This window comes from Physella acuta, unplaced genomic scaffold, assembly GCF_028476545.2.
Source record: "Physella acuta isolate Inbredline_101_S28 unplaced genomic scaffold, ASM2847654v3 ptg000228l, whole genome shotgun sequence".
Taxonomy (NCBI): domain Eukaryota; kingdom Metazoa; phylum Mollusca; class Gastropoda; family Physidae; genus Physella; species Physella acuta.
In genome coordinates this window covers 178,168-249,743 of record NW_026731747.1, presented here as the reverse complement: position 1 = coordinate 249,743, position 71,576 = coordinate 178,168, and the positions used below count along the sequence as shown (strand labels likewise).

At 38.8% G+C, this 71,576-nt stretch overlaps 4 protein-coding genes across 8 annotated transcripts in view; 3 read left to right on the top strand and 1 right to left on the bottom strand.

The window, feature by feature from the left end:
* LOC131938024 (uncharacterized) overlaps positions 1 to 18,723 on the top strand; it is a 141,145-nt gene extending 122,422 nt beyond the window's left edge. For 3 of the 4 annotated variants that reach the window (XM_059295841.1, XM_059295839.1, XM_059295838.1), the window contains exons 60-72: positions 7,006 to 7,170; positions 7,294 to 7,319; positions 7,618 to 7,711; positions 8,725 to 8,913; positions 10,884 to 11,042; positions 12,283 to 12,336; positions 12,432 to 12,605; positions 13,391 to 13,606; positions 13,841 to 13,934; positions 15,210 to 15,372; positions 15,667 to 15,870; positions 16,695 to 16,757; positions 18,246 to 18,723. In XM_059295841.1, the coding sequence (XP_059151824.1) occupies positions 7,006 to 7,170; positions 7,294 to 7,319; positions 7,618 to 7,711; positions 8,725 to 8,913; positions 10,884 to 11,042; positions 12,283 to 12,336; positions 12,432 to 12,605; positions 13,391 to 13,606; positions 13,841 to 13,934; positions 15,210 to 15,372; positions 15,667 to 15,870; positions 16,695 to 16,757; positions 18,246 to 18,326 (1,682 nt within the window). In that variant the 3' untranslated portion in view covers positions 18,327 to 18,723. The other variant, XM_059295842.1, reaches the window with a different exon arrangement.
* A 4,071-nt stretch (positions 18,724 to 22,794) lies between these two features.
* Positions 22,795 to 33,262, bottom strand: LOC131938016 (uncharacterized). 2 transcript variants are annotated; one of them, XM_059295817.1, is made up of 4 exons: positions 33,231 to 33,262; positions 28,081 to 28,337; positions 25,481 to 25,598; positions 22,795 to 24,174 (listed from the first exon to the last, which is right to left on the bottom strand). In XM_059295817.1, exons 2-4 carry the CDS (start codon positions 28,295 to 28,297, stop codon positions 22,944 to 22,946), a joined length of 1,566 nt encoding a protein of 521 aa, XP_059151800.1. In that variant the 5' UTR covers positions 28,298 to 28,337; positions 33,231 to 33,262; the 3' UTR covers positions 22,795 to 22,943. The 2 variants fall into 2 exon arrangements, with proteins under 2 accessions (XP_059151800.1, XP_059151799.1); XM_059295816.1 differs by having other exon boundaries at positions 33,193 to 33,254.
* Positions 33,263 to 33,515: 253 nt separating this feature from the next.
* Positions 33,516 to 48,670, top strand: LOC131938015 (steroidogenic factor 1). The gene is made up of 7 exons (XM_059295814.1): positions 33,516 to 33,849; positions 37,738 to 38,616; positions 41,778 to 41,957; positions 42,287 to 42,504; positions 44,619 to 44,837; positions 45,286 to 45,538; positions 47,900 to 48,670. The coding sequence occupies exons 1-7, from the start codon at positions 33,843 to 33,845 to the stop codon at positions 48,175 to 48,177; spliced, it is 2,034 nt and encodes a 677-aa protein (XP_059151797.1). The 5' UTR covers positions 33,516 to 33,842; the 3' UTR covers positions 48,178 to 48,670.
* A 7,288-nt stretch (positions 48,671 to 55,958) lies between these two features.
* LOC131938022 (protein C10) lies at positions 55,959 to 65,862 on the top strand. Its single transcript, XM_059295832.1, has 3 exons — positions 55,959 to 56,396; positions 63,205 to 63,381; positions 63,838 to 65,862. The coding sequence occupies exons 1-3, from the start codon at positions 56,348 to 56,350 to the stop codon at positions 63,987 to 63,989; spliced, it is 378 nt and encodes a 125-aa protein (XP_059151815.1). The 5' UTR covers positions 55,959 to 56,347; the 3' UTR covers positions 63,990 to 65,862.
* Positions 65,863 to 71,576: the final 5,714 nt, after the last annotated feature.

Genomic DNA, 71,576 nt, shown 5'->3' with positions numbered 1-71,576 from the left:
GGTGTTGGGGTTAGGTGTGTGTGGTGTTGGGGTTAGGTGTATTGGGGTTAGGTGTGTGTGGTGTTGGGGTTAGGTGTATTGGGGTTAGGTGTGTGTGGTGTTGTGGTTAGGTGTGTGTGGTGTTGGGGTTAGGTGTTTTGGGGTTAGGTGTGTGTGGTGTTGGGGTTAGGTGTGTGAGGTGTTGGGGTTAGGTGTGTGTGGTGTTGGGGTTAGGTGTGTGTGGTTTTGGGGTTAGGTGTGTGTGGTGATGGGGTTAGGTGTGTGTGGTGTTGTGGTTAGGTGTGTGAGGTGTTGGGGTTAGGTGTGTGTGGTGTTGTGGTTAGGTGTGTGAGGTGTTGGGGTTAGGTGTGTGTGGTGTTGGGGTTAGGTGTGTGTGGTGTTGGGGTTAGGTGTGTGTGGTGATGGGGTTAGGTGTGTGTGGTGTTGGGGTTAGGTGTGTGTGGTGTTGTGGTTAGGTGTGTGAGGTGTTGGGGTTAGGTGTGTGTGGTGTTGTGGTTAGGTGTGTGAGGTGTTGGGGTTAGGTGTGTGTGGTGTTGGGGTTAGGTGTGTGTGGTGTTGGGGTTAGGTGTGTGTGGTGTTGTGGTTAGGTGTGTGTGGTGTTGGGGTTAGGTGTGTGTGGTGTTGGGGTTAGGTGTGTGTGGTGTTTTGGTTAGGTGTGTGTGGTGTTGTGGTTAGGTGTGTTGGGGTTAGGTGTGTGTGGTGTTGGGGTTAGGTGTGTGTGGTGTTGTGGTTAGGTGTATTGGGGTTAGGTGTGTGTGGTGTTGGGGTTAGGTGTGTGTGGTGTTGGGGTTAGGTGTGTGTGGTGTTGGGGTTAGGTGTGTGTGGTGTTGGGGTTAGGTGTGTGTGGTGTTGTGGTTAGGTGTGTGTGGTGTTGGGGTTAGGTGTGTGTGGTGTTGGGGTTAGGTGTGTGTGGTGTTGGGGTTAGGTGTTTTGGGGTTAGGTGTGTGTGGTGTTATGGTTAGGTGTGTGTGGTGTTGTGGTTAGGTGTGTGTGGTGTTGGGGTTAGGTGTGTGTGGTGTTGTGGTTAGGTGTGTGGTGTTGGGGTTAGGTGTGTGTGGTGTTGTGGTTAGGTGTGTGTGGTGTTGTAGTTAGGTGTGTTGGGGTTAGGTGTGTGTGGTGTTGGGGTTAGGTGTGTGTGGTGTTGTGGTTAGGTGTGTGTGGTGTTGTGGTTAGGTGTGTAGTGGTTAGGTGTGTGTGGTGTTGGGGTTAGGTGTGTGTGGTGTTGGGGTTAGGTGTATTGGGGTTAGGTGTGTGTGGTGTTGGGGTTAGGTGTATTGGGGTTAGGTGTGTGTGGTGTTGTGGTTAGGTGTGTGTGGTGTTGGGGTTAGGTGTTTTGGGGTTAGGTGTGTGTGGTGTTGGGGTTAGGTGTGTATGGTGTTGGGGTTAGGTGTTTTGGGGTTAGGTGTGTGTGGTGTTATGGTTAGGTGTGTGTGGTGTTGTGGTTAGGTGTGTGTGGTGTTGTGGTTAGGTGTGCTGGGGTTAGGTGTGTGAGGTGTTGGGGTTAGGTGTGTGTGGTGTTGTGGTTAGGTGTGTGAGGTGTTGGGGTTAGGTGTGTGTGGTGTTGGGGTTAGGTGTGTGTGGTGTTGGGGTTAGGTGTGTGTGGTGATGGGGTTAGGTGTGTGTGGTGTTGGGGTTAGGTGTGTGTGGTGTTGTGGTTAGGTGTGTTGTGGTTAGGTGTGTGTGGTGTTGGGGTTAGGTGTGTGTGGTGTTGGGGTTAGGTGTGTGTGGTGTTGGGGTTAGGTGTGTGTGGTGTTGTGGTTAGGTGTGTGTGGTGTTGGGGTTAGGTGTGTTGGGGTTAGGTGTGTGTGGTGTTGGGGTTAGGTGTGTGTGGTGTTGGGGTTAGGTGTGTGTGGTGTTGGGGTTAGGTGTGTGTGGTGTTGGGGTTAGGTGTGTGTGGTGTTGTGGTTAGGTGTGTTGGGGTTAGGTGTGTGTGGTGTTGTGGTTAGGTGTGTGTGGTGTTGTGGTTAGGTGTGTTGGGGTTAGGTGTGTGTGGTGTTGGGGTTAGGTGTGTGTGGTGTTGTGTTTAGGTGTGTGAGGTGTTGTGGTTAGGTGTATTGGGGTTAGGTGTGTGTGGTGTTGGGGTTAGGTGTGTGTGGTGTTGGGGTTAGGTGTGTGTGGTGTTGGGGTTAGGTGTGTGTGGTGTTGTGGTTAGGTGTGTTGTGGTTAGGTGTGTGTGGTGTTGGGGTTAGGTGTGTGTGGTGTTGGGGTTAGGTGTGTGTGGTGTTGGGGTTAGGTGTGTGTGGTGTTGTGGTTAGGTGTGTGTGGTGTTGGGGTTAGGTGTGTTGGGGTTAGGTGTGTGTGGTGTTGGGGTTAGGTGTGTGTGGTGTTGGGGTTAGGGGTGTGTGGTGTTGGGGTTAGGTGTGTGTGGTGTTGGGGTTAGGTGTGTGTGGTGTTGTGGTTAGGTGTGTTGGGGTTAGGTGTGTGTGGTGTTGTGGTTAGGTGTGTGTGGTGTTGTGGTTAGGTGTGTTGGGGTTAGGTGTGTGTGGTGTTGGGGTTAGGTGTGTGTGGTGTTGTGGTGTTGTGGTTAGGTGTGTGAGGTGTTGTGGTTAGGTGTATTGGGGTTAGGTGTGTGTGGTGTTGGGGTTAGGTGTGTGTGGTGTTGGGGTTAGGTGTGTGTGGTGTTGGGGTTAGGTGTGTGTGGTGTTGGGGTTAGGTGTGTGTGGTGTTGTGGTTAGGTGTGTGTGGTGTTGGGGTTAGGTGTGTGTGGTGTTGGGGTTAGGTGTGTGTGGTGTTGGGGTTAGGTGTGTGTGGTGTTGGGGTTAGGTGTGTGTGGTGTTGGGGTTAGGTGTGTTGTGGTTAGGTGTGTTGTGGTTAGGTGTGTGTGGTGTTGGGGTTAGGTGTGTTGGGGTTAGGTGTGTTGGGGTTAGGTGTGTGTGGTGTTGGGGTTACGTGTGTTGGGAGTTAGATGTGTGTGGTGTTGGGGTTAGGTGTGTGTGGTGTTGTGGTTAGGTGTGTGTGGTGTTGGGGTTAGGTGTGTGTGGTGTTTTGGTTAGGTGTGTGTGGTGTTGTGGTTACGTGTGTTGGGGTTAGGTGTGTGTGGTGTTGGGGTTAGGTGTGTGTGGTGTTGTGGTTAGGTGTTTTGGGGTTAGGTGTGTGTGGTGTTGTGGTTAGGTGTATTGGGGTTAGGTGTGTGTGGTGTTGGGGTTAGGTGTGTGTGGTGTTGGGGTTAGGTGTGTGTGGTGTTGGGGTTAGGTGTGTGTGGTGTTGGGGTTAGGTGTGTGTGGTGTTGTGGTTAGGTGTGTGTGGTGTTGGGGTTAGGTGTGTGTGGTGTTGGGGTTAGGTGTGTGTGGTGTTGGGGTTAGGTGTGTGTGGTGTTGGGGTTAGGTGTGTGTGGTGTTGGGGTTAGGTGGGTGTTGGGGTTAGGTGTGTTGGGGTTAGGTGTGTGTGTGGTGTTGGGGTTAGGTGTGTGAGGTGTTGGGGTTAGGTGTGTGAGGTGTTGTGGTTAGGTGTGTGTGGTGTTGTGGTTAGGTGTGTTGGGGTTAGGTGTGTGTGGTGTTGGGGTTAGGTGTGTGTGGTGTTAGGGTTAGGTGTGTGTGGTGTTGGGGTTAGGTGTGTGTGGTGTTAGGGTTAGGTGTGTGTGGTGTTGGGGTTAGGTGTGTGTGGTGTTGGGGTTAGGTGTGTGAGGTGTTGGGGTTAGGTGTGTGTGGTGTTGGGGTTAGGTGTGTGTGGTGTTGGGGTTAGGTGTGTGTGGTGATGGGGTTAGGTGTGTGTGGTGTTGGGGTTAGGTGTGTGTGGTGTTGTGGTTAGGTGTGTTGTGGTTAGGTGTGTGTGGTGTTGGGGTTAGGTGTGTGTGGTGTTGGGGTTAGGTGTGTGTGGTGTTGGGGTTAGGTGTGTGTGGTGTTGGGGTTAGGTGTGTGTGGTGTTGTGGTTAGGTGTGTGTGGTGTTGTGGTTAGGTGTGTTGGGGTTAGGTGTGTGTGGTGTTGGGGTTAGGTGTGTGTGGTGTTGTGGTTAGGTGTGTGTGGTGTTGGGGTTAGGTGTGTGTGGTGTTGGGGTTAGGTGTGTGTGGTGTTTTGGTTAGGTGTGTGTGGTGTTAGGGTTAGGTGTGTGTGGTGTTGTGTTTAGGTGTGTGAGGTGTTGTGGTTAGGTGTATTGGGGTTAGGTGTGTGTGGTGTTGGGGTTAGGTGTGTGTGGTGTTGGGGTTAGGTGTGTGTGGTGTTGGGGTTAGGTGTGTGTGGTGTTGTGGTTAGGTGTGTTGTGGTTAGGTGTGTGTGGTGTTGGGGTTAGGTGTGTGTGGTGTTGGGGTTAGGTGTGTGTGGTGTTGGGGTTAGGTGTGTGTGGTGTTGTGGTTAGGTGTGTGTGGTGTTGGGGTTAGGTGTGTTGGGGTTAGGTGTGTGTGGTGTTGGGGTTAGGTGTGTGTGGTGTTGGGGTTAGGGGTGTGTGGTGTTGGGGTTAGGTGTGTGTGGTGTTGGGGTTAGGTGTGTGTGGTGTTGTGGTTAGGTGTGTTGGGGTTAGGTGTGTGTGGTGTTGTGGTTAGGTGTGTGTGGTGTTGTGGTTAGGTGTGTTGGGGTTAGGTGTGTGTGGTGTTGGGGTTAGGTGTGTGTGGTGTTGTGGTTAGGTGTGTGAGGTGTTGTGGTTAGGTGTATTGGGGTTAGGTGTGTGTGGTGTTGGGGTTAGGTGTGTGTGGTGTTGGGGTTAGGTGTGTGTGGTGTTGGGGTTAGGTGTGTGTGGTGTTGGGGTTAGGTGTGTGTGGTGTTGTGGTTAGGTGTGTGTGGTGTTGGGGTTAGGTGTGTGTGGTGTTGGGGTTAGGTGTGTGTGGTGTTGGGGTTAGGTGTGTGTGGTGTTGGGGTTAGGTGTGTGTGGTGTTGGGGTTAGGTGTGTTGGGGTTAGGTGGGTGTTGGGGTTAGGTGGGTGTTGGGGTTAGGTGGGTGTTGGGGTTAGGTGGGTGTTGGGGTTAGGTGGGTGTTGGGGTTAGGTGGGTGTTGGGGTTAGGTGGGTGTTGGGGTTAGGTGTGTTGGGGTTAGGTGTGTTGGGGCTAGGTGTGTGTGGTGTTAGGGTTAGGTGTGTGTGGTGTTGGGGTTAGGTGTGTTGGGGTTAGGTGTGTGTGTGGTGTTGGGGTTAGGTGTGTGTGGTGTTTTGGTTAGGTGTGTGAGGTGTTGGGGTTAGGTGTGTTGGGGTTAGGTGTGTTGGGGTTAGGTGTGTGTGTGGTGTTGGGGTTAGGTGTGTGAGGTGTTGGGGTTAGGTGTGTTGCGGTTAGGTGTGTGTGTGGTGTTGGGGTTAGGTGTGTGAGGTGTTGGGGTTAGGTGTGTGAGGTGTTGTGGTTAGGTGTGTGTGGTGTTGTGGTTAGGTGTGTTGGGGTTAGGTGTGTGTGGTGTTAGGGTTAGGTGTGTGTGGTGTTGGGGTTAGGTGTGTGAGGTGTTGGGGTTAGGTGTGTGTGGTGTTGGGGTTAGGTGTGTGTGGTTTTGGGGTTAGGTGTGTGTGGTGATGGGGTTAGGTGTGTGTGGTGTTGTGGTTAGGTGTGTGAGGTGTTGGGGTTAGGTGTGTGTGGTGTTGTGGTTAGGTGTGTGAGGTGTTGGGGTTAGGTGTGTGTGGTGTTGGGGTTAGGTGTGTGTGGTGTTGGGGTTAGGTGTGTGTGGTGATGGGGTTAGGTGTGTGTGGTGTTGGGGTTAGGTGTGTGTGGTGTTGTGGTTAGGTGTGTGAGGTGTTGGGGTTAGGTGTGTGTGGTGTTGTGGTTAGGTGTGTGAGGTGTTGGGGTTAGGTGTGTGTGGTGTTGGGGTTAGGTGTGTGTGGTGTTGGGGTTAGGTGTGTGTGGTGTTGTGGTTAGGTGTGTGTGGTGTTGGGGTTAGGTGTGTGTGGTGTTGGGGTTAGGTGTGTGTGGTGTTTTGGTTAGGTGTGTGTGGTGTTGTGGTTAGGTGTGTTGGGGTTAGGTGTGTGTGGTGTTGGGGTTAGGTGTGTGTGGTGTTGTGGTTAGGTGTATTGGGGTTAGGTGTGTGTGGTGTTGGGGTTAGGTGTGTGTGGTGTTGGGGTTAGGTGTGTGTGGTGTTGGGGTTAGGTGTGTGTGGTGTTGGGGTTAGGTGTGTGTGGTGTTGTGGTTAGGTGTGTGTGGTGTTGGGGTTAGGTGTGTGTGGTGTTGGGGTTAGGTGTGTGTGGTGTTGGGGTTAGGTGTTTTGGGGTTAGGTGTGTGTGGTGTTATGGTTAGGTGTGTGTGGTGTTGTGGTTAGGTGTGTGTGGTGTTGGGGTTAGGTGTGTGTGGTGTTGTGGTTAGGTGTGTGGTGTTGGGGTTAGGTGTGTGTGGTGTTGTGGTTAGGTGTGTGTGGTGTTGTAGTTAGGTGTGTTGGGGTTAGGTGTGTGTGGTGTTGGGGTTAGGTGTGTGTGGTGTTGTGGTTAGGTGTGTGTGGTGTTGTGGTTAGGTGTGTAGTGGTTAGGTGTGTGTGGTGTTGGGGTTAGGTGTGTGTGGTGTTGGGGTTAGGTGTATTGGGGTTAGGTGTGTGTGGTGTTGGGGTTAGGTGTATTGGGGTTAGGTGTGTGTGGTGTTGTGGTTAGGTGTGTGTGGTGTTGGGGTTAGGTGTTTTGGGGTTAGGTGTGTGTGGTGTTGGGGTTAGGTGTGTATGGTGTTGGGGTTAGGTGTTTTGGGGTTAGGTGTGTGTGGTGTTATGGTTAGGTGTGTGTGGTGTTGTGGTTAGGTGTGTGTGGTGTTGTGGTTAGGTGTGCTGGGGTTAGGTGTGTGTGGTGTTGGGGTTAGGTGTGTGTGGTGTTGGGGTTAGGTGTGTGTGGTGTTGGGGTTAGGTGTGTGAGGTGTTGGGGTTAGGTGTATTGGGGTTAGGTGTGTGTGGTGTTGTGGTTAGGTGTGTGTGGTGTTGGGGTTAGGTGTGTGTGGTGTTGGGGTTAGGTGTGTGTGGTGTTGGGGTTAGGTGTATTGGGGTTAGGTGTGTGTGGTGTTGGGGTTAGGTGTGTGTGGTGTTGGGGTCAGAGGTGTGTGGTGTTGGAGCTAGGTGTGAGTGGTAATGTTAGGTGACCTTTGTGACTAATGATCTGATATCTGTATCTGCTGTATCTGCTGTCCTCAGATGTTCCACTCAGATGTCAGCTAGCCCCTGATGCTGGCACCTGTCGAGGTTTTTCTCTCAACTGGTTCTACAACCCTCTGACCGGGTCATGTGACTCGTTTGTTTACACCATGTGTGGGGGCAACACCAACAGGTTTTCATCACCTGAAGAGTGCTATAGTACATGTAAGGGTTAAGGTTAGATGTAAGGGCTAAGGTTAGATGTAAATGTTAGGGTTAAGGTCAGATGTAAGTGTTAGGGTTTGCCATGTAATCAAACAATTGAAACAGATGCGTCCTACATTACAGGTAACATGAGTGCAAGCCCTTGTCATGTAAGTTTTTCATGTTTGTTTTAAATAAACTTGATTTAGCTTTTGCTTATTATAAACTTGAATTTAGCTTTGGTTAAATCTTGACTTGAATGCCAAATGTCTGTGTTTTGTTAAATCTTGACTTGAATGCCAAATGTCTGTGTTTTGTTAAATCTTGACTTGAATGCCAAATGTCTGTGTTTTGTTATATCTTGAGTTGAATGCCAAATGTCTGTGTTTTGTTATATCTTGACTTGAATGCCAAATGTCTGTATTTTGTTAAATCTTGACTTGAATGCCAAATGTCTGTTTTTTGTAGATGATGAAGTGTGATGGAGAGCAGCCATTGTGTCGACTGACCTACGACCCAACGTGCTTGAACTGTTCAGTCACAGCCACTTGTCAAGGTCAAGGTTAGATGCATCTACATCTTACAAACACTTTCATCTTATTGTTGAATGCTGACAATGGTGTTAATGTTGAATGTTGACAATGGTGTTAATGTTGAATGTTGACAATGGTGTTAATGTTGAATGTTGACAATGGTGTTAATGTTGAATGTTGACAATGGTGTTAATGTTGAATGTTAACAATGGTGTTAATGTTGAATGTTAACAATGGTGTTAATGCTGACAATGGTGTTAATGTTGACAATGGTGTTAATGTTGACAATGGTGTTAATGTTGAATGTTAACAATGGTATTAATGTTAACAATGGTGTAAATGTTGTATGTTAACAATGGTGTTAATGTTGAATGTTAACAATGGTGTTAATGTTGAATGTTAACAATGGTGTTAATGTTAACAATGGTGTAAATGTTGAATGTTAACAATGGTGTTAATGTTGAATGTTAACAATGGTGTTAATGCTGACAATGGTGTTAATGTTGAATGTTAACAATGGTGTTAATGCTGACAATGGTGTTAATGTTGAATGTTAACAATGGTGTTAATGCTGACAATGGTGTTAATGTTGAATGTTAACAATGGTGTTAATGTTGAATGTTAACAATGGTGTTAATGTTAACAATGGTGTAAATGTTGAATGTTAACAATGGTGTTAATGTTGAATGCTAACAATGGTGTTAATGTTGAATGCTGACAATGGTGTTAATGTTGAATGTTAACAATGGTGTTAATGTTGAATGCTAACAATGGTGTTAATGTTGAATGCTGACAATGGTGTTCATGTTGAATGCTGACAATGGTGTTAATGTTGAATGTTAACAATGGTGTAAATGTTGAATGTTAACAATGGTGTTAATGTTGAATGCTAACAATGGTGTTAATGTTGAATGCTGACAATGGTGTTAATGTGGACAATGGTGTAAATGTTGAATGCTGACAATGGTGTTAATGTTGAATGTTAACAATGGTGTTAATGCTGACAATGGTGTTAATGTTGAATGCTGACATCTGTCTCCAGTAAAGCAACCAAGCCTGAAAGTGTCTGGAATTTTTGTGGCCCAGTGTCAGATTACTGGGGAGTACATGCCCAAACAGTGTCATGACGGCTACTGTTGGTGTGTCAACAGTCAAGGTCAGGCTGTCACTGGGCTGACCAGGGCAGCCTCTCTCACCTGCAGCCCTAATGGCACTGACATCAAAACAGAAAGTAAGTAACCAGCACAATATCAAACCAGAGTCAGATGACTCAACCTTGAGAGTCAGATGACTCAACTTTCTCGTAGATTCTTATTGAACTGCAAGAGTTAGGGTGGCACTTCCAGCCAAATTTTGCTAAAGACATGTTAGGTCAGTTGTGCTATAGACATGTTAGGTCAGTTGTGCTATAGACATGTTAGGTCAGTTGTGCTAAAGACATGTTAGGTCAGTTGTGCTAAAGACATGTTAGGTCAGTTGTGCTAAAGACATGTTAGGTCAGTTGTGCTAAAGACATGTTAGGTCAGTTGTGCTATAGACATGTTAGGTCAGTTGTGCTAAAGACATGTTAGGTCAGTTGTGCTATAGACATGTTAGGTCAGTTGTGCTAAAGACATGTTAGGTCAGTTGTGCTATAGACATGTTAGGTCAGTTGTGCTAAAGACATGTTAGGTCAGTTGTGCTAAAGACATGTTAGGTCAGTTGTGCTAAAGACATGTTAGGTCAGTTGTGCTAAAGACATGTTAGGTCAGATGTGCTAAAGACATGTTAGGTCAGTTGTGCTAAAGACATGTTAGGTCAGTTGTGCTAAAGACATGTTAGGTCAGTTGTGCTAAAGACATGTTAGGTCAGTTGTGCTAAAGACATGTTAGGTCAGTTGTGCTAAAGACATGTTAGGTCAGTTGTGCTAAAGACATGTTAGGTCAGATGTGCTATAGACATGTTAGGTCAGTTGTGCTAAAGACATGTTAGGTCAGTTGTGCTAAAGACATGTTAGGTCAGTTGTGCTAAAGACATGTTAGGTCAGTTGTGCTAAAGACATGTTAGGTCAGTTGTGCTAAAGACATGTTAGGTCAGTTGTTGACAAAATCACTCATTTAAACTTGTAGAGGCAAAAATTCTTAGAATAAGCAACTTTATTTATAGAAGTAAAGTGGGGGGCTGTCCAGTTGTTCCACACACCTATTAGATCGGGGACTTGCATTTCAGTTGCAGGGAAATTTTTCTTGCCAAAGTTTGCTGTTCACTCTAATTCTAACGGGAAAATTCAAGTTATCTCAATAATCGAGTTTTAAGTGATAGAAAACTGACTGCAGCTTTCTATAAACTATAATTTTTTAAAGTGCTTGAATTAGATGGATCACTTGCAGCTGAGACAAAAGTACCCTAGGGTTAGGGGTAGGGTTAGGGTTAACCCTAGGGTTAGGGGTAGGGTTAGGGTTAACCCTAGGGTTAGGGGTAGGGTTAGGGTTAACCCTAGGCATATAGAATAGATATGAACCACATGAGCAGAAAAGTCATATTCAGGGGTTAAAATTGACTTGCTTGACCGCCTAATTTTATCTAGTAAAGGGACAAAACTGCCTCGCAAATTTAAACTATTAATTTCCCCCTTTCTTCAACTAAACAAAAAAAAGGAATACAGAAAACATTTGGAGAAAAGAAAAAATGCTTTAAAACTATAATAAACAGTTTTCCAATAGGTGTCAACATGAAATCATGTCTAATAACATATTTGATCTATGACTGATGTAAACAAAGTAACTATTAGTTCATTAGTGCATTTGGTGCACATTTTCCGATGCACAAGGGTATTTACTTTTAATTTGTAAAATAAATTATTTTTAACACTGCTATTCAAGGGGTTTATTTACTGCAAGCATTCATGAGAATACTCAAGGAAGTGAAATGCTTACACTGCTATTCAAGGGGTTTATTTACTGCAAGCATTCATGAGAATACTCAAGGAAGTGAAATGCTTACACTGCTATTCAAGGGGTTTATTTACTGCAAGCATTCATGAGAATACTCAAGGAAGTGAAATGCTTACACTGCTATTCAAGGGGTTTATTTACTGCAAGCAATGGCAACGATAATGAAAGGATACAATAAAGAATAAGGATGGAAGGAAGATGTAACTATGGCAACAAATAAATGCCCATAACAAAGACTCCCATTGACAACAAGTTAATTTGTTGACAGATTGCACCAACAACAAGCCTCCAAATTTGTCCTGCCTGCAAGTGTGTACTGGACAAAAGTGCCCTGCGTATCCCAATGCCACCTGTGTGGCAGATTTATGTTCACCCACCTGTGACAGGCAGTTTGTTGACACCACCGGCAGCCAGGTGATGTGTACAGGTAGGGTTGACCTCCAGTTGCCTCTTACAGGTAGGGTTCACCTCCAGTTGCCTCTTACAGGTAGGGTTCACCTCCAGTTGCCTTACAGGTAGGGTTCACCTCCAGTTGCCTTACAGGTAGGGTTCACCTCCAGTTGCCTTACAGGTAGGGTTCACCTCCAGTTGCCTTACAGGTAGGGTTCACCTCCAGTTGCCTTACAGGTAGGGTTCACCTCCAGTTGCCTTACAGGTAGTGTTGACCTCCAGTTTCCTTACAGGTAGGGTTGACCTCCAGTTGCCTTACAGGTAGGGTTCACCTCCAGTTGCCTTACAGGTAGGGTTGACCTCCAGTTGCCTTACAGGTAGGGTTGACCTCCAGTTGCCTTACAGGTAGGGTTGACCTCCAGTTGCCTTACAGGTAGGGTTCACCTCCAGTTGCCTCTTACAGGTAGGGTTGACCTCCAGTTGCCTCTAACAGGTAGGGTTGACCTCCAGTTGCCTCTTACAAATGTCAGTGAGGATATAAATAACCACACAATAACGTTGCCCTATGTCTTGAGGAAACAGCTGAATGTAAAAGGCAAGGTGTCAATGGTGGTGTGTCAATAGCAAGATGTCAATGGTGGTGTGTCAATAGCAAGATGTCGATGGTGGTGTGTCAATAGCAAGGTGTAAATGGTGGTGTGTCAATAGCAAGGTGTAAATGGTGGTGTGTCAATAGCAAAGTGTCAATGGTGGTGTGTCAATAGCAAGGTGTAAATGGTGGTGTGTCAATAGCAAGGTGTCAATTGTGGTGTGTCAATAGCAAGGTGTCAATGGTGGTGTGTCAATAGCAAGGTGTAAATGGTGGTGTGTCAATAGCAAAGTATAAATGGTGGTGTGTCAATAGCAAGGTGTAAATGGTGGTGTGTCAATAGTGGTGTGTCAATGGCAAGGTGTCACTGGTGGTGTGTCAATAGCAATGTGTCAATGGTGGTGTGTCAATAGCAAGGTGTCAATGGTGGTGTGTCAATAGCAAGATGTCAATGGTGGTGTGTCAATAGCAATGTGTCAATGGTGGTGTGTCAATAGCAAGGTGTCAATGGTGGTGTGTCAATAGCAAGGTGTCAATAGCAAGGTGTCAATGGTGGTGTGTCAATAGCAAGGTGTCAATGGTGGTGTGTCGATGCTGTGGATTGGCTCTGGCTAACTGTGATGTGAATAAAGTAGCATGTGGGAGTTGTTGATCCGGCCCTAAAAAGAAATATTACATTTTTTGACAGACAATCTGTGCAGTACTTTTACATTTAATGCAAGCAAACAGAAATCATGTTCTGGTAAGCTGTTTCATCAAGATTTCAACTGAACTCATCAGGATAATACAATTCAACAATTTAGCTTGCATGACTTTTTTTGTCAAATTTGAACATAGGTCCATCTTTGTGTGAAGAGGCAAAACTCTGCCCTGAGTCTATCTGTCAGAAAGTGAGCAAAGATTGCAGCCTGAATCCCTGCGCTATCTGTCTGACTGACCCCTGTACCTGCCTGCCATACTTTGTTGACGTCAACACACGACGCAATCTGACCCACAACCAGTGTCATTATTGTAAGTTGGATTAGGCCTAGGTTTAAGATTAAGGCTAGGTTTAGGGCTAGATTTAGGATTAGGGTTAGGATTAAGGCTAGGTTTAGGGCTAGATTTAGGGTTAGGTTTAGGATTAAGGCTAGGTTTAGGGCTAGATTTAGGGTTAGGTTTAGGATTAAGGCTAGGTTTAGGGCTAGATTTAGGGTTAGGTTTAGGATTAAGGCTAGGTTTAGGGCTAGATTTAGGATTAGGGTTAGGATTAGTGCTAGGTTAGGGACTAGGTTTAGGGTTAGGTTAAGGGTTAAATTAATAAGGGCTAGGTTATGGGTTTTGGCTAGGTTTAGGGCTAAATCTAGAATAAGGGTTAAGGCTAGGTTAAGGGTTAGGGCTAGACTAGAAGTCAAAATTCGCTCGCCGGTTTTGACATATTAGACAAAAACATGACAGAAAAAGCAAGTCAAATGAAAGCTTACAGACACTATTCCAATTGGCTCATGTATTTAGATTTCTGTAGCAAATAACATTTGAAATACACAGCCAATGGAACCATTTTCATGTGGAGTCTAATCTACTTCATATGGGTATCATGATCTATCAGATTTTTTCTTTGGTGCTGTATTGTTATTAGTTGCTCTATATCTACTTCATATGGGTATCATGATCTATCAGATTTTTTCTTTGGTGCTGTATTGTTATTAGTTGCTCTATATCTACTTCATATGGGTATCATGATCTATCAGATTTTTTTCTTTGGTGCTGTATTGTTACTGTATTGTTACTAATCCGAACTTGTTTTTGGGGTCCAGTGTCTACAGGAGTCTGTGCCATTACCACCTGCAACCTTTTGAAAGAGTCGGCTAGAATTGAGGCCTTCAAGTTGGATGAACTCAGCCCCTCCCCCCCTCAGTGTGATGCTAGGGGCAGGTTCTTGCCTCAGCAGTGCCTAGGGGAGAAGTGTCAGTGTGTCACTGCCTTTGGAATATCTGTTAGCAATCAGACATCAATCAATGAGACTTGTCAAGGTTAGTGTCAATATTCCAGTGTTAACACTAGTGTCAATATTCCAGTGTTAACACTAGTGTCAATATTCCAGTGTTAACACTAGTGTCAATATTCCAGTGTTAACACTAGTGTCAATATTCCAGTGTTAACACTAGTGTCAACCTGTCAGTGTTAACACTAGTGTCAATACTCCAGTGTTAACATGTCAGTGTCAACACTAGGCCCAGCAAGCAATGTTTAATTAATATTTTCAGATGTGGGGGATGTCAAACTAATCAAGTTAAATCTCAAGTTCAATGGAGATTTTAAAAAGTTTCAGAGAGAAAATCTGCTGGATCAAATTAAAAAGTAAGTTGCTTATGTTTGACAAGTATATAGGACATGTGAACTTAGGATGTGTAGAAAGAATTAAGTTTTGAAATCTAGGGCACTGAGCATAGAACTAGAAGACTATGAAACACAGCAGAACTGATCATCAAAGTAAATCCAGGTCAAATATGTATGTTTGTCAGATGACCTTGGTTAAAAGTGCAAGAAAAGGAGTGACCAGGTATACACATGAAGGAAATCCTTAAACTTATAGTAACAAGAGAGTGCTAGAAACATGACGACAGCAGTGTTACATAGTGTGCAGGTGCAGCAACTCTGTCGGAACAATGACAACTTTTGATAAGTGAGGCTATAAATAGCTCCTTTAAGGTCCTAATGTTGAGTTTGTATTCTATAGATTGGGGTTGAGTGTAAAACATGTCAGCAAAAAAGTCCCAGACTGGAATTTTTAAAATTTGTTTTATTCAAAAGTGCCTGATGGTAAAAGTTAGCAGCATACAACCTAACCCAACCCAACCCTAACCCAACCTAACCCAGCCTAACCCTAATTTGCAACATATATATAAATCCGTTGTTAAAATCAACCACATACCTTAAATTCATTGTCAGTTTGTTAACAGAAATCATTTTAAAAAATGTTCATGTTTGAAAAAAATGTAGGCATTAAGTTGATTAAGGGCTAATTATTTCCACTGTTGTTCCATTTTCATTGGGTTGAAATGTATTAGTTCAAACTCCTTTCTCTCATCTCTGTGTGGCAGGCAGGTGTGTGAGAAAATTGTAGAGCTTGGCATAGACCCCACCACCATCTTTTCTCTCTGTATAACAGGCAGGTGTGTGAGAAAATTGTAGAGCTTGGCATAGACCCCACCGTCTTTTCTCTCTGTATAACAGGCAGGTGTGTGAGAAAATTGTAGAGCTTGGCATAGACCCCACCATCTTTTCTCTCTGTATAACAGGCAGGTGTGTGAGAAAATTGTAGAGCTTGGCATAGGCCCCACCACCATCTTTTCTCTCTGTATAACAGGCAGGTGTGTGAGAAAATTGTAGAGCTTGGCATAGACCCCACCACCATCTTTTCTCTCTGTATAACAGGCAGGTGTGTGAGAAAATTGTAGAGCTTGGCATAGACCCCACCATCTTTTCTCTCTGTATAACAGGCAGGTGTGTGAGAAAATTGTAGAGCTTGGCATAGGCCCCACCACCATCTTTTCTCTCTGTATAACAGGCAGGTGTGTGAGAAAATTGTAGAGCTTGGCATAGACCCCACCATCTTTTCTCTCTGTATAACAGGCAGGTGTATGAGAAAATTGTAGAGCTTGGCATAGACCCTACCAACATCCTGGAACTGGGTGAGCCTTACGAGGGCAGCATCAAAATGGTGGTCACATTCCAGCTAAGCCAAGCCTCCCACAACCCAGATCTGATTGCTGTCTACTTAGCCCTAATGTATTCTGTAAGTGTCTTGAAGTGTACAAGGTGTTTGTTGTGTACAATTCAAGGTGTTTGTTGTGTACATGTCAAGGTGTTTATTGTGTACAAGGTGTTTATTGTGTACAAGGTGTTTGTTGTGTACAAGGTGTTTGTTGTGTACAAGGTGTTTGTTGTGTACAAGGTGTTTATTGTGTACAATACAAGGTGTTTGTTGTGTACAATTCAAGGTGTTTATTGTGTACAAGTCAAGGTGTTTGTTGTGGTCAAGATGTTTTCTTGAATATATCTGAAAGTTACTGTTACCCATTTGACTTAGCTTCAAACCAACTGGACTATTGTTGCTGGGAATGAAACTTTAGAGCTGGATATTGACTGGACAAGTCTCACTGTCCTGTCAACAGATGATGGTGTGCCAGACAAACACGCCAGCACTGAGGGCTTGTCTGCCAGAGATAAAATTATTGTTGGCTGTGTTGTTGGCATAGGAGGCGGCCTCATTCTTCTTGCTGGAATATTACTGGTTGGTACTAGTGTTTCTTCCAGACTTTTTTCTCCGGGGAGGGGGGGGGGGGGGGGGGGGGGGTTAAGGTACCAGTGGCAGGTTTATGTAGTGTCAAGTCCACAGAATACATTTTTTTAAAACAGAAATGAAATGCTTATCGAATTTTAGAACTCAATTGTTTACAAATTTCATTAGTCCAATGATTAATTCATTTGAAATTATTATTAAAAATAATTATTAAATACTATTGAAATTAACACACAAAAAATAATTATTAAATGGTATTAATATTATTATAAAAAATTAATTATTAAATGCTATTGAAATTATTATTAAAACATAATTATTAAATTATTATTAAAAAAATAAAATATTAAATGCTATTGAAATTATTATAAAAAATTAATGATTAAATGCTATTGAAATTATTATTAAAAATTAATTATTAAATGCTATTGAAATTATTATATAAAAAAAAATTATTAAATGTTATTGAAATTATTATAAAAAATTAATGATTAAATGTTATTGAAATTATTATAAAAAATTAATGATTAAATGCTATTGAAATTATTATATAAAAAATTAATTATTAAATGTTATTGAAATTATTATAAAAAATTTATTATTAATTGCTATTGAATTTATTATAAAAAATTAATTATTAAATGCAATTGAAATTATTATATAAAAAAATTATTAAATGTTATTGAAATTATTATAAAAAATTAATTATTAAATGCTATTGAAATTATTATATAAAAAAATTATTAAATGTTATTGAAATTATTATAAAAAAATTAATTATTAAATGCTATTGAAATTATTTGTATTTGTTACAGATTGTCTGTTGTCGCAATAAGAAGCACAAAGCAGGTGGATATCACGCAGGACTTGACAATCAGGTAATTTTCATGTAGGAATTCTGGTTCAGCAGTGGAATAGATCAGCAAGGGCCCATTGGCATTCAAATACTAGTGGCCCTTACCTAAGGGTGGACTCTTGGGTAGGGGGTGGACAAACCAGATAAGGTGCATATATATACACAGACACATAAATACATAATATATATATATATATATATTTGCATATCTATAATATAAGATAAACACACTAGATTTTGGAACCATAAATGCAAACGCACCATGCAGTGCTTTATAGTGCATCGCATTGTCTTATTATAAGTGATAAAGTAGGGTTTGTCTATATAACGACTCTAATTTATTTTATAGTTGCCACTGTTTTTACTCTTTTGCATAACGTAACGAAAATATTAAATACAAGCACATTGCGAAAACATATTAAGCGGATCAATGTCAAATATCATTTTCGTTTAGATTCATAGAAAAAGTGATACATTTTAATAATAATAGGGTCGAAAAACAAATTAAACTGTTTTGTCATTTTCCAAGGGAGGTAATTTAAAAATAAATTCAACTCACGCTAATTTAAAACAAGGTAATTAAAAAGTCTAGTGACAATTTTAGCGCTATTTCCTTATGTTATCTAAAAATAGCTCTGTCGTAGCGTAAATCAAGAGCAGGGTTAGTAAAACCATTGGTTAAAATACATGTTTTATTTACAATAGAGTTACATGACTAAAAACCATTGCGCGCCTAGCTACCGAATGTGATGGCGCAGCTATTGAACGTGATGACGCGTGTGGTTGGATAAAAATGCCTACTAATTCGGTCCAAATTTTAATTAATTCAAACAATTTTTTGTGACCTAACAAAAGGATATTTTTGAAAACTTTCTTCGGCAATATTGTTCTAAATTATGGCAGGAATCGATTGGTACATGTTTCAATTCTCTAAGTGGTCTGGTTGCCGAGATATGGGCCAAAAACTGCATTTTTTCGAGGTTTTTTGGCTTTTCCGGGAAATCCATGAAAGAAACCCGGAATTTTTTTTGGCCTATGTTCACCCTCGTAACTTGCTTAACATAATTGCTTTTGGAACTAGTCCTCGATATTGCTTCGTTGAGGAGGAGATACGACTTAAAGCTGCGGACACACATCCATTCATACATCCAGAAATGACGGGTTAATAAATGCAATTCTCCAGAATGGAAATTGCGCTAAAAATATGTGAATGCAAAATCTACGGACCTCCTAGAAGGAATTAGTGTTGCAATCATAGAATTAGCAAAATGTGAATGCAAATTGATGAGTGTTGTCTTTTGTGTTTGCATTCTGTTTGTGTTTTCATTTGTGTTGTGTTGTGTTTAGTTTTGTTCTGTTCCCAAGTTGGTACATTTAAAAACGATTTACCGAGGCGGAGCATGGGTATACAGCTAGTATATATATATACACACACATAATAAATGCTGACTTCTTTTCTATTATGTGCTTTGCTGTCAACTAACAATGAATTGTAACTTTTTCTTCCCAGTCCCTGAAACCAGCCATACTAAATTACGCTTATGATGATGATGATGATGCTGATGGCAGATTTATCAAAGTCAAATTATAAACAAATGCAGAAAGTTTATATATGTTGTAGCAAATAATTTTTTAAATAGACCTATATTTTTTCAATCAAATACATCTCATTGGACATGAAACTCAATGCAATTTCTAAGTAAAAGTATTCAATTGAAAGCTATTTCAAAACATCCTGGTCAAACAACCTCCAGCTTCTTGGAAAGTTAAGTGTGGTCGACTACCTATATTTCCTTCCAAATGTGTACCTTAGAAATGGTCTACTAGTTGTTTTTTTATTTTTTTATTATCAATATTTGTCAAAAATGTATTTTTAAATTAAAATGTGGATGTTTTGGACACAATACAATCAACTATTGAATTACTTCTGTACTCTTTTCTTGGTGTATTAAAATTTGTAATCAGAAATGAAGAATTTTTGACTTGTTAAATTTGTGGATGTTTGTTTTAGTAGAATAATTGAATGATGGCCCACCAGCCAGAGAAATAAATATTTACCACTACCCTTTATACCACTGAGCTAGAGAATATTTACCACTACCATTTTAACCACTGAGCTAGAGAATATTTACCACTACCCTTTATACCACTGAGTTAGAGAATATTTACCACTACCATTTTAACCACTGAGCTAGAGAATATTTACCACTACCCTTTATACCACTGAGTTAGAGAATGTTTACCACTACCCTTTTATACTACTGAGTTAGAGAATATTTACCACTACCATTTTAGCCCCTAAATGGGAGAATAGAGACCACAAGCTACTGATCAAGTTTTAGAATTAAGTTGAAGCAAAAATTTCATCAAGTTTTAGAATTAAGTTGAAGCAAAAATTTCATCAAGTTTTAGAATTAAGTTGAAGCAAAAATTTCATCAAGTTTTAGAATTAAGTTGAAGCAAAAATTTCATCAAGTTTTAGAATTAAGTTTAAGTTGAAGCAAAAATTTCATCAAGTTTTAGAATTAAGTTGAAGCAAAAATTTCATCAAGTTTTAGAATTAAGTTGAAGCAAAAATTTCATCAAGTTTTAGAATTAAGTTGAAGCAAAAATTTCATCAAGTTTTAGAATTAAGTTGAAGCAAAAATTTCATCAAGTTTTAGAATTAAGTTGAAGCAAAAATTTCATTTCGAACAAATCACTAAAAATTGAAGGGAAAAATAAACAAAAATAAGAAGCTTTTTTTTGGAATAGCTTTACTAGAATTTATTGTATATTATATTTTATATACTTTTAAAGAAAATCATTTCTGTTTTCCTTTTTAGTGCTTTTTTTCATAAAAGCTTGTCATTAAAAGGTTTTGATGCATTATTTTTCAGTACTTTAAAATTTTTAATGCAATAGAGTTGCATGATTAAAAAGAATTGAGCACTTAATGAAAGATAAATGATAGTGTGGTAAATAGTATTTTAAATAGGAAATTTTAATTAATTCTTTAAAAATGAATCAAGCATCCAATCAAGTCAAATTTGATGTCAGATTGTATTGTCATTGGCTGTTGAACAAGGAAGAGTGGAAGTTGAGATGGAGGCAATGCTTGGTGGACAAATGTTTATATTAAAAAAATCTTATTGAAAAAAGGTCCAAAAAATGTTATCACGAAAACATGGATTCTTAAAATAAAAACAAGCTTGACACAAAGTAGGAGCAAGTGTAGCCATTCTAGTCAAGTGTCAAAACTTTTGTTACTGCAGTAAACATTCAATTTGCAGCTAATAAATTATGATAATAATCTTGCAATTAAGCTTAATATGCTTTTGTTAACCCTAACCCTATTAACCATCTACACAAATGTGTATCTTAGGTATGACAGATACATACACACTTTTATGGCTTTCAACCTGATGTTATCTTCTAATCAAATACGAATTTAATTATCAAAAACATTTTGTATATTTTTAGAAAAATAGAAGCATGCAAAGAGAAATCTGATAATAAAATACACAATATGAAGTTTGGTAAAAAAAATGTAAATTAATTTAGACCCAAACAAAGTAATATGTGGTAAGTATCAAAACTTCCATAGCTCAAGTCAAATGAACAGGAAACTACAAGTTAAGGTACTTCACAGTTATACAGATGTTTTTCACAAAGGCCATTTAGTATCTATCAATCTAGGTGTATATGAATTATATATATATATATATATATATATATATATATATATATATATATATATATATATATGGAATGGTACTTAATATGGCACTGTCATTTGTTATAACTATCAGAGCTGTAGAACGTCTCTAGTGCGTGCAGTGATGTGATATTCTTTCAGCGCACTCCATTTGTATTTATTTTTATTGGGAAACAAATTTTCAGAACAAAACCCTAGGAACTCTATTCATGAAATATTTTGTATTATTTAGCATACTCTTAGTAATCATGGTACTATTATTATTCAAAATTGTAAGATCTAAATATGGCACAATTATTATTTAAAATTGTACTACAAAATATGACAAAATTACTGTTAAAAAATATGACCCATTTACAAAGAAACTTGCATTATAAAAATTAAATCATACTTTTTGGCTTGACAAAATTAATAAAAGTGATAAAATTATAAATGCAAACTAAACTAAATGCTCATACATAAACAACTGTTGGGATGAACAATTATGTTCTTTAACATTAAAACATTTGAATTATGTTCATCTTCTTTAACATTAAAAATCTGAGAGTAGAAGATCAAATCTTACTAGCAAAGTCAGTTTGATTTAAATAAGTTTTGCTAATAAAATTGATGTAAGAGGTATACAGCAACGTGTATATCTATTTAAATATATACATCTCTATTGAAACACACACAAAAGTTGGAAAGTTGGCCCTAGGCCCCGCATATTCCTTACGCCGGCTTCTGTCAGATCCCCTCCATAATGACATCACACTACTATCAGTACCCCTCTTCCCTCCCCCTATGGTTGTCATTATTAGGTATTTGCTATCTCAGTGACTGCCACTCAAGGTAACACTGTCAAACTGAACACACAGTTAAATTATCCGCCCGAGACATCCCCCCTCTTTGGAGAAATTAACCCCATCACTTACCCCCCTGGGGAATTACCCCTCTCCTCCAAGCTCAAGAATCCTGACCCCAATTCTAACTCTAGACATATATCTTACCTTAACCCTTTATCTACTGACTGTACTTATAAGTACCACTTTAATTAAGTGCCTGTATTATTTTTTATTTTATACGAATTTTAAAAATGATTGATGTAATTAATAGTATTATCTCCCATGAGTTGCCGGTAGTTGGAGGGATTGATATTTTTTGAAAATTTCTGCTGTGGCGCCATTTTCAATGTCTTGCTGTATCGGTAGTTCACAATTGTTCTGTACAGTTCTCACACATGTTCATGATTTCCCTTTGTTTTACCTTATTTTTCAAGTTTTCAACCCCAAATATTTTTTATTGGCACCTTCATTAGTCAGGCAAATGCATTTAACTTCTAGTTATACAATTTTCATCAAATTGTCTTTGTATTAGATCAATGTTTACAAGTGGACTTATAAGTACCGTCAAGGCACACGGTCATTTTTTTTAGGATTTTTAGAAAATGGCAGATTTGGAGTGACATAAATATTATTTTGATAATTAATAATTAAAATGCACTAAAAAAAATTATATTTACACATTTATAAGAAGGTTAGCATATGGTTTACCTAAGAAATATTGTAATTACATGTTGATTTCTAGTAGTAAAAGAATAACAAGAATAAAGGTAGCAGTTGCAGGCTCGTTTACTAGGTTTAGTATACTTTCATGTATACCAAAGTGTAGTTCTAGTATTAAGATTTAACTTGTTAGTTATATTTACTGCAATAAACTGTCTTGCCTACAACAACTAGCATTTACGTAATGTATACCTGTAGACTAGTGATAGTCTATACTTCTGCATATAGTATAGATCTATATGGTAAATTTTAATCAGTAAACAGAAAACAGTAGACCACTACGGCTATCCTAAACACATTGACAACTTTAGCTGTGTTTGAGGTCTAAGATGTGTTCCACTAGAAAATCCAGTTAAAATCGTACTCAAAATATACTTTTGTGCTGTATTTATGTGTGAAAATGACACAAATGAGTGTTATAATAATTACCATGTTATTAGTTAATACATTGTATCATTTGTTGCTGTTTTGTAAATTTTTTATTTTTTTTGGAAAAAATGTCCTAGATTCCTGACGGTACTTATAAGTACCAATATCTGTTTGGGCCATTAAAAATGTATGAAACAAAATTTCCTTAGACATATGCTTTAAGTGTGCCAATAGAAATATGATAACACATTGTTTAAGAAAAAATTTCATTCAGAACCTAATTCCGTAAAGAAAGGGTTAATTCTAACCTTAAGAAAAATCCTAAACCTAAGCATTCACCTCAGCCTAAAATTAAACCCAAACACAACCCTACACATTAGTTTAAACCTAGCCCTGATCCTAACCCTAGCCCTTACCTCAACTGTACCTAAAGCTTTTGCCGGGGGGGGGGGGGGGGGGGGGGGTGGAGAATGCTCTGTTCCCCAAAACGACATTTTATGTATGCCTATGTGTATGTTTGGTATAAAGGAATCAGATGAAATGGAAGGATATGGTGAAGGCCCTATGTTCCACATGGAGAAAAGTGGATTAAGCCAAGTCAATACATGGGATCTATTTCTGTAAGTGGCAGAGCTTTTTCATCACACCATTTACAGAAGAGTTCTGCTTTCCACTGAATTATCTTTAACAAAGTCAGACAGTCATCCTCGGCTGTGTGACAAACCAAGGGGGACTGGCCAAACAGAGCACGGTAAATCTCACTCAATTTGTAGGATTTCTTACCATTGGATTTCTCGGGATTTGAACCTCTTTTGTCGTTAGATTTGTTTATCACAGTTACAAGACCTTTTTCACATTGTGTTTTTGGGTGAGTTTCAAAGAGTCTTTCAATCTGTCTTTGTTCCCCCTGACCAGCATTGGAATCAGACTTTTCCACATTGGAATCAGACTTTTCCACATTGGAATCAGACTTTTCCACATTGGAATCAGACTTTTCCACATTGGAATCAGACTTTCCCACATTGGAATCAGACTTTTCCACATTGGAATCAGACTTTTCCACATTGGAATAGAAACTATATGTCAATAGACTGGATGTATTTTCTCTTAGGTCATCAGAATATTTGGTTTGGGTGCCTGTATGGTCAGAATATTTGGTTTGGGTGCCTGTAGTTTCAAGATTAAAATAAAGCTCCTCTGCAGATTCTGCAGCAGCAAGCACCGTATGATTATCACTAGAGACAGAGATTCTATCAGCATCATTAGAGACAGAGATTCTATCAGCATCATTAGAGACAGAGATTCTATCAGCATCATTAGAGACAGAGATTCTATCAGCATCATTAGAGACAGAGATTCTATCAGCATCATTAGAGACAGAGATTCTATCAGCATCATTTGAAGTCATGGAACCATTAGACCTAGTTGTTTGCTGTACCTCATTCTTCAAGGTCAGGGCATTGGTAGGGTTGTCATTCTTCAAGGTCAGGGCACTGGTAGGGTTGTATTCTGACAATTTCAGTTCCCTTCCCACCCCTGCCAGGGAAATTGGGGCAACAGAAAATGTGGATGGAGGTGAGGTGTGTTCCTCTACAGTCCAACCTGTGGCCAGTTTTGTTGCTTTGTTTGGTGAAGCTGCACTGAGTAAGTTCTCTTGGTCAACCTGTCCAGCTGCGCAAGTGGAAGATGCTGGACATCTTTTTTTCCAGGGATCAGGTACAAGTCCATCAAATGCTCTCAAGGCTTCTAGGCTGTCAACACATAAAATATCCCTGGGGATTTCCTTCTTGGCTGAGTTCAGCTCTGAGACCAGCAGAGGGTAATCAAACCTGATGGTAACAAGGCAACTCATGCAGGTTTTTTGTTGGCCACTTTCTTAGTTACACACACACAAACTCATCAGCCACATACACACACAAACTCATCAGCCACACACACACAAACTCATCAGCCACACACACACACAAACTCATCAGCCACACACACACACAAACTCATCAGCCACACACACACACAAACTCATCAGCCACACACACACAAACTCATCAGCCACATACACACACAAACTCATCAGCCACACACACACAAACTCATCAGCCACACACACACACAAACTCATCAGCCACACACACACACACAAACTCATCAGCCACACACACACACAAACTCATCAGCCACACACACACACAAACTCATCAGCCACACACACACAAACTCATCAGCCACACACACACACACAAACTCATCAGCCACACACACACACAAACTCATCAGCCACACACACACAAACTCATCAGCCACACACACACAAACTCATCAGCCACACACACACAAACTCATCAGCCACACACACACACAAACTCATCAGCCACACACACACACAAACTCATCAGCCACACACACACAAACTCATCAGCCACACACACACAAACTCATCAGCCACACACACACAAACTCATCACCCACATACACACACAAACTCATCAGCCACACACACACAAACTCATCAGCCACACACACACACAAACTCATCAGCCACACACACACACACACAAACTCATCAGCCACACACACACACAAACTCATCAGCCACACACACACAAACTCATCAGCCACACACACACAAACTCATCAGCCACACACACACACAAATTCATCAGTCACACACACACACAAACTCATCAGTCACACACACACAAGCTCATCAGCCACACACACACAAACTCATCAGTCACACACACACACAAACTCATCAGCCACATACACACACAAACTCATCAGCCACACACACACACAAACTCATCAGCCACACACACACACACAAACTCATCAGCCACACACACACACACTCATCAGCCACACACACACAAACTCATCAGCCACACACACACACACACAAACTCATCAGCCACACACACACAAACTCTTCAGCCACACACACACACACAAACTCATCAGCCACACACACCAACTCATCAGTCACACACACACAAACTCATCAGCCACACACACACAAACGCATCAGCCACACACACACACACTCATCAGCCACACACACACAAACTCATTAGCCACACACACACAAACTCATCAGCCACACACACCAAACTCATCACCAGCTCTTTAGCCACTCACCCATTTCCATTGTGTGCAACAAGACAGACAGGCTGTGGCAGGTTTTGGAGAAAAATACTGATCAAGTTTGTTTGACAGGCAAAGCTTCTCTGGCTTTCAAGTGCATCATTGTACAGTCCTACAAAATTAAAATGTTAAATTATAAACCTAACCCTAGTGCATCATTGTACAGTCCTACAAAATTAAAATGTTAAATTATAAACCTAACCCTAGTGCATCATTGTACAGTCCTACAAAATTAAAATGTTAAATTATAAACCTAACCCTAGTGCATCATTGTACAGTCCTACAAAATTAAAATGTTAAATTATAAACCTAACCTAATGCATCATTGTACAGTCCTAAAAAATTAAAATGTTAAATTATAAACCTAACCCTAAACCCTAGTGCATCATTGTACAGTCCTACAAAATTAAAATGTTAAATTATAAACCTAACCCTAGTGCATCATTGTACAGTCCTACAAAATTAAAATGTTAAATTATAAACCTAACCCTAGTGCATCATTGTACAGTCCTACAAAATTAAAATGTTAAATTATAAACCTAACCCTAGTGCATCATTGTACAGTCCTACCAATTAAACTCACACTGAAGAAAAAAAATGTTGTGGAAATTATGTTCCTTTGTGGGTTTTGTTTTTTTTTTGTCTTGTACGCATGACTACACCTTTCATCCAGTGTCCATGAAACTTTGTGAAAGTGTTGAGAATACTCCTGGCAAGGTTTCTGTAAAAAAAATTATTTTGGTAGGGTGACCTAGGCTGTCAGCACTATGGCCACCACATTTGTTTCGTGACACAATATGGCTACCATGGGTTTGATTAATTGCACTAAATCTATTCAGGCCTGTCTGCAAGCACCCCAGCAAGGTGCAATTTGACGTCCCTGGCTCCGCGTGAGCACTATGACGCCTGTTTGTTTTAAAGAATGGGATACAATATAGACACGGTGGGCTACTATAATCATTGACTAAATCTAATCAGGTGGATCCTCTGGTGCCCCTGCATTCAGGTGACCTCAATGCAGCAACCCAGGCTCTCCTGTGAGCACTAAGCACCTACATCTGTTTTAAAGAGCACCCTACAATAGGGACACAGTGGTAAACAACATTTGATGATTTAATTGAACCAGGGGCCTAACCCTGCGCAAGGTGTCTACCAAGAGTGCCCAGCGACGCCCCTGACACAAGTTCAGGTATAAGGTGTGTTCTGTCTCACTATTACAGAAGGTGACTAACGTACACTAAAGAATTTCATAAGGCATGCTGGGGCATCTGGGCAGTAGCGTGGACAAACCTGCGCCATAACGGCTAAGATAAAGAAATACAGCACTGACAAAGCTTACATATAAATAATTCACTTTAAGAAGACAAGGTTATGTGTCTAAAATTACACAATTGTCTTACAATATTGCATCAGTCTGCATCAAGAGGCAGGATGAGTGCACTAGTATATTACATGGGTATGCTAGTATACTATATGGGTACGCTAGTATACTATATGGGTACGCTAGTATACTATATGGGTACGTTAGTATACTACATGGGTACGCTAGTATACTATATGGGTACGTTAGTATACTACATGGGTACGCTAGTATATTACAGGGGTATGCTAGTATACTATATGAGTATGCTAGTATACTATATGGGTACGCTAGTATACTATATGGGTACGCTAGTATACTATATGGGTACGTTAGTATACTACATGGGTACGCTAGTATATTACAGGGGTATGCTAGTATACTATATGGGTATGCTAGTATACTATATGGGTACGCTAGTATACTACTTGGGTACGCTAGTATACTATATGGGTATGCTAGTATACTATATGGGTACACTAGTATATTATATGGATACGCTAGTATATTATATGGATACGCTAGCATATTATATGGATACGCTAGTATATTATATGGGTTCGCTCGTACATTATATGGGTTTGCTCGTATATTATACAGCATGGTGTGGGTGTGACTTCCAGTGGAGTCTGGGTTGGTCTTGGTGTTTTGAAAAAAATCATTTTTCAAGAAAACACATTGAGGGTAAAGGTTCTAAGAATATGATGGTTTATGAGTATATGATATATTCTGAAAGTATTTGAGAAAGAGGGAAACAGAGTAAAGTTCCACTTTTGGTTACCCGAAAATTACTTAAAAGTTGATGGAAATCAACATATAGGTTCTAATACTTGTACATGAAATTTTGTCCATCTGACTGAAATGGTACAACAGCTATCGTGTTCTCACACACACACACACACACACATAAAGAAAAGATTGCAAAAAAACAACTAGTTGATTCTATCCAGACAAAGATATACCCAGACATGCCTACCCCTGTCAGCCATGTCTGTATACCCAGACATGCCTACCCCTGTCAGCCATGTCTGTATACCCAGACATGCCTACCCCTGTCAGCCATGTCTGTATACCCAGACATGCCTACCCCTGTCAGCCATGTCTGTATACCCAGACATGCCTACCCCTGTCAGCCATGTCTGTATACCCAGACATGCCTACCCCTGTCAGCCATGTCTGTATACCCAGACATGCCTACCCCTGTCAGCCATGTCTGTATACCCCAGCTACTGACCTGATAGCTTGGAAGCTTTATGGCAAATATTTTTTCTAGGGTTGAAACACAGAATAAGTTTGTTCAAGACACGTGCTGCTGAGGTCTTGGTCAGAAGTTCCTCTCTTGAGATGGCTATAAAACACAGCTCAGTGATCTTGGTCTGGTTCCCTGGACTGGGTAGGCCAGTGGTTTCAGTGTCAAAAACCACCAAAGTTTGGATAGCTCTAGCCTGCATTTGGTTCAATAGGGCTGCAATACACAGCAGGACTGGTGGCCTGATCAATCAAACAGAGAGAATCAGTCAATAGAGTTCCATGTTATAAGAGAATATCATTTCAGCAGAACAAACAGCATTACAATAGTACTGATATGAAACAGGACAAACAGCATTACAATAGTACTAATATGAAACAGGACAAACAGCATTACAGTAGTACTGATATGAAACAGGACAAACAGCATAAAACAATAGTACTAATATGAAACAGGACAAACAGCATTACAATAGTACTAATATGAAACAGGACAAACAGCATTACAATAGTACTGATATGAAACAGGACAAACAGCATTACAGTAGTACTGATATGAAACAGGACAAACAGCATTACAATAGTACTGATATGAAACAGGACAAACAGCATTACAATAGTACTGATATGAAACAGGACAAACAGCATTACAATAGTACTGATGTGAAGACATTGAGAAATAAAACAACCACAAAAACTTTGGTCAAAAACCAATAAAAAGTTAAAAAATGAAATTTTGAATAGCAAAGTTTAGTTTTCATTTCCTGCAGAGAACACCTAATTGACAGACCCCATGTGTTCTAACAGCCCATTAGTACAGTGGGCCTTAGTACTGACAGACCCCATGTGTTCTAACAGCCCATTAGTACAGTGGGCCTTAGTACTGACAGACCCCATGTGTTCTAACAGCCCATTAGTACAGTGGGCCTTAGTACTGACAGACCCCATGTGTTCTAACAGCCCACTAGTACAGTGGGCCTTAGTACTGACAGACCCCATGTGTTCTAACAGCCCATTAGTACAGTGGGCCTTAGTACTGACAGACCCCATGTGTTCTAACTCTAACAGCCCATTAGTACAGTGGGCCTTAGTACTGACAGACCCCATGTGTTCTAACAGCCCACTAGTACAGTGGGCCTTAGTACTGACAGACCCCATGTGTTCTAACTCTAACAGCCCATTAGTACAGTGGGCCTTAGTACTGACAGACCCCATGTGTTCTAACAGCCCATTAGTACAGTGGGCCTTAGTACTGACAGGCCCCATGTGCTCTAACTCTAACAGCCCATTAGTACAGTGGGCCATAGTACTGACAGACCCCATGTGTTCTAACAGCCCATTAGTACAGTGGGCCTTAGTACTGACAGACCCCATGTGTTCTAACAGCCCATTAGTACAGTGGGCCTTAGTACTGACGGGGGAGCCCAGATATCACTAGGTCACATGACTGTTGGGTGCTGGCACCTCTTGCAGTAGGACATCCAGTCAACAGACCTTTCTTAGGTACTAAAATAACCTCTGGGAAATTCCGGGTGCCAAACTGCACCCTACAACCAGGGTGCCAAACTGCACCCTACAACCAGGGTGCCAAACTGCACCCTACAACCAGGGTGCCAAACTGCACCCTACAACCAGGGTGCCAAACTGCACCCTACAACCAGGGTGCCAAACTGCACCCTACAACCAGGGTGCCAAACTGCACCCTACAACCAGGGTGCCAAACTACACCTTACAACCAGGGTGCCAAACTGCACCCTACAACTAGGGTGCCAAACTGCACCTTACAACTAGGGTGCCAAACTACACCTTACAACCAGGGTGCCAAACTGTGTGTTTATTAATCATCATAAACCCGGCATTGCCCACCCAAACCACAACCAACCAAAACCAAAACAACAAAACGCAAACATAACGCTAACACAATTACAAATACAAACGAAAACAAAAACATAAAACAAACCCAACCACAAACACAAACAAAAAACAAACAAAAAAGCAAACGAAAACAAAAACCTAACAACAAACACGACTCCAAATACCAATACGAACACAAAGAGAAAAAAATGAAAAAGCAAACGAAAACAAACCAAATCCAAACGCAAAACCAACCACAAACACAAACCCAAAGAAAAAAACACAAACGAAAAAGCAAACGAAAACAAACCAAATCCAAACACAAAACTAATCACAAACACAAATGCAAACACAAACCCAAAGAAAAAAAACACAAATGAAAACGAAAAAAGAAACAACAAAAATGAACCAATTCAAAACGCAACCACTAACGAAAACCCAACCTAAACACAAAGAAAACACAAACGCAAACATAAACGCAAAGTGCTCACAGTCTAGCCCGGGGCGGAATCGACTGTTTCAGCTTAATAAACGACTATAGTACCAACTTATTCATAGTCTTTTGCACTCACTTAAACGAACGTAGGCATCAAACCGAACACGGGAGGCCCGGGGCCCCAAATAGCACCCTGTCTGGGGGCCAGAGGACGCCCGGATTCGATTCACTTAAAGACTATAGTAACCTTTCTTATCCATACTCTATCGCACTGTTTAAAGCGAAATTATGCACCATAGAGCTCACAGGATAGCCCAGAGCGCCAAACTGAACCCTGGTGGGGCGCCGGCGGACGCGCCTGTTTCAATTTAATGAACAATTATAATACTCCAAGCTTAACCGTAAAATACCTACAACATTTGCACTTGATCAATCCCCGCTAATTATGTAATTATTTTTTTCCCAACACCAAAACAAAGTAAAAAAAGTAAATTCTTTTCCACTAATGCAATGTTTTGTAAAGGGAAGTAATTGTGTTTTCCTAATTTATCAATGGGAAGTAAGTGCTAAAGGACTAAATATAAATAATTTTCAGACATAATTAGAATTTTTGTAAAAAATGATCATTTTAAAAAATTGTGTTTAATGAACATGCCGACAATTATTACTATCAGTTTGAAAAATGAAAATTATTTCCCAACACTTTCAATAGTAATTTTTTAACTCATAAATTTAGACTATGAGCACGATAATAATCTAACACTTAAATCCATCGAAGTATGTCAACGACAAACTTATTACATGTTACATACAGAATTGAGCTTTATATATTTATATATATATATATATATATATATATATATATATATATATATAATATGTACACATTTGAGCACTGTATTTGTATCAAATTGCCCATTTATTTTGTAAAGGTGAAGTAGAATCAGTGTTTAAACCATTTTGTGATCAGTGCACTTAGGTGACAAAATATTTTGTTGATTTTCTTTTGATGCTAGCAGAGTGCCCATGCAGGTGGCAGTAGCCAGAGGCGTAGCGACCCCTACCGGGGCGAACTTTCAGTTTGGCGCCCCCATATATATATATATATATATATATATATATATATATATATATATATACATATATATGCGTGTGTGTTTGTGTGTGCGACAGTCTGGGAAAAAATTAACAATGACGCTGGTTGTCGTGCCCTAAAACTTCGCTGGACGCCAATTAAATTCTCCTTAAGATGCCGAAACGAATAAAAAGTAGAAAACAGTGGGCTCCATCGAACCCGAGAAGTTTGGTATTTCAGTCTCAGGGCTTCCGCGGAGGTCAAGACACACCCGACTCATAGGATTCACGATCGGATTTTGTCATTGTGGACGATACAACTATTAAGGAGAGTTTGGTGATTGCGCATATGAAACTGGTTGGGTTCGGTACTCCAAAAAGTTAAGATCCACTGCTTTAGAGTGTATTTTGTAGAAGATGCAAGCCTTATTTGGTCTACTTTTGGTCGTGTCTTTAGAACAATATCGATAATAGTAGGCCAATATTGCAATTTTGAATTATCAGTTAGGTTGAACAAAGTAATAATCAGTACAATATACTAATTTTCTTCTCTCTTAAAATTTTGGCAAAGAGTGTTGCTTCCCATCCACTCGCTCCGACAGTCTGCTCTTTTTTTTACTTTCTTGTATATATGAAGTATAGAGAAAGTCTTGTAATCGTGCAAAACAAAAATCGAGATTTTTACAAATCTCGACGTTTTACACCTCACTTATACGGAAAAACATAATTTTGCAATCTTGTTATGTTACACAATCATAAAATACGCTTTAGTTCAATGGGTTTCTTTTCTAGGTGATATCGGTTTAATCCTTAATCCGGTGTGAATTTTTTAGATTTTAGTCTTCGAAAAAGCGCCCCCCCTCCCCATCTAGTAAAGCTGAAAAGCGGTTTTTCTGGTCACTGTTTCTTAAAGATATACAAGGTAGAAAACAGTTAAATCAGTATGCAAAGGCTCTCGGCCATTAAATTTCTTTACTTTGACTGTTTATAATTCAAAATTGCAGCTTAAAATGAGCTTATAATTTTTTTTCTACCCCTTTTGGCGCCCCCCCTAGGGTTGGCGCTCGGGGCGGCCGCCCTCCCCTAGCTACGCCTCTGGCAGTAGCACATCCCTAGTGCATTGGTTTGATATTCCTTCAGCACACCCTATTTATAGTTTTTGATTGGGAAACAAATTTTCATAACAAAACCCGTGATCCACTTATCTGAATCAGAGTCATAATATTTATGCTGCACTTTCTTTCTTGAGCAAACCTCCTACGAGTAATAAATTATTAAACCAAATGTAAAAACAACAGCAATGATTTAGCTTTGTTCACTTTCTGGGTGGGAACATTAATGATTAAAACTACAAAACAAAAATTAGAAATGACTGCTTAGTTTCCTGAGTGAGTTATCCAAATTTTTAAACTAACTCAACACCCCCTTTCGGCCTTTGAAAAGTTTCTATTTATTATTTATTTATATATTCATATTAATAATAGGCCTAATATTATAATTATTAGCCATATATTTATTATTTTTATTAGGCCCTAATTTATACTAGATTCTCTAGTCTAGATCTAGATCTAATTAATTATTTATTTATTATCGAACACCGGTATAGACAGTCATCCAATCCACCACTGGGTGAGATCTAATGGAATCTTGACTAGAATCTAGATTAATTAGCGTACTTTTAATATAAATAAATAAATTCATATAGATCTAGATCTATATTAATATTATAATTACTATATTATATTTTTATTGTGGATGATAGTGTGACACACCTCCGTGACCTAGATTTCTAGATCTAGATCTATTTTAAAAACGGAAGTGTCTGGAAATTTAAAAAATGATAGGTTTAAACAAACTTAGTGTAAGAAAATTATTCTCTAATTTAAAGAAAAGAATAGATTTCTCTAGATCTAGTTGCATTTGTTTAATAAAAAATACATGTTTAAAATTAAAATAAAATTCTAAATTCAGAAAACAGCGATTTTTTAGCAATGAAATATGTATGCGAGGTTCTTCGCGGCGCTTGACACGATTCGTGTAAAAAATTTAATATTTATTTAGGCCTAGAAAGTAGAAGCCATTTTGTTGTTTTGATGTTTGATGTCTGTCAAGATACATTTGAGTCTTTTGGGAATTTAGATCTACTTCTCCATTTTCTTATCAGAAGTTTATGCAAAAAGGAGATTCTAGGTTTTTAAAATATGTGACGATATATTTTTATCGCTTTATATATGTAACACCAGAAAGGACCAGTTACTGTGAAGGACGCATGCAGGGTAGCAAGGTCATGGCCGGAAACCCCTGTAATAACCCATCTGTTTTGATGATTCGCCTCACAAATCTTCATTTCAAGGATGGCAGACTGTATACTGTCCGTTACTTGAATGTTAAGTAAGTCCCATATGCAAAATGCTTCTTTCATCCCATATTCCTATAGTTTATATCGCTTGAAAGCAACGGGTGTAGTTAAAAATAAAATGGGGAGGAGCAACACACTCGCTAATGGAAATTATTTGACGAAAGAAAGTTAGTTAGGCTACTGCTTCCTATTTCTAGTCGTAGTTATGTATTGTAGTAAATGAAAGGGTGGCCTTCACACCATGAACTTTGGCCGTGGTAGTCTATTCTTCACTTTTCCCGAAAGTAATTTAGGCCTAGACTAATTAAAACCTTAAAGAGTAGGGTCACCAAGTCAATACAATTACTAATAAATAGATTTTTTTTTATAGATTCTAGAATCTAAAATAAATACAACTAGATCTAACTATGACTCAACCCACTAGAACTAGATCTAGATAGATATCTAGATCTAGCTAGATCTAGAATCTAGATTCTATTATAATTGTTTAAATCAGTTTATCAATAGTATAGGCCTAATCATTATCATAAAATATCATAGATCTATTTCTAGATTGTAGATCTACTTCTTCAATTATTTACTCTACTAGATTTAGATCTAGATTCTAGATCTATTAATTATTATAATTAGGCCTATACAGTATAAGCCTATAGCCTATAGGCATAGGCCTACTATTAAATTAAAATTATCCATATCTTGCTCTAGGCCTAGACTATATTCTATATTTTATAGGCCTAGGCCTATAGTAACATTTTATAGTTATAAATTATAATAAATAATGGCCAAGGCTATTCCCCAATACGGCTATTCACAGCAGTCGGCTGTCATTTCATGCTAAATAAATAGTAAATACGACTGTGAATAATATCTTAAAATAATAAAAGCATTTATTGTGACTGGGGAATGAGTTATAGATTAAGAGAGCAGTGCTATTTTTATTTTGTTATAAAAAAGTTATTACAATTAAAGTTTAGTTTAGCTTTTAGGCTCATATCAGACATATCTGCTACAGGCATATAGGTCATAGATGATCAATTATGCACTAGAATAATAGATCTAGTAATTTTTAAATAAATAATACTAATTAAGCATCAGTTTGGTAAAGTTTAGTTGGTTGTGCACATTGCTATTCACTTATCAGTTACCATTGAAAATTCGCATTATCATATAGAATAAATATCAGGTGAAATAGGATGTCCTTTTGTGTTTTTTCTCTTTTTTTTTTTTTTTTTTTTTTTTTGATGATATGCCAACAATTACGTCACAAAAAAAATCACACAAAAAAATTAACAAAAGTAACCCTTCGATGAGTAACTTAAGTAACTGAAAAAATATTTTGATATTACGATTGAGAGGCATACATCAAGAGTCATAGCATAGGGCATCTGATGGATTAGAACCCACACCTTCTAGCACGGCAGCCACTTCCAATGACCGCTCGACCACACATTTTCATGCATAGTTAGGTATTTTTAACATTAAATCTATCAAAAACGGTCACTTGAATACGACTGTGAATAGCCCCAATACGGCTATTCACAGTCGGCTGTGAATAGACACTTCGATAAATAATATAGTTATAATATTTAGGCTAATACTAATAGGCTATATTATATTACATTATTAGGTAATCTATCGTTTTAGGTAGGTAAAATCGCCCGCGACATGTAATGTGAAAAACAGGTGACTCCTTAAATTTTAATAATTATTTCACATTTGTATTTTAAAATACAAAAATGTTTCATTTATGTACCTGTTTTTAAACAATTGAATTAAAACTTTTCAGTAATAAATGATGACTAGCGATGTTTCAAACAGATGCAACCATGCTCATTTACTATAGCAGCCATATTGTTTAAGTTTTATTTTTATAAAGTTTTAGCGCGAGATTCAGGGGGAAGCCACTCTATTTTACAAATGGCTGCTGTTTATATAGATTCTAGTAAATCTTGCTCGCAGACACTGCTGTTTAAAGTTAATTTCTGGCCTATATTGATATATTTAGCCATTGATTTAGGTTTATTATTCATTTATGTATAAGATTTGACACAAACATATCACAATATACTTCTATAACTTCTATTAAAGCCTTAACAATGTTGTAACGTTTTCGTACATTAATAGCCGCTGGCGATTTTACGTACCCAAAACGATAATTGCCCATTATTATTTAGTAGGCCTCTATCTCTATAAGTATAATAGCCTAATTAAGTAATCTATATAGTATATATACAGTACTATACCATATACCAGAGGCGTTAGCGAAGGGGGGTGCTGACCGCACCGGGTGACACCATTTAGGGGAGTGACACCAAGGCAAAAAATAGCAAAATATATAGAGAAAAATTTGAGGGGGGTGCAAATCGAAAATTGAAAGTTTGTCCCCGGGAAGGGTTGCTACGCCTCTGGGGCATGACACCATTAAGTGCCGCACTGGGTGACACCCGACCTCGCTACGCCACTGCCATGGCATATACTCATATATGCCTAGGCCTAACAATTATAATTCTACATTCTCTAGATTATTTTAATAGTATTAGGCCTAAGTTTTATAGACTAGGATAGTTGATCTAGAATCTAAAAAAAATAATAATTAAGAATCTAGATTTAGCCTAATTTAGAATAAATTTAGATCTAGATATTAATACCTAATTATTATTTTATTTCTAGATCTAGGCCTTAGACTAGGACTGACTAGGTATTATCAGATAAAATAAATATTTTAGATTATGCCTGCCAAAAAGCTTACTTACTAGAATCTACTACTAGACTACTTACTAAGCTACTTAGTAAGTATGAATGAAAATGAATGATTATTTAGGCCTAAGTAATACTAAAGCCTAACTTATTATTCATTTTTTTTTTAGAAATAGGGTTTACCAGTACTGTGCTGTAGAAACTAATAAAAATGTAGATCTAGACTGGTTCTAGGCCTTAATTTTGATAATTTAAGCGATTTATTATAGTAAAGCCTTAGCCTTAGGCCTACAATTTCTATTTATTAATTAAATCAATGTAGACTATTTATTAAGTCTAACTAATAAATTACTTATAATTTGATAGATATTTTGAGTCTGCCCTTTGTATCCCTATCAGAACATCCCATGACCTCAACCAATCAGCAGGCTTGTTGCACTGAGTTAAATATAAACTCAAAAAAATAATATAAACAATCTCATTTAAATAGGTCAGGCCACACACCACAACTAAAACCTCGTAATGTTGTGTGAAGTGCCTTTGACAATACTTAAACAAAAAGTGTTTCGAAATTTTTGAAAATTCTAGTGTTGTACATGAGAATGTATGTAATTTTGAAGTACTAGATCTAGTATTGTTTATGAGAAAGAATCAAATCAAACTGGTTTTGACAGAACCATTATAATGCTTTGCCATTAGCTCTATGTTTGGACATCCATCTGCTATATTGACTCTTATTTCTTTCAGAACTATTGAAAAAATCTACAAGTAGTATTTTATTACAAGACTATTTACATTGATTAATACTAAAGAGCATTTAAAATGTGCAAGCCATCACCAGTGGCTGATGAGATAGCTATCATTGTGGGGTAGGGGGGAGGAGGAGAAAGTCATTACACCCAGAACATCCATCTGCCCATACCAGATAGTGGGAGCATAGTTCCAAACTAAAAGATTTTAAATCAGCCACTAGGTTGATCAGGCTGCACAAATGATGACATGACCTCCAACCACTCATACACAGCTATCTTTATTTGTACCTTGCATCAAACTCCTTTGTTGTCCATTTAAAAACTGAGTATGATGTGATTTGTACATTGATTAGAAACTTTGCTAGCTTCATTATCTAACACAAGTACACATTTCCACATGGCAAGACAGAAAAAGCCCCCCCCCCCCTCTTAAGCAGACACAGCTTGAAGATATTTTGATTGTCTCCTCAGCCATGGCTTCCAGAAGTGAACTGGGCATATCCCCAGTACTTCTGCAAGCTATCGCACAGACCCTTTCATCCCACACAGTCCAACGAGGATCTTCCAGTGCTGGTAACTCCCCCACACGTGGGAACCAACTTGGGATGGAAGCCATGTCACATCACTCAGCAACTAGTGGCTTGGTCTCTCATCTACTGCAAAACTTGAATGAACCTGTCGCCTCTCTGATGGCTGGGGCCAGATCTCCAAACTTGTCCAGTGATAAAAGTTGTGTGCTGGCCCAGGCTGGACTCTCCATGTTGGGCTTATCTGACAATGAAATGGGCTCACCTTTAAGTGAAAGCCCCCTTACCAGCACTGCCAGTAAAAACAGCCAATCCAGATCCATGGTTATATCCAGCGAGGATCTGAACAATTTCCTGGTTAAAGAAGAGCAATCGGATGATGGTGAGCAGACTGGCAACCAGACTATCACCACTGTCAGCAGCATGCTCAGCGCACTAGCTTCTCAACACATTCAAGAATCTCTCACACGAAAAGGCAGGCCAGGCCATCAGGCTGACATTGACACCGCACTCAATGGTGTCACAACAACCAATGGGGATTCACGCTCCCAACCCCAGATTATCATCTACAGCTACATAAACAACACAAACCAGGATGTGCCATCACCTCAGGGCAATGACATTGTTCTCAATGATGGGGATGCTGACTCTCAGACCACATACAGAGTACTGCTCCAGCCTGATGATGGGGCTGACACCAAACAAATGTTTTCATCTGAACTCACCTTTTCTTCTGCTTCAAATGTTCTTCCTGTGACAGATGCTCAAAACACTCAGGATGGAATGAGTCAGCCTTGTCCGGTCTGTGGAGACAAAGTTTCAGGTTAGACTCTTCGTTTCTTTGTCCATCAGCTCCTCGCTTTGTTAAAATCTGTCAATGCCATACCTAGTTCCTCCCCCCTCCGCCAAGAACCTCCCAAATAATGCTAAGCCCAGTTTACCAGCCTGCCCCCCCCCCCCTTCACATCACCAAGAACCCCACCCACTCATCCAGCATCTCCAAAACCACATTCCTTTTATGTACTATTTTTTAAATTAAAAATACTAAAGTAATTACTTTATGCTCCTTTGACACACCCCTCCACCTCTAAAAGCTTCTGCTGCTGACCCCAACACCACATGTATATACATACATGTATTTTCATTTAGTATTTCTTATTGTTAAAATTGACTCTTCTTGTTTGTGAATGTAACAGAATTGATGTCAGGATGCAGAATTGAGTAGCCATACCACTGAAAATTATACCACAACTATTGGTAGTCTAAAGATTATCTTTTACAGAAAACTACACACCCCCTGCACCTTAAATTCTCCCCCCACCCCCTTCCATTTACATTATTTAATGGTGAGTGAAGTAGCAATATATCCTTTTGGGTGTCCGGTCATAAACCCCCTGGACAAGAACCCCCGTGATATAAACCCCCTGGACAAGAACCCCCATGATATAAACCCCCTGGACAAGAACCCCCGTGATATAAACCCCCTGGACAAGAACCCCCGTGATATAAACCCCCTGGACAAGAACCCCCGTGATATAAACCCCCTGGACAAGAACCCCCGTGATATAAACCCCCTGGACAAGAACCCCCTGGACAAGAACCCCCATGATATAAACCCCCTGGACAAGAACCCCCGTGATATAAACCCCCTGGACAAGAACCCCCTGGACAAGAACCCCCGTGATATAAACCCCCTGGACAAGAACCCCCATGATATAAACCCCCTGGACAAGAACCCCCTGGACAAGAACCCCCGTGATATAAACCCCCTGGACAAGAACCCCCGTGATATAAACCCCCTGGACAAGAACCCCCGTGATATAAACCCCCTGGACAAGAACCCCCATGATATAAACCCCCTGGACAAGAACCCCCGTGATATAAACCCCCTGGACAAGAACCCCCGTGATATAAACCCCCTGGACAAGAACCCCCTGGACAAGAACCCCCATGATATAAACCCCCTGGACAAGAACCCCCGTGATATAAACCCCCTGGACAAGAACCCCCGTGATATAAACCCCCTGGACAAGAACCCCCTGGACAAGAACCCCCGTGATATAAACCCCCTGGACAAGAACCCCCGTGATATAAACCCCCTGGACAAGAACCCCCTGGACAAGAACCCCCGTGATATAAACCCCCTGGACAAGAACCCCCGTGATATAAACCCCCTGGACAAGAACCCCCTGGACAAGAACCCCCGTGATATAAACCCCCTGGACAAGAACCCCCTGGACAAGAACCCCAGTGATATAAACCCCTGGGCAAATACCCCCCAATTGAGGTTTATATAAGGAAAAACCAAAGATGATGAGAATCAAAATTAATAATTAAATACAAAACAAACATTAGAAAAAAAAATGTTTTATTATTACTTTAAAAAGAGATTGTAAACGATGCCTCGCAAATACTCTATAATGATGGGCTCATTAAAATTTTTAACAACAGTTGAAATTCAAGCGCTGCTATCAATATATTTTTTTTTCTGTTTTGGTAAACAGTGTACAATAAACCTCTTGAAGCAATTGTTCCTTTTTAATAAAGTCAGTGAATTTCCAAATATTTGGGTGGCAACATCCCATATTCGACTGGAAATTTCTGAACCAGCCTTCAAATATTGTTTGTTTTTGGCATATTGTCTTTTGCATGTGTATGCATGTTCCACACATCAACTGGAAACATAGGTTGTCTCCAACCTCGATGTTGTGGTCTGCCAATATAGTAGTCCTCGAAATAGTCTGCAATTGGCATTGCTTCTTGGGGGAAAATTTCCGATAATTTATCAAAGGCATACATTTGTTTAAAAGAGCACCCTACGATAGGGACACGATGGCACATGACATTTGATGGTTAAACTGACCAATGTAGAAAATAGCTTGTTGATCATTTGGTATAGTTTGTCATGTTAGAGATAGATAGATAGATAGATAGATAGATAGATAGATAGATAGATAGATAGATAGATAGATAGATAGATAGATAGATAGATAGATAGATAGATAGATAGATAGATAGATAGATAGATAGATAGATAGATAGATAGATAGATAGATAGATAGATAGATATGTATAGAAAGATAGATAGATAGATATGTAAAGATAGATAGATAGATATGTATAGAAAGATAGATAGATAGATATGTATAGAAAGATAAATAGATAGATATGTATAGATAGATAAAAAGATATATATGTATAGATAGATATATAAATATCTATATATATCCATATATAGATATCTATATATATCCATATATAGATATCTATATATATCCATATATAGATATCTATATATATATCCATATATAGATATCTATATATATCCATATATATTTATCTATATATATGACGGTTTGCCTTTTATGCATAGCTACATCTTTCATTTGATCAGCATGGAACTTTAGGAAATTGTTGAGAATACTCCTGGGAAGGTTTCTGCTGGGGGAAAAAATGTAATTTTGGAGAGCTGTCTTAGTATAATAGGGTACTATATGATTCATCTTCTGCACATCTGCCAGTGCTGACCCAGAGCAACCCAGGCTCCCAGATAAGCACTATGGTGCCTACAGCTGACCTTATTTGGACAGTGTGAGCAACCCAGGCTCCCAGATAAACACTATGGTGCCTACAGCTGACCTTATTTGGACAGTGTGCTACTGAAATCAATGACTAAATTCAACAAAGGGTGTCCTGCACTCAGTCAGCACCTTGGGCTCCTTACTTTTCCTAGCTGAAATCTTTTAATACTTGATTGTAAGGGGATCTATTCCAACATTACAATTAGGATACAGCATGCCCTGTTTTAAGGTGTTAGTGTGGCATTACATACCACAACAACTAAGAAACAAGAAATATAGCGTCTGCTTTGTTAACTTTTTAAAAACAAGGCCAGACATCTGAAAATACACAAGTAGTAACTTTTGTTAAATCTAATTTTTTTTTTAACAGGCTTTTATCAAATCTAATTGTTTTTTTAAACAGGCTACCATTATGGCATATTCACATGTGAAAGTTGTAAAGGTTTCTTTAAAAGAACTGTACAGAATAAAAAAAACTTTGTGTGTCCTAAAGCCTCTGATTGTTCCATTAACTCGTACAACAGGAAGAAATGCCCAGCATGTCGCTTCAAAAGGTGTTTGATGATGGGCATGAAACTTGAAGGTTTGAACTTTTCCTGCTTGATCATTCTTTCAATCTCCACCTTTTTCACTCCATTCAATAGCACTTTAATACTAGGAAATAAGGTACCTGTTTATTTCCACATCATGGATTGGATTAGAGTTCCATAGCTTTCCTTTTAAATGTTTTTAGTGAAATAAAAAGAAAATGGCAGAAATAATTAGGGTTTCTGTCAAATGACTTGGATAATTAGGGTTTTTGTCAAATGACTGAGATAATTAGGGTTTTTGTCAAATGACTGAGATAATTAGGGTTTCTGTCAAATGACTGATATGAGTGAGTGGATTAAGCTAATGTCTAACATTACTTAGCCATCAGACAAGATCGCACGCGTGGAGGTAGGAGCTCTTATGATGGATGTGCATCCCATCTGAAGAATCGAGTAACACCTCTAGAAAAGAAGTTAAAAAAGGTTTCAACCAGGTTCCCCCTTCCTGGTGAGATCCCAGGTCCCTCTCATGATGCTGACGATGGATCTAACTCACATCGAAATTTAGTGGCCATTTTAAATCACAACGCTCATAAACAGGTAGTTGTTCATTTTTTTTTTTTATAATTTTTTTTTTTACTTTGCTTTAACTGCACAATTTTGTTGTGTTACAAAGTGCAAATGAAATATTTGACAGGTTTTTTTTCCCCCAATGTTGGCTGTTTGTGCTGGTGTGTGTCATAGACTGTTACTTGATGCAGTTACAATTAGCGCTACACACATAAGCTTAACCCTAGGGCTACACACATAAGCCTAACCCTAGGGCTACACACATAAGCCTAACCCTAGCGCTACACACATAAACTTAGCCCTAGGGCTACACACATAAGCTTAACCCTAGGGCTACACACATAAGCCTAACCCTAGGGCTACACACATAAGCCTAACCCTAGGGCTACACACATAAGCCTAACCCTAGGGCTACACACATAAGCCTAACCCTAGCGCTACACACATAAACTTAGCCCTAGGGCTACACACATAAGCCTAACCCTAGGGCTACACACATAAGCCTAACCCTAGGGCTACACACATAAGCCTAACCCTAGGGCTACACACATAAACTTAACCCTAGGGCTACACACATAAGCCTAACCCTAGGGCTACACACATAAGCCTAACCCTAGGGCTACACAGATAAGCCTAACCCTAGGGCTACACACATAAGCCTAACCCTAGGGCTACACACATAAGCCTAACCCTAGGGCTACACACATAAGCCTAACCCTAGGGCTACACACATAAGCCTAACCCTAGGGCTACACACATAAGCCTAACCCTAGGGCTACACACATAAGCCTAACCCTAGGGCTACACACATAAGCCTAACCCTAGGGCTACACACATAAGCCTAACCCTAGGGCTACACACATAAGCCTAACCCTAGGGCTACACACATAAGCCTAACCCTAGGGCTACACACATAAGCTTAACCCTAGGGCTACACACATAAACTTAACCCTAGGGCTACACACATAAGCCTAACCCTAGGGCTACACACATAAACTTAACCCTAGGGCTACACACATAAGCCTAACCCTAGGGCTACACACATAAGCCTAACCCTAGGGCTACACACATAAGCCTAACCCTAGGGCTACACACATAAGCCTAACCCTAGGGCTACACACATAAGCCTAACCCTAGGGCTACACACATAAGCCTAACCCTAGGGCTACACACATAAGCCTAACCCTAGGGCTACACACATAAGCCTAACCCTAGGGCTACACACATAAGCCTAACCCTAGGGCTACACACATAAGCCTAACCCTAGGGCTACACACATAAGCCTAACCCTAGGGCTACACACATAAGCCTAACCCTAGGGCTACACACATAAGCCTAACCCTAGGGCTACACACATAAGCCTAACCCTAGGGCTACACACATAAGCCTAACCCTAGCGCTACACACATAAACTTAGCCCTAGGGCTACACACATAAGCTTAACCCTAGGGCTACACACATAAGCCTAACCCTAGGGCTACACACATAAGCCTAACCCTAGGGCTACACACATAAGCCTAACCCTAGGGCTACACACATAAACTTAACCCTAGGGCTACACACATAAGCCTAACCCTAGGGCTACACACATAAACTTAACCCTAGGGCTACACACATAAGCCTAACCCTAGGGCTACACACATAAGCCTAACCCTAGGGCTACACACATAAGCCTAACCCTAGGGCTACACACATAAGCCTAACCCTAGGGCTACACACATAAGCCTAACCCTAGGGCTACACACATAAGCCTAACCCTAGGGCTACACACATAAGCCTAACCCTAGGGCTACACACATAAGCCTAACCCTAGGGCTACACACATAAGCCTAACCCTAGGGCTACACACATAAGCCTAACCCTAGGGCTACACACATAAGCCTAACCCTAGGGCTACACACATAAGCCTAACCCTAGGGCTACACACATAAGCCTAACCCTAGGGCTACACACATAAACCTAACCCTAGGGCTACACACATAAACTTAACCCTAGGGCTACACACATAAGCCTAACCCTAGGGCTACACACATAAGCTTAACCCTGTGATAGTTACTTTAGTAGCTAAACTGAGCTTTTATCTTAGACCATTCCAAGTTGTGGAGTGCCCCACATCCCAGAACTAAACTGAGCTTTTATCTTAGACCATTCCAAGTTGTGGAGTGCCCCACATCCCAGAACTACTGCGAGACATGATGAACCTGGAACCTCTGCTGACAGATGATGATCTTCCCCCGGAATCTTTGATGGAGACCCCATTTCCTGAACAGGCTCTCTACTCGTACATGATGCAGTTGGCAGAACTGCGCCTCTACAAGCTGGTGCGCTGGGCTCGCAATCTACCACAGTTTGGTGCCATATCTGTAAGGAGCTTTACATTTACCCTTCTAATGCAGTCAGACTTGATGGCTGGGGTGCTATATCTGTAAGGAGCTTTACATTTAATCTTCTAATGCAGTCAGACTTGATGGCTGGGGTGCTATATCTGTAAGGAGCTTTACATTTAATCTTCTAATGCAGTCAGACTTGATGGCTGGGGTGCTATATTGTTTTAAATGATCTTTAAAGTTGAATTTATTTTCCCTCCCTCTTTTAGACTGATCTTTAAAGTTGACTTCCCTCCAACTTTTAGACTGATCTTTAAAGTTGACTTCCCTCCAACTTTTAGACTGATCTTTGAAGTTGACTTCCCTCCAACTTTTAGACTGATCTTTAAAGTTGACTTCCCTCCAATTTTTTGACTGATCTTTAAAGTTGACTTCCTCCAACTTTTAGACTGATCTTTAAAGTTGACTTCCCTCCACCTTTTAGACTGATGACCAGATTTTGTTACTCCAAAACTGCTGGTCTGAGTTGATAGCGCTGAGCCTGTGCTGGAGGTCTATAGACAGCCCCAACCAGATCAGCATCTCTTCCAGCCACCATATAACAGCCGAGTGGGCCCAACATTTGGGATTTGAAGATTTGGTCATCCGTCTGCTCAACATCACTGACAACTTTAGGAAACTTTATTTAGACCAGTTTGAGTATGTGGCTTTAAAGGTGCTACTGCTCATTACACCTGGTGAGTTCTGGTTTTATCATGTTTCATTATCTTCTGGTTGTATAGGTGTGTGTGTTCCATGATATTCTGGTTGTGTAGGTGTGTGTTCCATGATATTCTGGTTGTGTAGGTGTGTGTTCCATGATATTCTGATTGTATGTGTGTGTGTTCCATAATATTCTGGTTGTATAGGTGTGTGTGTTCCATCATCTTCTCATTTTATAGGTGTGTGTTTCATGATATTCTAGTTGTATAGGTGTGTGTTCCATGATATTCTGGTTGTATAGGTGTGTGTTCCATGATATTCTGATTGTATGTGTGTGTGTTCCATAATATTCTGGTTGTATAGGTGTGTGTGTTCCATCATCTTCTCATTTTATAGGTGTGTGTTTCATGATATTCTAGTTGTATAGGTGTGTGTTCCATGATATTCTGGTTGTATAGGGGTGTGTTCCATGATATTCTGGTTGTATAGGTATGTGTGTTCCATGATATTCTGGTTGTATAGGTGTGTGTGTTCCATGATATTCTGGTTGTATAGGTGTGTGTTCCATGATATTCTGGTTGTATAGGTGTGTGTTCAATGATATTCTGGTTGTGTAGGTGTGTGTGTTCCATGATATTCTGGTTGTATAGTTGTGTGTTCCATGATATTCTGGTTGTATAGGGGTGTGTGTTCAATGATATTCTGGTTGTATAGGTGTGTGTTCCATGATATTCTGGTTGTATAGGTGTGTGTTCCATGATATTCTGGTTGTATAGGTGTGTGTGTTCCATGATATTCTGGTTGTATAGGTGTGTGTTCCATGATATTCTGGTTGTATAGGTGTGTGTTCCATGATATTTTGGTTGTATAGGTGTGTGTTCCATGATATTCTGGTTGTATAGGTGTGTGTGTTCCATGATATTCTGGTTGTATAGGTGTGTGTTCCATGATATTCTGGTTGTATAGGTGTGTGTTCCATGATATTTTGGTTGTATAGGTGTGTGTTCCATGATATTCTGGTTGTATAGGTGTGTGTGTTCCATGATATTCTGGTTGTATAGGTGTGTGTTCCATCATCTTCTGGTTTTATAGGTGTGTGTTCCATGATATTCTGGTTGTATAGGTGTGTGTTCCATGATATTCTGGTTGTATAGGTGTGTTCCATGATATTCTGGTTGTATAGGTGTGTGTTCCATGATATTCTGGTTGTATAGGTGTGTGTGTTCCATGATATTCTGGTTGTATAGGTGTGTGTGTTCCATGATATTCTGGTTGTATAGGTGTGTGTTCCATGATATTCTGGTTGTATAGGTGTGTGTGTTCCATGATATTCTGGTTGTATAGGTGTGTGTGTTCCATGATATTCTGGTTGTATAGGTGTGTGTGTTCCATGATATTCTGGTTGTATAGGTGTGTGTGTTCCATGATATTCTGGTTGTATAGGTGTGTGTTCCATGATATTCTGGTTGTATAGGTGTGTGTTCCATGATATTCTGGTTGTATAGGTGTGTGTTCCATGATATTCTGGTTGTATAGGTGTGTGTGTTCCATGATATTCTGGTTGTATAGGTGTGTGTGTTCCATGATATTCTGGTTGTATAGGTGTGTGTTCCATGATCTTCTGGTTGTATAGGTGTGTGTGTTCCATGATATTCTGGTTGTATAGGTGTGTGTGTTCCATGATATTCTGGTTGTATAGGTGTGTGTTCCATGATCTTCTGGTTGTATAGGTGTGTGTGTTCCATGATATTCTGGTTGTATAAGTGTGTGTTCAATGATATTCTGGTTGTATAGGTGTGTGTTCAATGATATTCTGGTTGTATAGGTGTGTGTTCCATGATATTCTAGTTGTATAGGTGTGTGTTCCATGATATTCTGGTTGTATAGGTGTGTTCCATGATATTCTAGTTGTATAGGTGTGTGTTCCATGATATTCTGGTTGTATAGGTGTGTGTGTTCCATGATATTCTGGTTTTATAGGTGTGTGTTCCATGATATTCTGGTTGTATAGGTGTGTGTGTTCCATCATCTTCTGGTTGTATAGGTGTGTGTGTTCAATGATATTCTGGTTGTATAGGTGTGTGTGTTCCATGATATTCTGGTTTTATAGGTGTGTGTTCCATGATATTCTAGTTGTATAGGTGTGTGTTCCATGATATTCTGGTTGTATAGATGCGTGTGGTCCATATTCTGGTTGTATAGGTGTGTGTTCCATGATCTTATGGTTTTATAGGGGTGTGTTCCATGATCTTCTGGTTGTATAGGTGTGTTCCATGATATTCTGGTTGTATAGGTGTGTGTTCCATCATGTCATTGTACTTGGTGAGTTCTGGTTTTATAGATGTCATTCTGGTATAGATGGGTACTCAAACTTTACTTTTGTATCTCTATTGCAGATGTGAAGGGACTGAAAGAGCCTAAAAAAATCCGGGACTTTCAAGATAAATTGACAGAAGCTCTTCTGGCCTATACCTCCAGCCACTACCCCCACCTGAATGATAAATTTGGAGCTTTACTGCTGCGCCTACCTGAACTGTCCCGCATTAGCTTCATGAGCAAAGATATCCTATTGAAAACACTGCCTTCATGCATGTCCTCTTGTGGCCTTCTGGTTGAGTTGTTGAAAGGAGACAATAAGGGAGAAGGTGACAACTCCAGCTTCAAGTTATCTTGAGCAGCACATTCACCCAAACCAGCTGGCATCCAAACCATTGGACTGACATTAGGCATAGAGGTCTGCTATTCAGAAGACAAACCTGCAAATTGACATAACCGTAATGTTCAAAACATTTCAGAAATGACCTATGTCAAAATGGCCTTCAATTTTCAGAATTTGTCTGCAAAAAGGCCAATTCCCATCCAAAAACAATTAACCTCTCATTCCCACTGCCCCACCCAAAAAAAACCAATGGTCCCCTTGTTTCCCCCTCCCCACTCAATTAAAAATTGGGCTGTTACTTTGTTCTATAATGTTGTAAAAATGCCAAGAGTGTTAATTTTTGGTGCTAGTGTCCAATCTATAGGGAAACTTAACCTGTGTAGGCTTGGATATTCAGTTCTAACTTCAACTTCTTTACTGCAGTACTGTCTAGTCTAACATGCAAATGTCAGGCTATCATTTTGTACTCTATGAATACAAATCTACTTGCAGGGCTAAAACCAAATGGGGGGGGGGGGGGGGGGGGTTTACATTGTGAAGCTGGAACAGCCATATTTTCTGGTAAGCAATATTTTTAATGCAGGCTTAGCTTTAAGTAAAAAAAAACTAGTTTTTTTTTAATTATATCTAAATTGTTCTTTAGCCTCAAACAAAAAATAGGAGTTACTTGCCTTGACTGTCTAGAGATGTATGTCTTTCAATGAGGTCAATAGATGTTTAGTGCATTTGGTAATAATGGTTAGATTGATGTCAAACTAGCAAGAATTGAATGAGTTCTGTAACCAGCTTAGCAGCTCCAGTTTGAACATTCTTACAAGCAGAGATAAGTTGTTTTTACAGGAAATATTAGTTTTTCCTTCAAGGAACATTTTCCAAGCTACACAAAAGTCTTAATGCTTCTCAGCTTATTGGGAGTAATATTTGACATGTCAAACTAGTATGTGACTAGATTGACATGTCAAACTAGTATGTGACTAGATTGACATGTCAAACTAGTATGTGACTAGATTGACATGTCAAACTAGTATGTGACTAGATTGACATGTCAAACTAGTAAGTGACTAGATTGACATGTCAAACTAGTAAGTGACTAGATTGTACTGCGTGTCTAGAGAGCCCAGTGTGCATGAGATGTTCGACTGTATTTTACGTTGGACGAAATTTTACGTGCAATACATTTCTCTGATAGGTCTATTTCATTGATGTTTATCATTGCCATCAAAATGAAATTTTTAAATTTTTTTTTGTCAGTTGTGTTATGAGAGTCTGGTTTTTTTTTGTCAGTTGTTTTATGAGAGTCTGTGGTTTTTTTTGTCAGTTGTTTTATGAGAGTCTGTGGTTTTTTTTGTCAGTTGTGTTATGAGAGTCTGTGGGTTTTTTTTGTCAGTTGTGTTATGAGAGTGTGTGGTTTTTTTTGTCAGCTGTTTTATGAGAGTCTGTGGTTTTTTTGTCAGTTGTGTTATGAGAGTCTGTGGTTTTTTTTGTCAGTTGTGTTATGAGAGTCTGTGGTTTTTTTTTTGTCAGTTGTGTTATGAGAGTCTGTGGTTTTTTTTGTCAGTTGTGTTATGAGAGTCTGTGGGTTTTTTTGTCAGTTGTGTTATGAGAGTCTGTGGTTTTTTTTGTCAGTTGTTTTATGAGAGTCTGTGCTCTTGAATAGATGTTATAGTTTTCTCCTTGTTTAGGGTACACACAGCACACATTGGTTCCATAAAGTTAAGATAGAATGCTCAAGTAAAGGTTAGAATTAGAGGTTTACTCAAGTGAAGGTTAGAATTAGAGGTTTACTCAAGTGAGGGTTAGAATTGCAGGTTTACTCAAGTAAGGGTTAGAATTAGAGGTTTACTCAAGTAAGGGTTAGAATTAGAGGTTTACTGGGTTGGCGCTAGAAAGTGTTTACGTCTTTAAAATGTTTCAGCAAGGTTAATAAAGCCTGACCATTCAACATAGCCCTCACACATGTTAGAGCACTGACCATTCAACATAACCCTCACACATGTTAGAGAACTGACCATTCAACATAACCCTCACACATGTTAGAGAACTGACCATTCAACATAACCCTCACACACATGTTAAAGAACTGCCCATTCAACATAACCCTCACACATGTTAGAGCACTGACCATTCAACATAACCCTCACACATGTTAGAGCACTGACCATTCAACATAACCCTCACACATGTTAGAGAACTGACCATTCAACATAAATCTTAATTGGCCATACTCTGTAGCAGGACTGAACAAATAAAACAAATACTTAGTTTATTCTCTGGGCCTTCACTATCCCCAAACATTTTCCTTGTCATTAGTGTGAGAGAGACAAAAATTGTTCTTTTTTTTTTGTGTACTTACTAGTTTTACTTTTTCTATACATAATATTGACTTGTTGATTGATTTTGGTTGTTGGTTTTTTTTTGGGGGGGGGGGGGGGGGGGGGTGAGGTAACAACCTATTGTGCTGTCAGGGGAAGATGTTGAAACTGATGACACTTGCTGTTGTCTGGAAAGAATTTTTGTTTTTGTTGGAGCCTCCACTGTAAGATCTGTAAATAAAATGATTGAATTCAGTTTTGTTTTATCTATTTACAAGCTACACGATAGAAGTTTTTTCTTCAAGCTCCCCCAACATCTTGGTCACAAGAAATCTGTAGAAAACAGCAGTGTTTTAGTGGCTAATTGAATTCCTAAGATTCTTCTAGTCTTGCACACCTAAATGTCTCAACTTTGTTATCAGGGTTTGATCAACGCTGGCAGACATAGCTGCCATCTAGAACCCCGAGGGGAGGTGCACAACCGACCATACATTTTTTTTCTAAGTAAAATTTAATTTTCGTGCATGTTCAAGTTTTGTATTTTAAAAAAGTGAATACGGTAGCTGCGGTCGGATTATATTTATGTGTCAAACTGATTTTTTTTAAAGGGTCCCAGAGCTTTTTTTAAAAGTTGCTTTGTCAAGAACTCATGGTTCTAAGATAGTGGGTACTAAATTTGTTCATATATCTCAAGTAGTGAACAAGTTATGACATAGTGGGTACTAAATTTGTTCATATATCTCAAGTAGTGAAAAAGTTATGACATAGTGGGTACTAAATTTGTTCATATATCTCAAGTAGTAAACAAGTTATGACACAGTGGGTACTAAATTTGTTCATATATCTCAAGTAGTAAAATAGGACGTTTCAAAAAGTTGCTTTTTAACTTTTTGTCACAAACACAATCTTTTGAACTCAACACAAATACACAGAACAGACTCCTCAATTTTTTTTTTTTTTTGTCAAACCTCAAAAAAGTACACCATTTAAATTAATTGCATTGAAATTGGCTTTCTCAATTTTTTATTAAAAAAATAAAATTAAAGAAGGTAAGTAAAATACACAAATATATAAAACTTAACTCTGTATGTAAAGTGTAAAATGTTTGTCGCGGATACTTCAATGGATTTAAGTGTTAGATTATTAAAGTCCTTATGGTCTAAATTTATGAGTTAAAAAATTAATATTGAAAGTGTTGGGAAATAATTTTCATTTTTCAAACTGAAAGTGATAATTGTCGGCATGTTCATTAAACACAAGTTTAAAAAATTTCTTTTACAAAAATTCTAATTATGTCTTTATTTAGTCCTTTAGTACTTACTTCCCTTTGATAAATTAGGAAAACACAATTACTTCCCTTTATAAAACCCATTGCATTAGTGGCAAAGAATTTACTTTTTATTACTTTGTTTTGGTGTTGGGAAAAAAATAATAATTACATAATTAGCGGGGATTGATCAAGTGCAAATGTTGTAGGTATTTTACGGATAAGCTTGGAGTATTATAATTGTTCATTAAATTGAAACAGGCGCGTTCGTTTCAGTGAGTGCAAAAGACTATGAATAAGTTGGGGTACTATAGTCGTTTATTAAGCTGAAACAGGCGATTCCGCCCCGGGCTAGACTGTGAGCGTTTATGTTCGTGTTAGTGTTTTCTTTGTGTTTAGGTTGGGTTTGCGTTAGTGGTTGCGTTTTGATTTGGTTCGTTTTTTAACACGTTTTTCTTAACTCAGCTTCGCGTTTATTTGTTTGTTTGTTTATGGGTTTGTTGTTAAAATTGACAACGAAAATTAGCCCACTTCTGATTTCTCTAGAGATCTGAAATTCGGCATGCAGGCTATTTTCGCCTAACAATTTCAGATGCAATCATAAAAACTAGCAATTAGAGACCTAAATTAGCTTAATTAAATTACGCCCCTTCTCTGTTTAAAGCGTATCGGTCGCTCAAGATTTTTAGTCCGTGTATTTAAAAACACTTAGTCAAGTCATACTTAATCAAGTCAATAGATAAAGTAGAAAATAAACTATATAAAAAACTAAAAATTTATAGTTAAATTATTTTTTTTTTAGCGCAATTTCCATTCTGGAGAATTGCGTTTATTAACCCGTCATTTCTGGATGCATAAATGGATGGATGGATGTGTGTCCGCAGGTTTAAGTCGTATCTCCTCCTCAACGAAGCAATATCGAGGACTAGTTCCAAAGCAATTATGTTAAGCAAGTTACGAGGATGAACATAGGCCATAAAAATTCCGGGTTTCTTTCATGGATTTCCCGGAAAAGCCAAAACTCGAAAAAATGCAGTTTTTGGCCCATATCTCGGCAACCAAACCACTTAGCGACTTGAAACATGTACCAATCGATTCCTGCCATAATTTAGAACAATATTGCCGAAGAAAGTTTTCAAAAATATCCTTTCGTTAGGTCACAAAAAAAATTTTGAATTAATTAAAATTTCGACCGAATTAGTAGGCATTTTTATTCAACCACACCACACGCGTCATCACGTTCAATGGCTGCGTCATCACGTTCAGTAGCTAGGCGCGCAATGGTTTTTAGTCATGTAACTATCTATCTATATATATAATTCTCTTCTTCGAGCCGTTAGAAAACAAGCTGCAAACGCTCTCCCTACCTCCCCACCCCTACATGGTTTTAGTGAGCTGTGTTCACTCTAAATGTTTACAAGCAGAGCCAACGATTTTAAACGTAGGAGGGGGGAGGGGAAGGAAGGGGGGGGGGGGCTATGGTCCTTAACGAGCTACTTATAGTGTTTTAAAGAAATATTTTCAGTGTCAGCGTTGGTACTGTCGAATTCACAAATTATGAATTATTGAAAATTAGAAACAACTAAATAGCGGCGTATGTTATGCCGCGGGCCGGCTCGTTGTAAATAAAACATGTATTTTAACTAATGGTTTTACTAACCCTGCTCTTGATTTACGCTACGACAGAGCTATTTTTAGATAACATAAGGAAATTGCGCTAAAATTGTCACTAGACTTTTTAATTACCTTGTTTGCATTTTTAACTTGATGGTTGTTTTGTAAAAATGATTACCGTAGCTGCGATTGGATTATCTTTATTCTATAGACACCACCCCACGCTCTTGTAGATTCTTTTTCCCTTTGTTTTTAAACCACAGTGAAAGCCGAGTCCTCTTTCTCCTACAATCAAACTTATCTATATATGTAAAGCAAAGTGGTCAGGTGCCCGACAGGGCACTTCCCGGCGCCGCAGGCGCGTCAAATTTGGCACGATGATGCCTTGGGGCGATAGAACACGAGGGCCGGTGACGGTTTGCCGAAAAGTCTACGGAGAGGGGCTCAAAACTGACCTCGACTGACCGGCGCCTTATATGGGCTATATTACGAAAAAAAATTTCCTCCGACGACCCCCCTTGAAATATTGTGAGGTGGTGGGAGAACGCCTTGGGGTGTCACAAAAAACTCGCCATGTCCGGGAAAATTCGGGTAATGGTCAAAACTGACCAGTCGTATTTTCCTATATAATCTTTGTATTTTATGGGAAAAACAGAGGGTGATTTCAAAACGGATTTTATGGCACTTACCGTCTTTAATCTGGCTAATTTTTTGCATGCTCTTAGGAAAATGGCTTAACCTTTAGGGAAAACTATCGGTTTCATTCAAAGCCCTCAACTGTTTGTTTTTAAAAAAGTAAACAAAGACATACGTCATTCGGTCCATTTTCAAGGGAGGTAACCTTTTTAAATAATTATTTTTCAGATAATTGTATACTGTTTGAAACAGAAACAGAAAATGACAAATTATAGCATTTTTTAGTAAAAAATTAAGTTGTTAATTATGCTACGTATACTAATTAAATAAGTTAATTAATTTTAAAAGTCAATGTAATATAAATTATGAGATATACTGTTCATGGATCCTCTGTAGTTCTAATTCCATTTTAGTCATAGATTGTGTACTTTCAGATATTTTCTCTAAAAACGGATGTTAAACAACATACAACAGCATCTTCTCTAAAATTAGCGTTACTGTTTAAATTCAAGCACTTCACACCTCATCCATCACTAAATAATGAGTATTCAAATTATCAAATGTTTTTGAAAACCTAGGCGAAGCTAGGCAGTATGCCTAGTCATATATAAGCAAACGTTCAAACCACTTCCATGACTTATTTCCCTTTTTTAAATAGTCAAATAGGGGTGCTCATAAGCTCCTTTTAATAGATTTGCACTAAACAAATTAAAAAGCAATTACTTCTCTTAACTATTATATTTTAATAAAATACTTACTAAAGAATGACATTGTATAAAAAGGAAACATAAAAATAAACATAACACGAGACACCATTACTTATACAAAGCTTTCAGGTTTATATTCTTTTGACCGACTAGATGTTAAGAGGACTTTTGGCAGAGACAAAATGAAACTGATTTTCACAAAACAGACTAATGCACTTACACACATGACGTATGTTGTAATTTGTTTATAATTTAAAAAAAAAAACATTTTTTTTTCAAAACCCGAACAGACCAGCAATGAGTATCCTTTGTTCGTATTATGTGTTTGTATGTATATATATATATATATATATATATATATATATATATATATATATATATATATATATATATATGGGGGGGCCTAAAACTTTTTTTTTGCGGGGTGGCCCTTTTTTTCTAGTTCCGCCACTGGATCTACCTCTAGGTACCGTCACCCTCCGTGTCCACAGACAGCAGCCTTGGGTCTGACTGACATGGCTAGGCACGAACTACCCATAATCCCATGTCACATGATGATGACATGGACCACAGTTAAAATCGCTCACTGAAGAGCATGCAAAAAAACTACATCAACAGTTGCGGTCCCACAGGGGCCGCAACCCAATGAAATACAACTTTAATACTTATCCCCCATTGGCTGGTAACCATATGTGTTACAAATAAAAGAGAAATTTTAAGCGATCTCACTCACGCTTTATTTAGATACGTTTTCTCGGTAGTTTCCCTTTTTCTATGGTACTCTTCTGTCTCATAGTTATTATTTATATATTTATTATACAGTCATACACATAGTCTTTAGTTATGCCCATTAATATTTTAAAATTTTCATTGTTTTTTTTTAATCTTAAAAGCACTTAGGGTTAGGCACTTAAGCTAAATGTTATCTTCAACTATTTAAAAATTATAGGCCCCTACAAGATAAAAAATGTGTACCTTTTTACAAGCTTTTATTTAACTTGCTTACTCTAAATAAATATTAGTAGGCCTCTAAACTCTAAACTAAAGGCTAAGCAACAAAGGTAGTGACCCACGTTTTTTAAATAGCTATTTAAAGAGTAGAGTTTTATTAGATCTATAATAATCTAGATCTATATATTTAACGAAAATCATTTATTTTCTACTTTTTAGTGCATTATTAGTATATTACATACAAGCTTGTTATTAAAACGTTTTTTAGGAATTTTTTTTTTTAGTTACAGACTAAACAGAAAAATCTGGCCAACCTAGATTTCTAGATCTACTTACATTAGGCCTAGATTCTAATTGTTTTTTATTTTTCTTTATTTTTTCACACTAGGCTAGAGAATTTAAAATAGACTAGGACAGTCAGTAGTTATAGCTGAGTGATAGCCTACTCACTGCAGATACTAGATTCTAGAATCTAGACTACAGTTAATAAAGTCAGGCGTAATCAATTCAATATGGATCAGAATAGCCATTGGCTCGGGGGCCTAATCATTTTTTATTAAAAGTCTAGAATTTAGATTATTGTAGATCTAGAGTCTAGTCCAGATTCTAGATCTAGATCTAGAATTCTGGAGCATTACTAGATCTAGATCTATATTCTAGATCTAGATTTTCCTTAGTAATAAATCAATACCGCAGCAATGGCCCTCGGGAAATCGCCTTTCTCAATTAATCTTATTGACTGCAAAGGTAGGCAATCCAGCTGTATATTTACTATATTTTATACATTAATTAATATTATGCTTAGTACTAGATCTAGAGTAGGCCCTACTAAATTAATTTAATTATTAGATAACTAGGTTCTAGATCTAGTCCTTTTCATATTCAATTTGCCAAACAATTTATAGTATAGGAGGATAGGCCTAACTAATCTAGTTAATTTTTAAATATAATAGTAATGTATAGGCCTATCTCATGATCTCTTTATCATACAGACCTACACTAGTGGAAGACAATTAGATCTAGTATTTCTATTATTTTAGGCTTAGGCACACAATCAAAAACAGCAACCGTTTTAAAAAAATAGCTTCCCACTCTCAAAGTAGGAATGATCTCTGACCTCAAATGTGCTAGCTTCATTTTTTTTCTTTTGAGGGTTTTTGTTTCGGAAAATGTTTTTCTGTTAACTCTTTGAGACCGTAACAACGCCCCCATCGATTGACAGGCTGGCTTGCCATGCCGTAACAATGCTCCCAACATCCAATTAAATTTTCTCTATTTAATTCCTTGTTTTTCAGAATACAAGTTCTTAATTGTAAATCTAGGTCATGATAATGCTAGAGCAGCCAGTTTTCATTGTATTTACTTTTTGTGGTTTTCTGGTTATAAAAATTGATTGATTTTGTATTTTATTTTTAAATTATTTTTTTTTGTAAAACAACTTGCTAAATAGCATTTTTTAACACTGCGGAATCAGTGTTTCGTTTAGACTTTTTTCTCCGGGGGCACTTGAAATTTATATTAAAAATTTTTTTTTATATAAATTCCGTGCGGAGTGCCCGCATTTAAATGTTTACATCGCAGCATTATAAAATTAACCGAAATTCAAGTATTTATGCTAAGACTAATCCGATCCATGATTTTTGTAGAAAAATTGATGTCCTTTCGTTTTCTATGAATAAGAACTCATGAAAAGGAATTCTTATCATTGATTTTCCCCACAGAAGCGTATTTTTTTCCTGAAAAAAATCAACTCTTTTTTTTTAATTTAAAACTAAGTAATCATCTTTTCTCCAAAAAATAAATAATTACTTAAAATTTATATTAGTGTGTAGGACATTCAATTATGATTAATTTATATTAGCAATGTGTGGGTTTTAAATGAGCGGGTAAAAAGATATGAGTCGTAAAGCCGCTGGGGTACTAAATAAAATTGAATGAAAAAAAAATAATTCCGGTAGAACATGAAAATTATTACAGGCTTAAAGAGTTAATTTTCACCTATTTTCCCACGTTTTCTTTAACTTGCTTTCGCGTCTGTTTGTTTGTTTGTTTGGTTCTCCAATTAAATCTTGCGATCGAAATTTCGGGCACTTCCCAGTTAGCTAGCGCGCTGAAATTTTCAGGGAAGCTTTGTTTCCGATGACAATAGAATATTCAATTGTTATTATTACTAAATTGATCCATGGAAAATTTTTATTGATCATTTTAGGCCCCTATATATTTGTACAAAAAAGGGACATAACCTAGTAATTGTAATTTGATGAAAACAAGGTTCGGTATTCTCCCTCTTTTGGCTTACTGAGTAGTGGTCACGCGGTGTTTGTGTACAAACAACGGTGAAAGAAACGGCAACACAGAAAAAAGGTCGATTAGAAAAGGCATGTGTTTTTTACGAGTTGTCTTCGTTTACCCAAAAAAAAAGTTAATGCGAGAAGATAAAATCGATAGCAAGATTTGAAAGGAAACAAACAGACAAAGACTAAAAAGTAGAAAATAATTATCATTAAAAAAGTTTTTAAAAACCCACGTTTTCTGATTGAACTAAAAAGTAGAAAATAAATACTATACATCACAATAATGCTAGCGATCACTCTACTATAAGCGATGAAAAACGTGGGGCGCCGTGATTTTCTTACAGTTTTTAATACTGTTGACTCTCTACAAGCTCCCTAATAAAACTCAATAGTATTATCTAATCAATAGTAATATAACTTTTACATCTTATATTAACAATGACCGATAAAAAACTTTTACTTCGGCGCCCCACGTTTTTCATCGCTTATAGTAGAGTGATCGCTTGCATTATTGTGATGTATAGCATTTATTTTCTACTTTTTAGTTCAATCAGAAAACATGGGTTTTTTAAAACTTTTTTAATGATCATTATTTAAAAACCTGAAATAACCTCTGAAAATCTAAAACATTTTTTAATGCAAAAATGTCATCACACATACTGTAACTGCCCTCCCCTTTGATCACAAATCGTCACTATGAACATTGCATCTTTCCATAGTAACGTAGAATTGTTTAATGAAAACAAGTTAAGACGTTAATTAAAGAAACAACAATCTATATAACTATAATGAAAGTGTTTGTCTGTCCTTTATGCTTTACTTCACCTTTCATCCAATCAACGTGAAACTTTGGGAAGAGGTGGAGTAAAGTATACTCCTGGGGGGGAGGGGGGATTTCTGCAGGGAGGGGGAAATGTTAAATTTTGGAGGAGCGGCATCTCGGTGGGTTGCAATGGGATTTTACTCTAGACACGATATATAAAATTAAATTAAAGTGCAGTTTGACACAGTTGATCCAAGTGCCATGATTAGGGATTTTTCTCTATACAGTTTTTAAAGTCAGATTCTGCTTAGCATCCAGAATTCCCCATGAGCATAATGGTGCCAACATTAGTTTTAGGTACTGAGAGGAGTGTCATCCCCTTGTAATGGTGCCAACATTAGTTTTAGGTACTGAGAGGAGTGTCATCCCCTTGTAATGGTGCCAACATTAGTTTTAGGTACCGAGAGGAGTGTCATCCCCTTGTAATGGTGCCAACATTATTTTTAGGTACTGAGAGGAGTGTCATCCCCTTGTAATGGTGCCAACATTAGTTTTAGGTACTGAGAGGAGTGGCATCCCCTTGTAATGGTGCCAACATTAGTTTTTGGTACTGAGAGGAGTGTCATCCCCTTGTAATGGTGCCAACATTAGTTTTAGGTACTGAGAGGAGTGGCATCCCCTTGTAATGGTGCCAACATTAGTTTTAGGTACTGAGAGGAGTGTCATCCCCTTGTAGTTGTTACAGTTACTGAGGTCACCTTCCATGGGGAGCTTTATCAGAGTAGGTTGGTATTTCCCCCACCCCTCCGCATCCTCTCAAAGAGTGGATGTAACATCTCTACTCTAAGGTCTCCTTCATCTGTTGTTCACATCTCATATCTTGAGTTTTATACTTTTTTCTTAGCCTCAATCCCTAGTGGCTGACACACTGGAGGGTGAAAAGTTTAATTTAAAAAGTCAATAGAAATTTTTTTAATAATTTATAAACTGGCTTCCTAATATTTGTTTCTGCTCATTGTTTAGGGTATTGTGATTCATATTCAAAGTCTAACTATAAAAAAATTCATAAAAAACGTTTTAATAACAAGCTTTTATGTAATAATGCACTAAAAAGTAGAAAATAAATTATAGACTACTATTTAAATAACTAGAAAGAAAAGCGTGGGTCACTTTAGTATCTATTGGATACCTACACTAATGTTTAGGAAGACACCCACGCTTTTCTTTCTAGTTATTTAAATAGTAGTCTATAATTTATTTTCTACTTTTTAGTGCATTATTACATAAAAGCTTGTTATTAAAACGTTTTTTATGAATTTTTTTGTCAGTACTTTACATGTTTTATTTAAACATGACTAAAAACCATTGCGCGCCTACTGAACATCACGTTCAGTAGGCGCGCAATGGTTTTTGAACGCAGCCATTGAACGTGATGGCGCAGCTATTGAAGGTGATGACGCATGTGGTGTGGTTGGATAGACATGCCTACAAAATTGGGTCCAAATTTTTCATTAATTCATAAAAAATTAATTAGGCATCCAATTAAGTCAAATTTAATTTCAGATTGCATTGTCTTCATGTCTTGACCCACGTGTCAAATGTGAATCGTATCGGTCAAGTAGAAGCGTCCGAATTTTCACTCCTGCGTTTCGGTCTAGACTGACGACTGACGACAGAGGAAGCAAGTTAAATAAAAGCTTGTAAAAAAAACCAATCTAAAGGCACTTGGGTAACAAACATATCAAACGGTATTCTGGTTCTAGGGTTCTGTTGTCTTCCCCAAGGATGTTTATTTCTCTTTCTTTACTTAGCACATCTTGGCACATTGTCAATAGCTGAAATGCTAGTCAGAGCTACTTAAAATGAACCAGCATTGTCTTGGGGTAATGCCCTGAATACTTTAGCTGTGTTAGTGTTGTTACCCAGTTGCAGGGAAGCAGAAAATAGTATTTCCCATTATAAAACATGTACTGGTGTAACCTACCCAGTGGCCTGAGACAGGGTACCTGTGATGATGTAAGGCTACGTCAAGGGTAGGTCAAGCAGATAGAGGTTAGCAGAAACAGACTATAGCAAGTTGGTTAGGTAGACCAATGAAAGTACAGGAGCTGACGGGTCACGTGGGACGGTCAGTTGACCACTGAGGCATGGGCAAGAAGTTAGATCAGGTAGACAGATGATAGTTAGCTAGCGAGAGAAGGTGTTAGGTATTGGTTAGAGAGGGTCGTAATTATGTAGAGCTAGGGAACAGTTAGATAGTGTTAGGATTGGTCATGGGAGTGCATAGTTAGTAGTAGTAGTAGTAGATAGCATATAGTATGAACAGTAAGATAGAAGTACTACAGTGTAGATTAGTTAGGTAGGAAGTTGATTATACATTTTTAATAAAGAACTTTATATTTTGACTTGAACTGGTGTGATTGGATTCACTTCATCAAATTCATCCAACCAACCCCCTCACACTCACAGTACCCAATTTATTACAGGGGTAGGGGTTACATTTACTGTTGGTCAATGGCTGCTTGTGACAACTAACAGTTTGGCCAAGCAATCAGTTCAATTTGACACCAACCACCTGTTTTATTAACTCAATGTGACATGTGATTTGTCTTGTTTAATGCACCCATTGTGACATGTGATTTGTCTTGTTTAATGCGCCCATTGTGACATGTGATTTGTCTTGTTTAATGCACCCATTGTGACATGTGATTTGTCTTGTTTAATTCTCCCATTGTGACATGTGATTTGTCTTGTTTAATTCTCCCATTGTGACATGTGATTTGTCTTGTTTAATGCACCCATTGTGACATGTGATTTGTCTTGTTTAATGCACCCATTGTGACATGTGATTTGTCTTGTTTAATTCTCCCATTGTGACATGTGATTTGTCTTGTTTAATGCACCCATTGTGACATGTGATTTGTCTTGTTTAATGCGCCCATTGTGACATGTGATTTGTCTTGTTTAATGCGCCCATTGTGACATGTGATTTGTCTTGTTTAATGCGCCCATTGTGACATGTGATTTGTCTTGTTTAATTCTCCCATTGTGACATGTGATTTGTCTTGTTTAATTCTCCCATTGTGACATGTGATTTGTCTTGTTTAATGCACCCATTGTGACATGTGATTTGTCTTGTTTAATGCGCCCATTGTGACATGTGATTTGTCTTGTTTAATTCTCCCATTGTGACATGTGATTTGTCTTGTTTAATGCGCCCATTGTGACATGTGATTTGTCTTGTTTAATGCACCCATTGTGACATGTGATTTGTCTTGTTTAATGCGCCCATTGTGACATGTGATTTGTCTTGTTTAATTATTCCATTGTGACATGTGATTTGTCTTGTTTAATGCACCCATTGTGACATGTGATTTGTCTTGTTTAATGCACCCATTGTGACATGTGATTTGTCTTGTTTTATTATCCCATTGTGACATGTGATTTGTCTTGTTTAATGCGCCCATTGTGACATGTGATTTGTCTTGTTTTATTATCCCATTGTGACATGTGATTTGTCTTGTTTAATGCACCCATTGTGACATGTGATTTGTCTTGTTTAATACACCCATTGTGACATGTGATTTGTCTTGTTTAATTCTCCCATTGTGACATGTGATTTGTCTTGTTTAATGCACCTATTGTGACATGTGATTTGTCTTGTTTAATTCTCCCATTGTGACATGTGATTTGTCTTGTTTAATTCTCCCATTGTGACATGTGATTTGTCTTGTTTAATGCACCCATTGTGACATGTGATTTGTCTTGTTTAATTCTCCCATTGTGACATGTGATTTGTCTTGTTTAATGTACCCATTGTGACATGTGATTTGTCTTGTTTAATGCTCCCATTGTGACATGTGATTTGTCTTGTTTAATGCGCCCATTGTGACATGTGATTTGTCTTGTTTAATTCTCCCATTGTGACATGTGATTTGTCTTGTTTAATGCACCCATTGTGACATGTGATTTGTCTTGTTTAATGCGCCCATTGTGACATGTGATTTGTCTTGTTTAATGCTCCCATTGTGACATGTGATTTGTCTTGTTTAATGCACCCATTGTGACATGTGATTTGTCTTGTTTAATGCACCCATTGTGACATGTGATTTGTCTTGTTTAATTCTCCCATTGTGACATGTGATATGTCTTGTTTAATTCTCCCATTGTGACATGTGATTTGTCTTGTTTAATTCTCCCATTGTGACATGTGATTTGTCTTGTTTAATTCTCCCATTGTGACATGTGATTTGTCTTGTTTAGTGCGCCCATTGTGACATGTGATTTGTCTTGTTTAATGCGCCCATTGTGACATGTGATTTGTCTTGTTTAATTCTCCCATTGTGACATGTGATTTGTCTTGTTTAATGCGCCCATTGTGACATGTGATTTGTCTTGTTTAATGCGCCCATTGTGACATGTGATTTGTCTTGTTTAATGCTCCCATTGTGACATGTGATTTGTCTTGTTTAATTCTCCCATTGTGACATGTCTGCAGCTGCCCTGAGGGAAGTCCTAGAGACTTTAGCACAGCCAGAGAATGCAGCTAAAATAGAAGAAGCAAGGCAAGCTGCTGGTAATGATATGCTCAAAAGCATGCAGACAGTCTTTCCTCTGGTAACACAAATGCAAATGCAGGTGATACAGCGATATGGTTTTCTCCCAGATGGGGAAGGTAGGATCAAGTTTTCAAAAAAAGTTCCTTTTGCTAATCAAATTCTCTAGTGGCATGAAAGACTTTAAAATACTTCTCTATTCATATATAAAAATTAAAATGCCTATTTTAAAAAAATATATAAAAAGTGTAATTTAGAAAAATAAATTTAATTTAAAAATAAAACTCCTTCAACATTTAGGTAGGAGGATAGTTTTCCCATGAAACTATTCAACCCTAAGCTATTAACTACAGAAATCCAGATTTGTTGTTCATTTCAAAATTTCCAAATTATTATTACTTTTCAATTTAAGCAGTTTGTTTGCATTGATATTGTATTGCTAATTTGGTAACCAAAAATTGCCATATGTTTTTAAACCCCTAGCTAAGTTGATAAAAGCACCATGTTCATGTTTTAAAAATTTCGAGCAAAGTTTAGAAATAAACCCTGCTTATGAAAAAATGGCTTTGTTTCAGGTCTAGTCCAGTTCACAAAGACAGTGAGAGTATTTGAAGAACAAGATCAAGAAGTTCGTCAGCTCAACAGTCAGCTTCGTGTATTACTTATTCCCCCAGTTCATGTGCCCCATCCTGTTGCACCACTTGTTCATCTCAATGGAGGCAGTTAGTCCCATGGACGAGCAGTGGAGGCAGTTAGTCCCATGGACGAGCAGTGGAGGCAGTTAGTCCCATGGACGAGCAGTGGAGGCAGTTAGTCCCATGGACGAGCAGTGGAGGCAGTTAGTCCCATGGACGAGCAGTGGAGGCAGTTAGTCCCATGGACGAGCAGTGGAGGCAGTTAGTCCCATGGACGAGCAGTGGAGGCAGTTAGTCCCATGGACGAGCAGTGGAGGCAGTTAGTCCCATGGACGAGCAGTGGAGGCAGTTAGTCCCATGGACGAGCAGTGGAGGCAGTTAGTCCCATGGACGAGCAGTGGAGGCAGTTAGTCCCATGGACGAGCAGTGGAGGCAGTTAGTCCCATGGACGAGCAGTGGAGGCAGTTAGTCCCGTGGACGAGCAGTGGAGGCAGTTAGTCCCATGGACGAGCAGTGGAGGCAGTTAGTCCCATGGACGAGCAGTGGAGGCAGTTAGTCCCATGGACGAGCAGTGACCAAATGATTGCTTGCAGACGAGGGGCCACTGTGTCCATCTGATTTGCTTCACTTGGTGGCTGTGGTGGACTAGTGGGCTTTAAGTTGCTTCACTTGGTGGACTAGTGGGCTTTAAGTTGCTTCACTTGGTGGCTGTGGTGGACTAGTGGGCTTTAAGTTGCTTCACTTGGTGGACTAGTGGGCTTTAAGTTGCTTCACTTGGTGGCTGTGGTGGACTAGTGGGCTTTAAGTTGCTTCACTTGGTGGCTGTGGTGGACTAGTGGGCTTTAAGTTGCTTCACTTGGTGGCTGTGGTGGACTAGTGGGCTTTAAGTTGCTTCACTTGGTGGCTGTGGTGGACTAGTGGGCTTTAAGTTGCTTCACTTGGTGGACTAGTGGGCTTTAAGTTGCTTCACTTGGTGGCTGTGGTGGACTAGTGGGCTTTAAGTTGCTTCACTTGGTGGCTGTGGTGGACTAGTGGGCTTGAAGTTGCTTCACTTGGTGGCTGTGGTGGACTAGTGGGCTTTGAGTTGCTTCACTTGGTGGCTGTGGTGGACTAGTGGGCTTTAAGTTGCTTCACTTGGTGGCTGTGGTGGACTAGTGGGCTTTAAGTTGCTTCACTTGGTGGCTGTGGTGGACTAGTGGGCTTTAAGTTGCTTCACTTGGTGGCTGTGGTGGACTAGTGGGCTTTAAGTTGCTTCACTTGGTGGACTAGTGGGCTTTAAGTTGCTGCTGCTCTAGTCTAGACAGGAAGGAGACTTTTTAGCTTAGAATTCTTTTTGCCTTTAAATTAAATCATAAATAAAACAAAAATATTTTTTCGCCACAACTTAGAATTTTTTTAAAACTAACATTTCCACAGTCAAATTTTTGTTTAATAAGTCCTCTTAGATAAAAAGGAAAAACCTTTGATTTATTTACTAAATAGGACATTCTTTTTTTATTCATTTGGTCAGATAAATCTTTACTGTCCTATGTAGGCAAAAACGCCTATTCTGTCTACACCATTCTTTTTGCTCACTATCAGGGTTGTTTGCTGCTCTTCAAGATATATGGCATTGTCATTAAAAGAACTGCTCAACTAACCGCATCCATTTTCCTCTATGAACATCCTAAATCATACTAAATGTAGCCTATTTGGTTTTTTAATAATCAATCATTGTAAGATAGATCTTTTAGGTATACTCTTGTTATTTATTACAAGCTTTTATTCCTCTGTCTATCTGTATGGGTCAAAACAGGCCATCGAAATATTGAACACTTAAAACCAACCTATTTTATCTATTGTATACAATCTTATCTATTGAATACCTTCACTAAAATTTGAAAAGGGAACCACGCTTTTCTATACTGTTATTCAAATAGTAGTGTATTATTATATTTATATATGTAAATAAAATAATTTTTTCTCCTTTTTAGTGTATAATTATATAAGCTTGTACTTAAAACGTTTTTTATGGTTTTTTACAAGCTTTATTTTAACTTGCTTAGTCTGTCTATCTGTCGTACTTAATGCTTTGTCATAGATCAAAACTGACTAGCAAAATTACGACCACTTCTAAACTATCAATTTCTCTGAGACTTAGCACGTGGGTCAAGACCTAATGACAACATAATCTGACATTGGATTCTTAATTAATTTTCTAAAAGTTAATTAAAGTTTCCTATTTAAAGCACTATTTACCACGCACATTTTTCATGTTCGTTTGGTGTGCAATAGTTATAAAATACATATTATCGATCCTGCCCTGCTGACTAATGCGATACTTAAAAATTTTAAGATTACATCTAAGGTGTATTTTTGGATACGTGACCTTGTTTTCTAAAACTGTGATTTAAATTTCAAATGTAAAGAAGGCAGGCTCTATTTCTTGGATCTGAGTTATTATGAGGCTGGTTTCTCCACTCTACCACCTAGACGCCCCAATACCTTATACAGTCAAAGGGAAACAAATAAGTTTTTTTTTTACCAAGTTATTTTTGAGAAAGAATCAATTCCTGGTTAATTCCCCTGAATATTCAAAATCAAATAAAATTACCTGTTTTTATTCTTGTCTTTTTGAACCCTTGTGGGCCGAAATTTTATTCTTTTTTCGCACTCTGCTTTCCAGAAGTATTATAAACATCTACCATAAGTTGAACGGCGACCGCCCAGGTGTCAAGGAAATAACAGGGCGCTCTCAGGGACCCCTAGTTGTACTACCGCTTGTTATACTTATTTTTAACTTATACTATACTACCGTTTTTACCACGGTAACCAGAAAAATGCGCAACGGAAAAAGAAGCAAAGAGAAATATGGACTAAATGAGATGACACATTTATACATAGGGATGCTGTGAGTGTCGTGTTTGATCACGTGATCTACTACCATTGTGCATTCACATCACCACGATTAGAGTGAATTAAATAGTCTTTTAAGAGCAAAGTGGATAAATCGGGGGGGGGGGGGGGGGGGGGGGGGTTACAACATCCAGCCGAATTTAGATACAAATCGTTAGAAATATCTAAACACATTTTAAAGCAATTGGGGGGGGGGGGGGGGGGGGGTACATCAACTTAACGTTGCAATAATATAGCCTATGCCTGAGGAAAACTGGTTAAGAATCGTAATAACCTATATGTTAATTCATGTATGGGGGGGGGGGGGAGGGGGGGCCAGAAGCAAAAAATGTATATATGCAAGTGTAAATGGAATCGGTAGCTTAGCGGGGTCAGGTATAACCCGGTGCGGCCCGTAAAAAAATACATATACTAGGCATACTGCCTAGCTTCGCTTAAGCTTTCAAATAACTTTTGAGAATTTGAATGATTAATTAATAGGTGATTGACTGTTATGTGGAGTGCTTAGGGCCTAAGCTTAATTAAACAGTTTGAGTAATTTTATGTCAAATATTAGCATTGGTGGAGTATTCGCAAACTAATTACTCGCAGGGTTATTAGAACTGCAAAGGCCTCCTTAAAAGTATAAATCAAATATTATAATCAATTGACGTATGCAAGTAATTTTTACAATTTCATTACAATATGTAACTTAATTGATAACAAAATATCTATTTAAACTAATGCTATACTTTGTGACTTATTTGTTGTTTTTTTTTTATTTAAAAGAGTAAACATATCCCAATTAACGTAGTCTTTGTTTACTTTTTCACAAACAATTGTTTATATAAGAATATATGTCATCTGGACAAATCTAACGACAATAAGGGTTTTTTTTTCCGACCGGAATAATAATTTTTATTTCCCTCCAGGGTCGGTCTACTACCTCACAAACTATCAAGGGGGGGGGGGGGGGTCATTCGGCAAATTTTTTTTTCGTAATATAGCTCATAAAAGGCGCCGGTCAGTCGAGGTCAGTTTTGACCCTCTCTTCGTGGACTGCGGCCGACCGGCACCGCCCCCGTGTTCTATTGCCCCAAGGCAGAAACCTGCCTAATTTGAAACGCCTTCGGCGCTGGGAAATACTTTATCGAGCACCCGACAACTTTGCTTTATATTTATATTATATACGAGCCGACCCGCGGTGTATCATACGCCGCTATTTAGTTGTTTTTTCTACTTTCCAGTAATTCATAATTTGTGAATTCGACAGTACCAATGCTGCAACTGAAAATATTTGCTTTAAAACACTAACCCCCCCCCCCACCCCGTGAAAGCAGCATCCTCTTAGTTACCTCCTCTAAGTTTAAAATAGTTTCAAACTGAATTATCTGCCCCTAATAACCGTCACCAAACCCGGCTCGACGATTGTTTTGTAAACATGATTTAGCGTGAACTACAACTCACCTGACCATGTGAGGGGGGTGGGGGTGGGGGGTGGTAGCGAAAGAGAGGAAGAGAGGGGACTGCAAGGAGACGCTTGCAGGTTGTTTTCTAACGGCTCCCAGAAGAGAATTATATATATACGAGCCGACCCGCGGCGGATCATACGCCGCTATTTAGTTGTTTTATTTTCTACTTTTCAGTAATTCATAATTTGTGAATTCGACACTAACCCCCCCTTTCCCCTAACCCCGACCCTAGACCCCCCCCCCCCCCCGTGAAAGCAGCCTCCTCTTAGTTACCTCCTGTAAGTTTAAAATCGTTTCAAACTAAATTATCTGCCCCTAATAGCCGTCACTAAGCCCGTCTCTGTGATCGTAAAATGTAAACAGAGTGAACACCGCTCACCAGATCATGTGGGGGCAGGGGCGTAGCGAGGGGGGGGGGGCGGGGGGTGCGGACCGCACCGGGTGACACCATTTAGGGGGTGACACCAAGGCAAAAAATAGCAAAATATATAGAAAAAAACTTGAGGGGGGGGGTGCAAATCGAAAGTTCGAGGGGGGGGGTGCAAATCGAAAACTTGGGGGGGGGGGGGGGGTGCAAATCGAAAGTTTGAAAGTTTGTCCCCGGGAAGGGTCGCTACGCCTCTAGGGGGTGACACCATTAAGTGCCGCACCGGGTGACACCCGACCTCGCTACGCCACTGTGTGGGGTGGGGGTGGTAGTGATAGTGATAGAGAGGAAGAGAGGGGACTGCAAAGGCGCGCTTGCAGCTTGTTTTCTAACGGCTCGAAGAAGAGAATTATATATATATATATATATATATATATATATATATATATATATATATATATATATATATATATATATATATTATATCTATATATACATATAAGTATATATATGTATGTATATATAACTAATATAAGTATGTATATACTCATGTGTACATGTGCTCACGTATATTTTTTTCTGTATTTAATGTTTTTACCCTCCACCCCCCGCTCCATACATGGTTTAACATATAAGTTATTACGATTCTCAACAAAATCGTTTACCCCAGGCATATTTTGCAACGTTGAGTTAATTTACCCCCCCCCCCCCCCACCCCCCCCCACCCCCCCACGGCGATTACTTTAAACTATGCTCAGATAAAATACTAATAATTTTATCTATATTTTACAAATACATCTTGATGTAGCATGTTTTCTCCATCATTAGCAGGTTTACGTCATGGTGTCACTCCCCCCTCCCCGGCCCCCCACCCTCCACCCTTGTCGGGATTTGTCAAATTTGCTCTTAAAAGACTATTTAACACTTTAATTAATCACTTAATTAAGTGAAATTGTCATTTTTCTGTATATATATATATATATATATATATATATATATATATATATATATATATATATATATATATATATATATATATATATATATATATTTGCCTTGGTGTCAACCCCATAAACGGTGTCGCCCGGAATTGCTATTATTAACTCGTCATTTCTGGATGGATGGATGGATGTGCGCAGCTTTGAGTCGTATCTCCTCCTCAATGAAGCAATATCGAGGACTAGTTCCAAAGCAAATATATTAAGCAAGTTCCGAGGATGATTGTGGGCCGAAAAAATTCCCGGAATTCCTTCCTGGATTTCCCGGAAAAGCCCAAAAACCTCGAAAAAATGCAGTTTTTTACCCATATCTCGGCAACCACACCACTTAGCGACTTGAAACATTTACCAATCGATTCCTGCCATAATTTAGAACAATATTGCAGAAGAAAGTTTTCAAAAATATCCTTTCGTTCGGTCACAAAAAATTAATTAAGAACAAGTAAGTTTATATTTATTACAAGCTTTTATTTAACTCACTTCCTCGTCAGTCTGTCGTCAGTCTGTCGTCAGTCTGTCTAGACGGAAACGCAGGAGTGAAAATTCGGACAGTTCTACTTGACCGACACGATTCACAGTTGGCACGTGGGTCAAGACATGAAGACAATGCAATCTGAAACTAAATTTGACTTAATTGGATGCCTAATTGATTTTTTATGAATTAATTAAAATTTGGACCGAATTAGTAGGCATGTCTAGCCAACCACACCACACGCGTCATCAATAGCTGCGCCATCACGACCACGTAATGGCTGCGTTCAAAAACCATTGCGCGCCTACTGAACGTGATATTCAGTAGGCGCGCAATGGTTTTTAGTCATGTAACTCTATTGTAGATAAAACATGTAAAGTACTGAAAAAAAATTCATAAAAAACGTTTTAATAACAAGCTTTTATGTAATGATGCACTAAAAAGTAGAAAATAAATTATAGACTACTATTTAAATAACTATAAAGAAAAGCGTGGGTGTCTTCCTTAACATTTGTAAAGGTATCCAATAGATACTAAAGTGACCCACGCTTTTCTTTATAGTTATTTAAATAGTAGTCTATAATTTATTTTCTACTTTTTAGTGCATCATTACATAAAAGCTTGTTATTAAAACGTTTTTTATGAATTTTTTTAGGATTATCTTCACTACTTTTTAAACTGAGCATCGCGTAGGCCTAGGATGATATTTACTACTTTTTTAAACTGAGCATCGCGTAGGCCTACTCGTTAAAATAAAACTATTTCCGTTGATATAGGTTAATATAGTTGTCTTTTTTTTTTTAGCGCAAAAAAAATATCCTTGGCATGTCTAGCCAACCACACCACACGCGTCATCACCTTCAATAGCTGCGCCATCACGTAATGGCTGCGTTCAAAAACCATTGCGCGCCTACTGAACGTGATGTTCAGTAGGCGCGCAATGGTTTTTAGTCATGTAACTCTATTGTAAATAAAACATGCAAAGTACTGAAAAAAAATTCATAAAAAACGTTTTAATAACAAGCTTTTATGTAATGATGCACTAAAAAGTAGAAAATAAATTATAGACTACTATTTAAATAACTATAAAGAAAAGCGTGGGTCACTTTAGTATCTATTGGATACCTTTACAAATGTTAAGGAAGACACCCACGCTTTTCTTTATAGTTATTTAAATAGTAGTCTATAATTTATTTTCTACTTTTTAGTGCATCATTACATAAAAGCTTGTTATTAAAACGTTTTTTATGAATTTTTTACAAGCTTTTATTTAACTCACTTCCTCGTCAGTCTGTCGTCAGTCTGTCTAGACGGAAACGCAGGAGTGAAAATTCGGACAGTTCTATTTGACCGATACGATTCACAGTTGGCACGTGGGTCAAGACATGAAGACAATGCAATCTGAAACTAAATTTGACTTAATTGGATGCCTAATTAATTTTTTATGAATTAATAAAAATTTGGACCGAATTAGTAGGCATGTCTAGCCAACCACA

What these genes read in the sequence shown, in the direction of transcription:
- LOC131938016 (XM_059295817.1), bottom strand. Translation starts at nt 28,297, where the DNA reads ATGCAGGCTAGAGCTATCCAAACTTTGGTGGTTTTTGACACTGAAACC. An exon ending in TAAAGCTTCCAAGCTATCAG is followed by an intron (nt 25,599 to 28,080) that starts GTCAGTAGCTGG and finishes TTAATTTTGTAG; the next exon opens with GACTGTACAATGATGCACTT. An exon ending in GTTGCACACAATGGAAATGG is followed by an intron (nt 24,175 to 25,480) that starts GTGAGTGGCTAA and finishes TGTTACCATCAG; the next exon opens with GTTTGATTACCCTCTGCTGG.
- LOC131938015 (XM_059295814.1), top strand. An exon ending in CTGTGGAGACAAAGTTTCAG is followed by an intron (nt 38,617 to 41,777) that starts GTTAGACTCTTC and finishes TTTTTTAAACAG; the next exon opens with GCTACCATTATGGCATATTC. An exon ending in ATCACAACGCTCATAAACAG is followed by an intron (nt 42,505 to 44,618) that starts GTAGTTGTTCAT and finishes CTTTTATCTTAG; the next exon opens with ACCATTCCAAGTTGTGGAGT.
- LOC131938022 (XM_059295832.1), top strand. Translation starts at nt 56,348, where the DNA reads ATGGCCCTCGGGAAATCGCCTTTCTCAATTAATCTTATTGACTGCAAA. An exon ending in TAATCTTATTGACTGCAAAG is followed by an intron (nt 56,397 to 63,204) that starts GTAGGCAATCCA and finishes ACATGTCTGCAG; the next exon opens with CTGCCCTGAGGGAAGTCCTA. An exon ending in TTTTCTCCCAGATGGGGAAG is followed by an intron (nt 63,382 to 63,837) that starts GTAGGATCAAGT and finishes GCTTTGTTTCAG; the next exon opens with GTCTAGTCCAGTTCACAAAG.